We start from the raw sequence: 60948 nt of genomic DNA on the forward strand, positions 1-60948 counted from the left end.
TTGTAAGCGCTCGTTTCCTCAACCCGAAGCTACACCACGCTACCACAAGAGACCGGGCAGACCCCGATCTGCAACATCGGGTGAACAGCGCCAGGAGCCGCAACAACATACACCAATAAAACATTTGATGGGCGGTCTGGAGGAGTTTGACGCAGTTCGAAAGATGCAGCTTTCCCTCCCGAAGCTGCACTGTTTAGTTTTCCAGTTGGCGGTCGGGAATCGAAGTATAAGGTCGAAGGGGAGAGGAGGAACGTCGCGTCGGTGAAGGTGAGCGGCGATGTGAGAAACGGGAACTGCCAACTGAGGCAAAGTTCTGCGGAGACGGTGACCGGCGTGTGCTGTTCTGATACAGTCGGTGATAGAATGGTCCAGTTGGGTAGAAGTCGTCCCGTTCATAGTCACCGTAGCTTCGTCTTTCGTCTTGTTGACGGCGTCGGCAAAACCTTGAAGTATGACCATGGATGCCGCAATAAAAGCAAGTCGGTCGTGTAGTGCGCCAGGTGTTGTAAGGCTGGGAAGATGGTCGCGGTGCGAGCGAGTTGAGCGAACCATGCACATCGGGCGCTGGTAGCTGCATTGGGCTGTGCTGGGGTGCAGGTGTCCTAGCAGCAACCTGAGCATAAGTTGGCACGGCCACAGGATATGAACTCGGAACAGGTGTGACAGTCATCGAGGCCAGGCTTCTGTGGGGCGCAGGCGTCGTTGCAGCAACGTGAGCATAACTTGGCATGGGCACGGGATGCGAGCTCGGAACTGGTGTGCCTGTGATCAAGGCCAGTTCCTCCCTCACGACGTCACGTAAACTAGTAGCAGATGGCGTTGTTCGAATATCAGAGTGGCGAGGTGAAGCCTGCGCATGAAGTTCCTCGCGGATGATAGAGCGGATCAATGCACGCAGTTGTGTTGTGTCATGACTCAAGCTGAGATCAGACATATCAGGTTGCACCCGAGTGGTTTGAAGCTCCTCGAGGCGCTGACAGGTAGCTACAACATCGGTTACGGTCTGGGGATTCTGCACCACAAGCGCGTTAAAAGCGACAGTCGCAATGCCTTTTAGCAGGGGGCGCACACGGTCGTTTTCCGCCATATGGTTGTCGATGCGGCGGCAAAGGGCGAGAACATCTTCAATGTAAGAAGTGTAGGACTCGCCGAGGCGTTGAACGCGTGCACCAAGCCATTTCTTGGCGATATCCGTGCGCACTGACAGGTTCGCTAAAATCTGGTGGAGCTGGCGCGTAAAGGCGGGCCATGTCAAAAAATCTGTAGCGTGGTTCAGAAACCACGTTTTTGCGACGCCACTCAAGTAGAATGCAACTTGGATGAGTTTCGCAGGCTCATCCCAGTTGTTGATGGCGCTCACGCGGTCATACTCCTCGAGCCAGTCTTCCACGTCCTCACCCGGAAGCCCTGCGAACAGCGGAGGATCCTTTTGAGGGCTGGTGACCAGGTGAGAAGGGTTTCTTGGCTGTGGGAGCGGTGGCGCAGCTGCTGCGCTGGGCTGGTCGGCTTGCGACATTACCGAACCCAGGTCGTTTAAGCGGTGGCCTGAACGGAGCTCCAGGGATGTGTTCTAGAAGATGCTGGGGTTGTCCGAGAGCGCGAGAGGACGCAGGAATCGGGCAGCACGCTCCACCACTTGTAAGATGGCGTCCAGTACACTCAAGACTCTTCTTTATTGTCTCGAGTATGTGCCCCACAACCTATATATATATATATATATATATATATATATATATATATATATATATATATATATATATATATATATATATATATATATATATATATATATATATATATATATATATATATATATATATATATATATATATATAGCGGTCGCACCATCGGCGACCTTTCGACTGCTTCGACTACTGGTACTTCCTCTACGCCACCCTCATCAGTCCAAGCCACCACCTACGTCACACTCCCGCACCTCCGGGATCCCGGCACTTTCTCCGGTGATGGTACGATCGATCTCGACACTTGGCTGAAGCGGTACGAGCGCGTCAGTGCTACTCACCGCTGGGATCCCACGCTCATGGTCGCCAACGTGCTTTTCTACCTGGACGGCACTCCCCGAACATGGTTTGAAAGCCACGAAGCCGACATAACGAGCTGGGATCTTTTCAAAGAAAAGATACGTGACCTGTTTGGCGATTCATCTGGTCGTCAGCTCGCTGCGAAGAAGACTCTTGCCACACGGGCCCAGTCTTCTACCGAATCGTACGTCTCCTACATTCTTGACGTTTTGGCCCTTTGTTCCAAGGCCGACTAGTCCATGTCGGAAGACGAAAAGGTTAACCACGTCTTGAAAGGCATTGCCGACGATGCTTTCAACCTGCTGGTTTTTAACAACGTCTCGAGTATCGACACCATCCTTAAAGAATGCCGACGTCTCGAACAAGCTAAAGCCCGCCGTGTAGCCCAAAACATCGTGCGCCTTCCGAACACAGCGGCCACTTCTTCGTGTGACGACGCCTTCCACCAGGCCCCTCTATGTGACAACCTCACACGCACCATTCGTCGAGAGGTCGAGGCAGCACAACCGGTAGCCACGCCACTACCGACGCCTGCGCCTTCCCCGACCACGATTTCTTTGATACAAGCCGTCGTTCGGGAGACGCGGCGCGGCGTCTGTGTTGTTCATACGACCTTCGAGTGGCTCCTGCTTCCTACAATGATATTCAAGTGAATTTTTCAAGTGCGCGTTCAGCTTTGTTTGTGTCGCATCAGTGAAAGTGCCAGGACTATTTTGATGCCAAAACCTGCTGCGTGAGTAGACTATTTTGACGTTTAAGAACGTTTTTCTCCGGAGCCGGCCACCGCCTGGGCTAAGCCTAACGAGGTAAGCCCACGCCGGCGCGACGCCAGCCGCGTCGCCGTTCCCGGGTGCCCTTTTCGCTCTTCTCAGGGCTTATTTTCAGAAAAAAATGGAATATCAGGTGGTGGGGGAGGACATAACCCCCGAAGAGGTGACAGAAGACCGAGGTTGGCAGTCTGCAGGCGCCAGAAGAGCTGGCGCGCGCTCGGCAGGCGCTAATCCTAATGGTGGTACTCTCAACAAGACGAAGTCGACAACGGCCGAGGCCCCGTGAGGCCGCAACAGTGGCAATAACATCAAGGCTAGAATCATCCGCGCTTGCCGGATGCCCCAGCTCCCCAGGGAGGATACGAAGATCGTGATTCGGCCCCGCGGAGGCCTCAATATTGTCAAGACCGGCTGCACCGTGGTGGCTGATGCAATCCTGGCAGCCACAAGCATCTGCGCCGAAGATTTGCGGGGCGACACGCTATGCCCCAACGTGCAGCAGAATATTATGGTTGTCAGCACACCTAGAAGGGAAAATGCCAACCACTACGTCAAAGTTCGGCAGATCGTCGTCATGGGCCGAACATACGAGGTCAGTGCCTACGAGGCCGCCCTCATTCCACGTGCAAGGGCGTGATCCGAGGTATTCCACTCGTAGACGGCCCGAATGATATTGACAACAAGATCGTATATGAAAGAAATCCGCTCGCCCTGGCAGCCAAGCGCATAGGCAGCACCAGTACGGTAATCGTCACCTTCGACGGTCATAGAGTCCCAAACTTTGTATGCTACGGCCCCACTCTTGTGCAATGTTCGCTTTATCGCAAGAAAATAGACATTTGCTACGCTTGTGGTCGGCTCGGTCACCGTGCTGATGTGTGTCCCAGCCCAGGCGACGTCGTATTTCGGGGCTGTGGGGCTTCAAATCCTAACGCACAATACAAGTGTACCCCCAAGTGCAGGCTGTGTGGTGGGCAACACCTCACGGCTGACAAGGACTGTAGGCAAAGATTCCAGATCCCGTATGCCGTGCGACGAAGGCGCTGGGAAAAGTCTCGCGCCACCGATCAAGGCCAAGCCACGGCACCACCATCACCCCCCACGGATGGGCAGGACTTCCAGCAGTCACGTGGTTCCGGGGGCCGTTCCAGGCGACGTTCTCGGTCCCGTTCCAGGGGCCGTTCCCGGTCCAGGAGCCGCTCCCGGTCTCGAGGAGGAGCCCGGCGCTACAAGTCTGGGAGCCGCTCCAGGTCTCGATCCAGGTCTACCGGGCGTCAACAGCAGCCTAGCGGGATGTCAGCGAGAAGCAATAAGTCGGGCTCTATAACCTGGGCCGATACGGTCCGAGGAGGGCCAGCTGAGGTACTGTCGGGGTCACTCCCAGAGCATGCGGAGAGCGCGCGCGAGATTTCCCAGCTGAAACGCGAAAACGCAGCGATGAAGGAAACCATAAACAGGCTTTTGTCCGAAATTGCTGAGATTAAGAACGCGAGAAACCCACCACCGCAACCCGCCATCGCATGCGTCGCCGATACAATGCCCTTACCCATGGAGGTGCACAGCACTAAAGCCGGCAACAGCAGCAGTGAGGGTCAAAGTGCTCTCAAGAAAAGGGCCGTCGCCTACGAACAGGGAAGTGTAGCGATTCGAGTCAGGTCTGAGCTTCGAGACACGCTATCCGCGCTCAGTGAAAGCATCAATAAGCTCGGGAAGAATTTCGCCCAACTGCAGATCACCCTGGCCACGCAAAACGACCGAGTATTCAAGGTAGAGTCGTTTCTCGAAAGCGTAGTGAAACCAGCTCTGACCTCAACCGCCGTCGTACAACCCCAGCCCGGCGCTACGGGCCCCATCGTCCACGCTATTCTTAGCCAATCTGAGGGCAGCACCAGCCCACAAAAGCACCAAGATGGCCAAGCCAAGTGAGACGTTTCTTATTTGGCAATGGAACTGCAGGGGCTTCCCTAGTAAAAAGGCGTCCTTGCAGCAGTACATTCGATGCTCTAGCGAAAAACCCCTCGTCATTCTGCTTCAGGAAACATTAACTCCAAACGTCACACTGACTGGTTACAAGCCCATCTCGCGTTATTCCGATGGCCGGGGCGTCTGCACCTTGGTCAGTAACAAGCTCACACACATCTCTCACGACCTCAAAATGGCCACCAGCAGCGCCGAATATGTCATGACCGAGATTCTGCCGCGCAGCTCGGACCGAAGCAGCATCTTTTTTCTCAACGTGTACAGTAGCCCTAAGGACCGACGGCAGCGCTTCAGGGCCCTCATAAAGAAGGCCGTCAACTTGGCAGGTCCCAACCCCCTGATTGTGGCGGGCGATTTTAATGCTCCGCACCACACTTGAGGCTACCCGTACAATACCAGCAAGGGCGCGGAACTGTGGCAGAACGCGACGGACATGGACCTGACTCTAATCACCGACAAGGCGTTTCCAACTCGGTTGGGCACCTCATCCTGCAGAGACTCCACTCCCGACTTGACCTTCGTCAAGAATCTCCCCGATGTACAGTGGGCCAACTCAAACATTGACTTAGGTAGCGACCATTACGTCCTGGTGACGCAGTTCTTAATGGTCCGAAAGAGGGCACGGGAGTTTTATTGGACAAACTGGGACCAGTTTCGCAAAGTCCGCAACGACCGACCCCTACCTGCAACCAGGCCAAGCCTACAGGAGTGGATTAGCCAGCTCAGAGAGGACGTCATAAGTACCACCAAGAATATTAGTACTGACCTTCCGGTTGAAAAAATGGATAGCCGCCTTGCCCACCTGCTCGAGGCCAAGCAGTCACTTCTCGCCCGCTGGAAAAGCCAGCGCCTCAATCGCAGGTTGCGCAAGAAAATCTCCGACCTAAACAAGACCATCGAGGAGCACTGTCGCGTCCTCTCCAAGCAGCAGTGGGACGAGGTGTGCAACTCGGTAGATGGCCAGATGCGTTATGGCAAGACATGGAACCTGCTCAAGCACCTGCTCAGCGAGACTAACACCAAAACTAACCAGCGGAACGCACTAGCGCGAGCCATGCATGAAGCCAAGCAGTCCTCTTCAGAAGAGGAGGTTTTGAAGCAGCTGGTGCAAAAGTACCTCCCTGTCGACTCGAACCCCGCAACAACGTACCCCGATACTCAGGACCGGCCAACACTGAACTGGACGCCGAGATATGCCACAAAGAGGTTCGGCAGGCGCTTTACGGGCTCAATGGGAGGTCTGCCGCGGGCCCCGACGGCATAACTAATAAGACCCTGCGCAACCTGGACGACCGGTCAATCGACTACCTCACCGAGGTCATCAACAAGGCATGGAAGAGCGGCGAGGTCCCCGACCCGTGGAAGGTCGCGCGCACCGTGCTCATTCCTAAGCCGGGGAGGTCACCCAACTTGGACAACATGCGCCCCATTTCGCTCACATCCTGCGTGGGAAAGGTAGCCGAGCATGTGGTCCTCAATAGGTTGACTCGGTACCTGGAAGACAATGGGCTCTACCCGTACACCATGATTGGTTTTCGGGCCAAGCTTTCGACGCAAGACGCTATGAAGCTGCTCAAGCACCAAGTCATTGACTGCAACACTCGAGACATGCGGGCCATTCTCGGCCTCGACTTAGAGAAAGCCTTCGACAATGTTGCTCACTCTTTCGTGTTGCGGTCGATTGCTGAGCTCGGCCTTGGAGTCAGATTCTACAAATATGTCAAATCGTTCTTGACCCATAGGAGAGCCACCCTCAGTGTGGGAGACCTTGTCTCCGAGGAGATCGAGCTGGGATCGCGCGGCACGCCACAAGGGTCAGTGATATCGCCCACACTGTTCAATATTGTCATGGTCGGGTTGTCCAAGAGGCTCTCATGTATCAAAGGCATTAACCACACAATTTACGCGGACGATATTACCATTTGGTGCACAGGTGGCAGTGACGGGCAAGTCGAGCGCTCCCTGCAGGAGGCCATAGACACCACGGAAGATTACCTCCATCCCACAGGCCTGAGGTGTTCCCCAAGCAAGTCCGAGCTTCTCCTTTACCAACCCACTAGGTGAGGGCCCAAGCCTAAAAACTGGCAGCCGATCTCGAAGAGTGATATCACGCTCTACACCGGAGATGGCAGTGCAATACCCATAGTTGACTCCATTCGGGTCCTCGGCATGACCATCGAGTCCAATGGTTCCAACGGCAAGACTATACTCAAGCTCGCCGCCAAGACGGATAACGCAGTTCGGCTGGTTCGGCGGGTGGCCAACCGCTACCAAGGCCTCAAGGAAGACAACCTAATCCGCCTGGTCAATGCCTTTGTGCTCTGCCACTTTTCATATGTCGTGGCCATGCACAATTGGCAGCGTGCCGAGCGTGACAAGATCAACGTCTTGCTCAGATAGATTACCAAGCGGGCCCTCGGTATCCCGATCAGGACGCGCACCGAGCGCCTGCTCCAGCTCGGAGTACACAATACGTTGGAGGAGATTGCCGAAACGCAGGAGCGGGCCCAGCTCGCGCGCCTTTCGAGCTCCCAGACCGGCAGACATATACTCCGAGAGCTCGGTCACTCTCCGGCTGAAGTGGACGAGAAGATGAGACAGGTGCCCCGTGAGATTCGTGACCTCATCACCGTGGCACCGATACCGAGGAATGTCCATCCCGAGCACAATCGTGGTAGGCGACGGGCTAGAGCCGCCACTCTTCTCAAGCAGATTCACAGTGAGGAGCACGGCGTCAGCTTTGTCGACGCGGCCGCGTACCGTGGGAGCCGCGCCTTCTCCGCAGTCGTCGTCGACTCCAAACAACAAATCACCAACTGCGCATCGGTTCACACTGACGATCCGACGGTTGCCGAGCAAGTGGCCATCGCCCTGGCCATCCTGGAAGGTGAAAGGGAGGTCATTTATAGTGACTCTAGGTCAGCTATTCGCGCTTTCGAGCGCGGTGTAATCTCCAAGAAAGCCCTGCGCGTGCTCCAAAGTGGTGGCCGCGACGGCATCAAGCACCACGTACTGATTTGGTTTCCTGCACATGTTGGACAGGTCCAAGGCGCTCCCCCCAACCTCAACGAGTCTGCCCACGAGGCCGCGCGCGCACTCACCGACCGTGCGGGTTCCGGGCAACGATTCGGGGCCAACGGGGTTGCGGAAAACAGGGACGTGCCTGCCACGTACAACGAAATAACAAAATATTTTTACCTCGCGCGGAGACTATATCCACTCCCTCATCCAAATCTTAATAGGCCACAGGCCCTTACGCTCAGACTACTGCAGACCGACACGTACCCTAACCTGAGATCCCTTCACGCTATTTATCCTGACGTGTTTCCCAATGACGCTTGCCCCGCATGTGGGGATGTATCCACGCTGGCGCACATGCTCTGGGAGTGCAAGGCAATGTACACTAACCCCAACACTACATTGGTCAGGTGGGAGGCGGCCCTACGCAGCTCCCTCCGGGCCGACCAACTTTGGGCCGTCCAGCAGGCCCGCGGAGCGGCCGATAGGCTTGGCCTAACGGTCCCGACGTGGGAGTCGCCCGCTGCGCGCTGACGCGCGCCTTGCAGGACCTCAATAAAGTTTCGCAACCAACCAACCAAGCCGTCGTTCGTCAAGAGCTATCGAATGTCGGCCTACATCCTGTTCCTGCCGTATACTCTGCTGCGCCTTCTTTTCGTCCCCCTTCTGCTCCTCGCATACAACGCCATCCGTCCGAATGGCGTACCCTTGATGACAGGCCCATATGTTTCAACTGCCGACGCGTTGGTCATATCGCACGCCACTGCCGCAGCCGCTGGGCTCCACCGTCTCAATATGCACCTCTGTATCACACCACTTCTGCTTGCCAGTCGTCCCCATCACTTTCTCCATCAACGCTGACCACATTTTCTTCTCCTACAGCACCTCTGAGCAGACCTCTCTACGACCGGTCACCGTCCCCTGCTCGTCGTCAGTCCCGGTCAGCCCCACAACGCCGTGCTGCCTCCCCGACTTATTCGCAGCATCTCCGACCGGAAAACTAGGCCGTGCAGCTTCTGGAGGCGGAGCTGCGTTGACGACCTTCGTAAGAAATCCTCGATTAACGTTAACAACGAACCGGAACCTTTTGGACGTTACTGTCGACAATGTTCGTGTCAGTGCATTGATAGATACTGGCGCGCATGTGTCCATTATGAGTGCTAACCTTCGCCGCCGACATAGAAAAGTTGTCACGCCCGCCCTCAACCGAGCTGTACGAGTCGCCGATGGAGGAACTGCCGCAATTCTTGGCATGTGCTCTGCGCGAGTGTCTATTGGGGAGAGAAACACTGTCGTTCTTTTCGCCGTTATCGAACATTGCCCTCATGAACTCATTCTTGGTATGGATTTTCAGCCACGCACTCTGCCCTTATAGACTGTTCAGCTGGCTCTATCCATCTCGATTTACCCCTCTTTTCGACCCACCTAGCCCACCGCAAACCAGCCTCTGCTGCATTGATTTCACGCGCCTCCCTCCTAACTCTGTCACACATGCATGTCGACTTATCCTCCACGCCGCCAGTACCTGATGGTGATTACATGGTGGCCCCGACTCCTGCAGTGACGCTTACGCATGGGGTTGCTGTGCCGCATATGATTCTGACGATTAAGAGAAACCGCACCTTCCTTCATGGTCTACTTTTCACTCACCACCCAAGTTCTGCCACAGGGTATCTCCCTGGCCAAAATTACTGCTCTCCAAGATGACCATGTCGAGCCCTTCAGAGTTCACGATTGCTGCAGCTCAGTCAGTGGTTCCACTCCATCACGTTCTTGGGGCGCCGACATCAAGCGAATGGTGTCATCGGACCTCCCGTCTGAGCAAGCTGCAGCGCTTTGCCACGTTCTTGAGGGCTATCGTAGCATTTGCGACTTTGCCAGCACCTCTTTAGGCCAAACGACCATTGTCACCCATCGCATAAATACTGGCCATGCAACCCCCATTCACCGACGCCCCTACCGTGTGTCTGCGTCGGAGCGTGCTATATTACAACATGAAGTCGGCAAAATGCTTGCGAAAAACATTATCGAGCCTTCATGCAGCCCCTGGGCTTCTCCAGTCGTCTTTGTTAAAAAGAAAGATGGAACATGGCGCTTTTGTGTCGATTACTGTCACCTTAACAAAATTACCAAAAAAGACGTTTATCCTTTACCTCGCATCGGCGACGCCCTCGACTGCCTGTACGGTGCCACTTATTTTTCAACTATTGACCTTCGGTCAGGGTACTGGCAGATAGCCGTCGACGAGATGGACCGCGAGAAGACCGCATTCATCACTCCTGATGGTCTTTATCAGTTTAAGGTGATAGGTGATGCCCTTTGGACTCTGCAATGCACCAGCCACATTTGAAATAATGATGGACTCATTGCTCCAAGGGTTGAAATGGTCCACCTGCTTGTGTTACCTTGACGATGTTAATGTCTTTTCGCCCACATTCGACTCGCATCTTGATCGTTTGTCAGCTATTCTGGACGTTTTTCGTCGAGCCGGACTCCAGCTTAACGCCTCCAAGTGCTGCTTCGCTCGTCGTCAAATTTCCGTGCTCGGTCACCTTGTCGATGCCCAAGGCGTGCGTCCAGACCCAGAGAAAATTCGCGCAGTCACGATCTTTCCCGTTCCGAAGACCACAAAGGATTTCCGCAGTTTTGTCGGGTTATGCTCATATTTCAGACGCTTTGTTAAGGACTTTGCGACCATTGCACGTCCACTCACAGACCTCTTGAAGAAAGACGCCTCGTTTACCTGGGGCCATGACCAAGCGTCATCGTTTTCGCAACTTACGACACTGCTTACAACGCCACCAAGCTTGGCTCACTTTGATCCATTAGCCCCAACCGAGGTTCACACGGACGCCAGTGGACACGGCATAGGAGCTGTGCTATTGCAGCAACAACGTGGGCACGACCGTGTTATAGCCTACGCAAGTCGACTGCTATCTCCAGCCGAGCGCAACTATTCCATCACAGAGCGCGAGCGCCTCGCCCTTGTATGGGCAGTCGCCAAGTTTCGCCCATGCCTGTACGGGCGCTCATTCCGTGTTGTCACGGATCATCACGCGCTCTGCTGGCTAGCGTCCCTGAAGGACCCCACGGGACGTCTCGCTCGTTGGGCTCTACGCCTTCAAGAGTACACGTTCTCTGTAATGTACAAAACAGGACGATTACATCAGGATGCGGATTGTTTATCCCGCTACCCTGTTGACGAAGCAACCGATACCGACGCTATCACGGACGTTTTTTCCGTGTCGCAGCTGTTAAACATTGGCGAAGATCAACGTCGGGATGCTTCTTTACGAGCCATCATTGACAAACTGGAGTCAACGCCTCGCGACCCGTCCCTAAGAATGTTTTTGGTGAAACACGAAATCCTATATCGCCGCAACCTTGATTCCTTCGGATCAGACTTACTTCCTGTCATCCCAGCGCACCTGCGTTCCACTGTCCTGCATCAACTTCATGACGCTCCCATGACGGGCCATTTGGGCGTTTCTCGCACATACGATCGGGTACGACGTCGGTTTTTTTGGCCTGGACTTGCCCACTCTGTTCGACGCTATGTCGCCGCTTGTGAGCCCTGTCAGCGTCGCAAAACGCCGTCTGCCCTCCCAGCCGGCTACCTTCAGCCGATCGACGTTCCCAACGAGCTTTTCTTTCGAGTTGGTCTCGACCTGTTGGGCCCTTTTCCACTCTCCACAGCCGGAAATAAATGGATTGCTGTTGCCACGGACTACGCGACGCGGTACGCAATCACACGAGCACTCCCGACCAGCTGCGCTACCGACATTACGGACTTCCTGCTGTACGACATAATATTAGTGCACGGTGCTCCCCGTCAACTTCTCACCGACCGTGGCCGCACGTTCTTATCAGCTGTCGTTCATGAAATCCTTAGGTCTTGCCATACCAAGCACAATTTACTACTTCATACCATCCCCAGTCAAATGGGCTCACGGAGCCCCTTAACAGGACCCTAACCGATATGCTTGCCAAATACGTTGCGCCAGACCACCATGATTCGGACATTCATTTGCCGTATGTGACGTTCGCCTACAATTCATCTCGTCACAACACTGCCGGATATTCGCCCTTCTATCTACTATATGGTCGGGACCCAACTCTACGTTTAGACACGTTACTACCTGCGGCCACTGAATATGCTGGGGAAGCCATTGCCCGCGCCAACCACGCGCGCCAAGCCGCCCGTAACCGTCTACAGGCTTCACAGGCGCGCCAACAACAGCTCTACAATTCTCACCATAGGAACGTGCACTTTTCTCCGGGTTCTCTCGTGCTCCGCTGGTCGCCTACTCGGCGTGTGGGACTGTCTGAAAAACTGTTGTCGCCCTACACTGGACCATTCCGTATCGTTCGCCAAGTGACAGACGTCACGTACGAGATTGTTCCAACCGATCCAACAAAGTCATCGTCAGCTCCGAGCGACACCGTTCACGTGGCTCGGCTAAATCCCTATTACCCCCCTTCGACATCATCTGCGTAAATTTAGCACCGGGACGGTGCTTCTACCGCCGGGGGTTATGATACAAAACAGGCGCTAAACACGGCTGCATGAAAGAAGAGGACGAAGGAGGACGAAGTCAGTTTTTCGTTGGATGCTGGTCTGGCGCCATCTTGCTCGTCGAGTTCTGTGCGCTGTAAATAGATCATTAAACAAGTTACTCGTAACTATATATATATATATATATATATATATATATATATATATATATATATATATATATATATATATATATATATATATATAGAGAGAGAGAGAGAGAGAGAGAGAGTAGTTTGACGCATGAAAATACCTGGTGATTACTCCATAAATATAGCACTCTATTTACATGTTATTGACCTCAATTTTTTTTCGAGAGAAACGACTCTTTAGCGGATAGATCTTGTGTCAGTGTGTGTTATGGGATAGAGGGTGGTAGGAAATAAGAAAAAGGTAATACACTGTTTTATGTGATGACTGTTGCCTAGCTCGGACTGCGGCAGAATAGTTCCCATGATGTAGAGAGGTAAGAGTAAAGGACAGCAACAGAGGGGATCATTTGCACGTAAAGATGTAACGTCTCATGGTTCGCCTGTGATGTAATATCCGCAATGGAGATCGTCACTAAACCTTGCACTTCGGCACTATTTGTACAGAGGCTAGAACCTTCCTACTATTTGTCATGGAGGGTAGCTGCCGCCAGGCAGCATACGTGAGTGGTTTTCAGCGTGAAAAGCAATGCTCAGCCGAGGACAAGTTAGCGAAGGTTTCTAGGGAAGCAGAAAGAACCCCTCTTTGGTTCTAAAGAGAGCCTCTCTCTGCTTCCCTTTCAATGGCACAGCTCTGTCTGAGACAAAGGTTTGTCGTTGAAAGGGGAAAAAACGTCCCTAGTCTTCGCTTCATCCCACCGTATCGCGGCACTTTTCACGCCCCCTCCTCAACCAGTTTAGGCTGTCCGCACAAATAGAGGTGACACATGGAGGTCGGGCATCCTAAAGCCCCTAAAAGCACCCCCCCCCCCCCGCCTCTTCGCGTGTTTCACCCGCTATGTTACCATTTCATCTTCTTCCCCCTGTGTGCTCCGGCTGAGGTGTTCTCCTCGAGAGACAGTTATTGTTGGTGGCGGGATACAGAGTGATAGGAATGAGTTGAAACTAACTTGACAAACTACGCACAAATGGATAAAAAGAACAGGTGATTTCGTTATGATGACCGCTCTCTGGCTCAACATTATCACAACTGAGAGGTGATCATCATTGAATGAGGCAGAATTAAGTTGTAGTGAAAGATTATTTACGCATGTACACCTAAGGATGTCTCATTGTTCGATTGTGATGTGACATTCGCGAGAGAGTTTATTGTCGCCAGCCGCGCATTCCGGCACTCTCTGTCCTGGAGGGCAGCTGGCCAGTCAGGCAGGGGTGGTCGACATTCTGAAAACCAAAAGTAAACTTGAGCGGTTTGCACCACCATTGTTCGTCGCTTGAAAATCGCTTCGCCCCAAGGGGTGAGAACAAGTGAGCACGGGATTTTGACACTAAGATAGAGGTATGAACAAGGAAAAAAGCTCCTGCTCAATGCCTCATTTCTCCGAACAGTGACAGCCCGCTTTCCATCTCCTAATCCAGTGAGACGGACCAGCACAAGTTTGGGAGTTTTATCTCCGAATTGTCTTTCTATTCCTAATTTAGTGGAGGCGCCTGGTGTCCTTTTCGGCATTACTGGCAAGGGCAGTGTAACCGCTACCTTAACAATATGCTACCTACCTCATATGATACGCTACCTCAGTACTGTACTATAGAATAACATACAGCCGTCCCAGGATTGAGAGATGTGTGTCAAAAGTGATTAACTATTTAGAGTACTAGGTACTCTACTATGGGAGAGCATATAGCCATAAAAAAATAAAAAAAAAGGGTTAAGAGTGGACACTCCAGTAGACCCCAGCGGCCCAATCAACCCTAGCACACCTGGTGGTTGGTGAGAGCAAGTGGCGTGCGCGTCTTGTTTCGGTTTCACTGGCGCAAATTTTGAATTACTTTGCGTAACCGACGTTTGGTTATGACAAAAGTTCATGATTTCAGACCACTTTTCATCGCCCAAATGGATAGTTTTTGAAGGTCGTTTCGATTTAGCGATTCCCTGATTTGTTTTGTTCAGTGGTTCGTGCAAATTGGTCATGACGTAATTTTTATTTCGATTAAGTTATAATAAAAAGAGTTGCAGGTAATGATAATTCACTACGGTTTTATTCATCACGCTTGTGTTTTTCTTTTGGAACAAGTGATCAATGTATATATCAGTCAAAGAGACAGAGTATCCGCAATTTTTTATTCAAAGGCAAGGTAGAGTCTGAGAATATAAAAAAGCACAATATTACAAAGGTAAACAACAAATGCATCTCGCCTTACAAACAAATTGTAACAAATATTGTAACAAATACAGAGAGAACACAGACAACTCACACATCGCTAGAGTTGGCAGAAGCCGAGAAGCTGGTGAAGTGTGACACACCGGGCCAGTGGGTAAGTAAGGATCTATGGCAAAAACACAGCGCACAATGCTGATGAAGAAGGAAGAAGTGACATATACACAGCAATGAAGTCCCGAATCACGCCTGGGGTTAACCGAAATAATGCATAGAAAAAAAGAGCGCACAGAAACCACACGACACAATATAGCAGAAAGGCAAAGGTGCAGTGTGCTGGCTGTGCTTAAGAACGGCTAGCCCAAAATGAAAAAAAGCAGACTTGATGCCTGCTTGTCCTCAGAAAGGTAGGGCTTTGCAGCTTGCTCACTACGTGAAAGACAAACTTTATGCTACAACGCTGGCAGGTCTTGTGGCTCCTCTTATGCGTCACCTTCATCAAAAACTTAAGATCCCAAGTGATTTGCGTCTGGGTGTTGCTGTGACGCTTGCAAGCTAAAATAGATTGTAGTCATCACTTATCCAGAATTGTGGACCTTAACTGGTGCTATGAGAGCGGTATTACAGGGCTAATAAATAGCAGAAGGAAACCACATTGGCTCATTTTTCACAAAGGCTCCACATCGTACGTTATCACTCACAAGCTATATAAAAATAAAATGGTAGCATCCGCAGCCCCATCAAATGCTACAAGTTTGGGTATTCTTTTGAAAATTTTGATGGGCGAGATGAGGAGGTTGATGAGAAGCTAAAATACGAAAAGCGTGATAACGTGAACCGTGCCCACTTCATACTGCAGCCCTATCGGAAAAAAACGAATGGTGGGCATGGTGGGAACCACCACCCACCATTATAGTGGATTAATGTAGTGGGTGAATGGTGGGAAACGCCCACCATGGCGCATGGTGGGTATGGTGGGTGCTGCAGTGCCGGCAACACTTGAGCACGAAATGACGTCAGAATCACCGTGACGAGCTGCCACAAAAAATAAAAAAGGATTCTATAAAAACGGTATAAAAAACACCCGTCCCGTAAAAAAAAAAAAAAAAAAACAAGGCGCCACGGAGGATCGAACGTGCAACCTGCGGATTCCCATTTGAAGACGCTAACCACTGCGCCACACCAACATGACGTTAATTGCGTGTTAAATACTTAGTTGCTATACAAACTTAAGGTTCAACTTGGTTATGTTTGTCGTGTACACAACATAGACATGATCTACACCTGCTACTAAATATTGCACATTTATTAAACACAAGCAACTGCGGCCTGTAACGATTGCCACTATGTTAATGACACTAGTGCTATTTTTTGCAATTCACAACTTCAAGAAAAAAAAACCAAGTGGACTGGGGAGCAGCGACAGTTTACCGGCGGGGTCTGCCAAGTTTAATATCCGTTTCGCGCTCGTTCTAAAGGTGACATCTGCTCACGCTTTATAACGCTTCTAGGCTCATGCCATAGATACGCCCGCCTAATTTATTTGATTGAGTATTGGGATGCTTTTCGCGCAATGTAGAGGGCGGTCGCGCCAGCGCAATGCTGTAGCTCTTTCGCTAAAGCAACAACTACATAACGGCTTGGCCAAAACGAATGCAGTGTGCCGGAAACATTACGCTATCATATTGGTTCACCAAGCACACGAATTGCCACGTCTGAGTTCTCGTACAAAAGCTAGAGAAGTGCCGGTGAGTGTGACAGGCGGCTGTCGGTGAGAAGACAATTACGTTCTCTGGGAGTGCTTTAATCGCGTCGCATCGATGTTTGTTGCTTCTTGAGCGGACACCATACACAATGAAAAATGCTTCATTTAGGTTAATTGATGCCATTAGCTGCGCTGTATTGTCATACTTAATCGTCGTAATCATGTATTCTGAAACCCGGAAGCACGGATAACACAATTGTATGGCCTCGGTCAGTAGGCCTAACCTTTGGTGGAAATCATGGTGGTAGAACATGTAGTGTACAGATCCCCGCTTTGTACACTATATAAATTGCACGCCATTATAAGCCCACCCATCATCTCCTTACTGCTTCCCAGCATTATCGCGATAGTGGGCAGAGCTTCTCAGCTTGGTACACCATGTGGCCCACCATAACAAGCAGCACCCATCATCTGCTTAGTGCTTCCCAGCATTATCGCAATGGTGGGAAGAGTTTCTCAACTTGGTACACCATGTAGCCCACCATAATGAGCACCACCCACCATATGCTTAGGGCTTCCCAGCATTATTGCAATGGTGGGCAGAGTGTCCCATTATTGCCCACTATCTAGCCTCTGCTTTCCACCATCATTTCCACTTTACCCATCATCTGTACACCATACCACCCAGTATGTCCCAGCATAACCACCATACTTTCCACTACGTCCCACCATAGCCATCATAATTTCCACCATGCCCACTATTATTTCCACCATGCCCACTATTATTTCCACTACTCCCACCATGTTTTCCAGTATCCACCATGGCAATTTTTCCGATAGGGTGTGTTCCTTACCCGCTCGAAGACATTTCAACAAGCGGTCTTGTTATCGATATATTACTCGAGCTGGAGAGATAAAGCATATACAGTGACCAAGCGACCCACAGTAAAGTGTACAGTTCGCCCGCATTTGCTACAGAAATACAGACAGGATACCCAACATTCTTTTTAAGGTTATGCAAATCACTTCGAGCGAATACAGTGTCCCTACTCCTCATAACGGGTAACCAAAACAATGTATGCAACGAAGGAGTGGTTAGTCCAGTTGAACTGAATATACGCATATGAGACCATAATGAAGTCTGCTGTGAGGAAGTAATAACATAAAAAAGCTATTGCAGGATTCGGCTCAACTCGAATACTTTAGTGTAAACCCGCCGCTAATTGCTAACCTTTGAACTTGACAAGCTGTATGCCTGAGATTGAAGACTGGAGCCTAACCCTATCTAAGTTTCGGTTCACAAAACGCACATGCCAACATAAACGAACCCGGCAAAACATTTTGAGAAACTTCGCGCGACACCCAGCAGAGCAGAAATGAAAATCGCCAACACTTGACAGATGGTGATGCAAAACATCGCACACTTTCAGGTGATGTGCAGTGGCCTCAATCATGGCAAGAAAGGGAGATTCAAGTTGTTGTACGTATGCAAAAGCTGCTTCTGATGGCACAGTGAAATTCCCAAAACGTTTGCTGGGGACGTGGTATGCTTTGAGCATTGTGAAATACTGGTGGGTACCCTTAAGCGTCTCACTGTCGTCTTTCAGTAACTGTGGGCAATTGCAACCGTCACATGCATTCCGAAGGAAGTGTTTGATGAGGAAACCAGCTACATAATATGCAGCGGAGTCATCGATAATATGGGAGTGAATGTTGGTCGCAAGTTCAGAGAGATCGTCTAGAGCGGGAAAGTCGTCAGGCTGTGGCTGTGCACACTCCTCATTATCCACAAGAGACGCACTGGTGAGGGAGAAGGGCGAGAGCTGCTCCTGGAGGAGGTCACATTCATCATCCTCAACATTTCCGTATTCTGACAGCTTGAAGAGTTTTCTTATGCAGATGTGCTTCAGGCCACAAATAAATTGTGCTACACTGGGGTTGGTGTTGCAACCCTGTTTTTGCCTAATGTGGCCAAATATGTTCTCCAGAGGATCCTGTTGAAGCCTGCGTGTTAACAGGTATTCAAAATTGTAATTTTTGAAGAGGTCGTCCCATAGTTGACAAATAGCCTGAATTGTAATTTGCCAACCTACGAAGGTTTGTGGTTGACGTCTGCCAACAAGCTGCCATGATGCAATCCAGGGAAGCTGGCCTCGGAGGAAGTCACTCAGCTCTGAATCATTTTTCATGATTGCATGCCGCAGCTTTTGCGAAGTTCTTTTTTTACTCAAGCTGTTCAAGGCATCGAAAATCCTGTCCATACGATCACAAAATTGAGCTGTAGTGATGGCCGAGGCAGGCAGCAACTTCGCATACACCATTGCCGTGATAGCAATCGAAACTGATGCACTGAGGACCTGAGTTGCTCTGCTGACCTTCATATTAGAAAAAGGTTTCTGATGAACGTGCCGTTCAGTCAACTTTAAAGCCAATCGCAACCGCAACTCATGTGAGGATTGGTAAAGGCTTACAATGTGCGACCAGTTAACGATGTCATCCCCAATGTATAACTTGTGTGCTTGGACATTATTGCGCGTTGTTTTAATTAAATGCGGAACATCAAAAATGTAATACACCCGCTCACCATTAACTTCAAAAAAAGGCTTTGCTACAGTCAATCTTAGTTGGTTAGCGAGACCAGAGTCCTTCAATTTTTTTTTGGTCACGAAACTCCGCCCGAAGGTTGATATAGGGACAAAATCTGTCGCTAGAGGCGCCACCCGTCGTATGGGGGCCACAAGCCGCCGCCACTGCTGGGCTTGTATGCGCACTGCGGCCGACGTTTCGACGCGATTGTGTGCGTGCTGTTCTTCCTGTTACCTTTTTTTAAACGTCTCTGAACGCATCAATGCCAACAGATAAATAAGTTGAAACGGGATCCAGTGTCGACGACGAATGAGAGCTGTTTACTTTGGAATGCACGCGTAGTTTACTTGGAAGTGCGGGCCCACCTTATAAACAGCAGCGCATTAAAAGTGTTCTCACACCGCGCGATAACGCATTGTGTCAATAATTGTCTCATAGCCCAATTATATGCATACTTACGATGCCTCGAAGCGGTAGTTGCGAGCTATAGCTCGCAAATGTTGAAAGACGATGCTTATGCTCCATGCTCTTGATGCGAGCAGCTACTGCTTGATCTGCTCGACAACATGTTTGTATTTGCGCCCGGCCAAAGGGCGATTATGTTTATGCGGTAGGTGAGCTTTATATTCTGGTAGGGCCGCTAATAGGGGGAGGAAGGTGAACGAAATGAAACACGACTGGGTAATACAGGAGCAATCACATTGGTTTATATCCGGCTCGCCTCTCGCGCGCTACTACCCAAGTATTCAAATGAACTGAATGCTTGAGCCAGAAGTTTTATTCCAGACCTTTCAATTGAGTTTATACTCAAATGCGCAGTTGTTTTGGACACACGTTTGTGAGCGCCGATCGCTTTTTTGACGCAGGGGCTTTCGATGCCGAGGGCTTTCGCGACCGCTCTAAACGTGCCCAACATTTGATTGATCACTTCTTTCCACGCAGTTTACACGGGACACCCGCCGCTTGACGTTTCCTTGTGTTTACTGTTTAGGGCATTATTATTTACCGGCCGACAACCCATGATTTCTCCGGGAACGGAAGTACAGCAGCCTAATCTGGAGGTTCCTTTTGATGCCAGTGCTAGTCGCTTGGCCGCCTCTGCCACTACCGAGGTACCTCATCACACATTTGTTTTTATTTTTTGGGTGAGAGGGTGGGAAGGGCGTTTATGATTTCAGGCATGCAATAAATTTTAAACTTGGTGCTAATGATACGCCGCCTAGTAGTCGGGTGTGTACTTATGAATGGGAGACTCACATATGGTGCATGTAATGGGGAGAAAGTTGGAAAACATTTATTTACACAAAATACACTGAGAACAACACTTTGGAGAAGAAAAGCACTAGAAACTATTGCAGCTATTCTGAGCAATGTTACACAATCTGTGACTCTACTGTACAATGTGTATTTCGTTTCATTAACAGCTGCACTCTGCCTTAGCTCACTGCCTAAAATAAACTTTATTTGAATATACACTATTTACACTATATGCAGATAAATATGAATAGTACGAAAGTATTACAGTGTAATGTATACAAGATATACACCACTATATACAAATGGGAAGGCGTGCTCACATACACAGCCATTATGCTTAACACTGTGGCTTCCGCCCACCACTTGCAGGGCATGAACTGCGCACAGTTGCCCGCGAGGCTTTGTTTTTTTCTCGAGTGAAGAAATGTAATCTACATCTAAAAAAAAGTGTACAACCACAGCTGTTGTCTCTAAAAAGTGCAACAGACACTTCTCCTGCCGAGTCGGTGTTGACATTTTGGCATTCCACTGCTGCGCATTACGGTGACAATTCGCACCGCCTCTTCGATGGTTGCCTCTGAGTCGCAGGCCGTGAACGCGGTTTCGGCTTTGTCAGGTACGCCGGGAGCCCGTCAAAAATTCTTGGAACGGCGTTCGTGCGAAGCCTCGGTCTCTCTCGCTGAAGCGACACGAACACCCCGTTCACGATGTGCTCGTCGGTTCTCACAACGTCGCTGGCATCAAAACGCTTTTCCCACTCCCGAACGTTCTTACTTTCGAAGCTGAAACCACCAGCTTCCAACCGTGGTATAGCTCGCTTCTATTTCTCTCGGAGTTCGGCGCTACTTGGGAAACAGAAGAGCAACGCCTTTTCTTTGTTGCTTCGGTATCCGGAGCTGCAACCCGTCACACAGCACGTCTTAGGCATTGTTTATTCGGATTTTCATGCCGTCCACCTTGAGCACTGTGCACTGGCACATGAAGTTCGCGTTTCGCTGATGCAGAAACCGCGAGCTGCCACCACACAACGCCTTCGGGATGCCGCCGCGGCCAGTGCATTCCGCCGGGCGCAGCGGGGCGATGGCCCCCCTAGGACGGCTTGCGCCGCGTAGCGGCCGCTCTTGGCACCATATCAAGCTCTCCCATAGAGTGACGGAGAAGTTTCGTGACCAGAACGGTATTAAGGGACTGTGGCGAGACTTACATTTGAACTGCCCTGGTCACAAATGACTGCTTTCACTGCAATATTAATGCTCCTAAGCTCTAAAATTAGTGACACCAGCAAGTTATGCATAACAGATGATGGTGTTGATGTGTGCCCTATAGTAAAAGCAACCGGTTGAACCCACTTTCTCGAAACACCAACAAGAAAAACAAGTGCTCGATCAGCAATGGTTGAAGTGCGATGAGTGCCATCATCTGTAAAACCCTGGACAACGTCTCTTGCAGCATCATAGTACAAATTCTTTTTGAGTGCTATTTCGTCGAAACTAAAGCGCACACTCGGTCCCGTTCATTCCAAGCTTGAGTATTTGTTGCAATGGAAGAAAGGATTCTTGGAATTATGCCTGGAGTCATCTTTACATTAGCTAGCCACCTCCTTAATGAACGCCGGGAGAGCAAAAAAAAATATGGAGCCAGAAATCGGTATGCTCGCGGACCTCGGAAGTTTAAGTGAAGACCGAATTTCTTGAACCACACGGGAAGCCGCTTGCCCTTGCGTTTGGGCCTCAAACAAACATGTACAGAAAGAAGTTTAAAAACCTCCTCGGTGACGTGCGGTCGGATAACTCCAAGGGCCTTTGAAGTCTATGACGGTGCTTGGTGAGGCTGTCTCCGCAGTCTTTTGATAGTTTTCCGCTGTGCTGCTACTTTGGCTTGCAGATGTTTAATGGTTTGCTTGTACTTCATTGATGGAGACATTGTCGCTGGCACACAGGAACGAACTGCAATAAACAAAAAATGGATGTAAAAGCGAAGAACAACTAATCCCATACGAGCACTTTCCTCGCTCTTTCAGACCCAAGGTGCACAACTTTCTGTGGTGCAAAGTTTTCGATTCTACTACCTAAAAACAAACCATTCACAAGGTTGACAATGCACAAAAAAAAAAAAAATGAAAATCACCGAGAGCCCACCCTTACATTTTGTAAGCGCACACGTAGTGTCCTTTTGAGGATAGTTTTCTCAGAATGTCCTAAACATAAAATAGCACATTAAAAACAGCTGCAATAAAAGCCTAGTCACCATTTTCTCTAAGGCACTCAGGCGTGGAGCTGTTGGCGGAGACTTCTTCTGGAGGGTCTTGTGGAGCTTGTTCAGTGCCTCGGACAGTGCTGTCGGAACAATCTTGCGAGAGGCCTGCGGAAGTCTCTATATCAATCCACTCTGGTGTTGAAGTGAACATACAACTTACCGGTCACACAAGTTCCTTTTGTGACAGCTGAACGATTGGTTAAGGTTTTCTCTGGCAAGACGAAGTCAGCAGAAATTCTTTCACCAGCTACAAGGGAGCTGCCACCTGCAGAGGTTTGGTCAACAGTCAATTTGGGTATAAAAAAGAAATCGCGACACTAAACGCACCCTGCTCATCGGGGCACCTCAATGTGTGGGAGCCACTTTTTGAAGCCTCTACCGCAGGTCCTGAAGAAATGAAATTACGACAATGTGTCAGTAAGAGGCTTAAAATAACACAAACTGAAGCTCATCCGCACCTTGCACTGCAGCTTCTGCAGTCATGTCACAGTCACTATTTGAAGCGCTGCTCAGAGAACCTGCATATATGTGCAGTTGGTACAAGTTACAAAGCTTGTAGCCTGGGGAAACTTAAATAGCTCTTTCAAACGCATAAATTGGTCGAACGTGGAAGAAAAGAGAAGGCACCAACTAGAAAACAATTTGTGATTTTTGGAATCATCAACAGTGGCAGCTTTCACTGATGAAAGGTATATGTACATGTGCACTCAGGCTTGAAGATAACGTGAAATAGCCCTTTAAAGTCTTTCAAAACAAGTTGCGCAGGTCAAGAGCATCAAAAAACGACAGAAATGTAAAGCTGCTGTTAGGAAGGTAATAGCCCACAATTCACAAAATTTAAGACTTTCCAAGTGTTACTTCTATAGTGAGGTTTCTCCATCGGCTACAAAGATCTTCGCGGTTAACTGTCGCCACTGATTCAATACAAGGGGTGGCTATTGCACATATTTGAGTTTCAGTCAATCACTTACATGGTGCAGCTGGTTGCACACTGGGAACAGCCATTCTTGTAAGCCTTGTGTGCCCAGGGTCCATGAAACTTTGAGCAGTAAAATGGTCGCTACAAACCCTGTACGTTGCGTACAATAGGCTGGCCGGCTTACTCAGGAGATCATCGCGTCGAGCATACTGCATCCATGCCTTCATCCTGCATTGGCAATAAACTATCAGCTGAAAGGGGAAGTGCTTGAATAGTGATTTTTTATCGTTACCCTCACTGAGCAAGTACGAACAGAAAGCCTAAAGACATGCAAACCATACAAAAGCTTTAACACACCTGCCGTCCCGTGGTATGCGGAAGAAACTCGTCCCAGGCTTCTTGTGGGTTCTGCCATTGTTGAAGCACCACGATACACAGCAGTAGCTGCCGTAGCTTGGACCGCCGGACGGCATGGCATCAGCGTGGTCTGAAAATGTTAGTAAGTGGATGCTTCGCTGTCAAATTACAAAAAAGATATGTGCACGTCATAAGTGTACCAGCAAACCCCTTTGAATGATTAGCTAATCGATGCACAATACAAAACCAGTGATACATCTCTGACCCATAAAACTGACTTACAAAGATAGACGTCAAGACCACGTACAAAGATCTTCAGAAGTTTCCAGGCCGCTATCCCTTGTAATGCAAAGGTATCGCGGCCTGGGAACTTTAGAACACCTTCGTGCGTACGCAGTATCAGCAGTACATTGGGAAGAAAAATCGTAGTTGAAATTTGTGCGGTAAAATTATATTGGAAACGTCAAAAAAATTTGTGGGCAACTTGCAGTAGTGGCACAAGGCTAGCGAAGAAACGAAGATGATGGCCACTTGGCTAGTCCAGATTTGCCTCCGGCACACCAAGAATTATTCGTGTTCCGAGCCTTCGGGAAACGCGTCGTGAAGCATGCGAGGCCCAGCGAACGCTTCTCAATATTTTGCACCGAGCCTAAGACCTAGCTGCCCAGCTATGCTCAGCGCACAGACGCTCGCGTCCGCGGCAGACGCAGCACGCGTCGCCTCGGCTTCACGCCATGCCGCCTTTGCTATACCGCATACGTTGCACAATGTTCCCGTCTAGCCGCCGCATAGAGCCGAAAACTTTATTTTTAGCGAACCTCCCCGTGCTTACAAGCTTCAGAAAAAGGTTACAACTGCGTGAATGAGACGCCACGTAAGAAACAAACTCGCACACACGAAGCGCAACGTGTGTGTGTGCATCTTTCTATGTTTGTTGCATGGTGTCTTATTCGCGCAGGTGTAACCGTTTTCTGAAAAAATGACCCAACAAGCCCAACAACATGTCATTCAACAAGCTTCGCTTGAAAACGTGCCTCACCTATTATCTCGCGCACGAAAACGCCGACGCAGCCGACGTTGACGAAAGCGACGAAAGCTTCCCGCTGTCAGTTATGCATGGGCACGGAGGAAGAAACTGCATGGGCTTGTACACGGAGGAAGGAAAAAAAAAAAAAACCTTTTTTTTTCCTCCGTGGGCTTGTCGCTGGGTGGATGGTGTTTATGACAGTACGGCTGAAGAAAAATAATCGCGTAAGGTGTGTTGAATAAATTGTTTTTATGTATAAAAAACATACCAGATTTGGGCGTGTAATTATTATTTTGTAAAAACAACTTTGTTCCATTGATTATAACTGTTTTTTTGCGCTTGCGTTCTCTGACGTTTGGTGAGAGCACTAGTTCGTTGCGGAGACGTGGCGCACTTCCTGAGGCCAGGTTTGGTGGAGTATTCTCTCTTGTCTTTTTCTTTCTCTATGATATAGCTGTGTTTAGAAGAAGTGGGTAACGATTCAGAGTACTCTAGGTACTCTACTATGGGAGAGCTTAAAGCCGTCCCGTCGGCATCACTCAGGATGAACGTCTCCTAAGAAAATAGCCATGTCAGTATCCATGGTGACCTCGAACGTAACCCAGCTATCATTGAAAAGCAGACGTCACCACACAGAAACGAATTTGTGTCACTGGTTCTAGAAAAAAACATGTTAGTTTTCTGGCATATTTTATGACAGATATTGGCTTAAGTTTTGTCCCAAAGGCAATTGCTTGGTAAAAGACGTCAGACTTTTATTTTGACGTAAGTCCACAGTTTACATTACCAGAGCACAAGTACTTGCATATGAAGCGAAAAACAGCTGGCATGACCGCCTTGCAGATGTTAGGAACTGGCGATCCGTGGATTCTTTGGTGAGCTTTTGATCAGAGGTGCTCTCACGGTCCATACATGATATCACATGGAAGAGCAGAATCACACACGTGTTTATGGCGAACTTCCTTGGCCTTAGCCCTGTCGGTGATAGATACCGAGTGGTGGTGGTGGGAGGGGGGGGGGGGGGCAAGTCTCGTTTGGTGTTGATACGCGGGATGATGAAATTGAGGCAGGCTCTATATTTCGGCAAATCCTCTTTCTGACCTTAATGCGACAATCAATACGTGATAAAATATATGGCGACTGAAGTACAAATGGTTTATTGTTCATTAAGTTCCTATTTCGTTTCGGCATTACTGGCAAGATGGCGATAATGAAACCATGCACCACCTTAAGAGCTCGTTTCACAGAAATTCGGGCGTCGGCATCGTTGGTTGTGAGTGAAAAGTCATCTTATGCGCGACCGAAAATCAAGACTGATTCAAATGAAATGAATTATTTAAAAAGCCGTGGGTTAGAGTAGGGATACAGCCCGCGTCGTTTGGGACTGAGTTAGGATTGAACCCGGGTCGTTTTCGTAAAAAGCGGATGTTCTCCCACACGGCCACGCGCCTGATTGTGAATGTAGTGAAAATATCTTCCTCTGCTTGGAAATGCAGTGAAAATAACACTCGTGCTTTACAAATACACGCGTCCTGTATACATCCTTCACATCATCATGATCAGCCTGACTACGTCCACTGCAGGGCAAAGGCCTCTCCCCGTTTCCGCCAGTTAACTCAGTTCTGTGCTTGCTGCTGTCAATTTATACCCACAAACTTCTTAATCTCATCTGCCCACCTAACCTTCTGTCTCCCCCTAACCCGCTCGCCTTCTTTGGAAATCCAGTTAGTTACCCTTAAAGACCAGCAGTTATCCTGTCTACGTGCTACATGCCCGGCTCATGTCCATTTCCTCTTCTTGATTTCAACTATGATATCTTTAAACCCCGTTTGTTCCCTAATCCACTCTGCCCTCTTCTTGTCTCTTAAGGTTACACCTACCAATTTTTGTTTCCGTTGCTCGCTTCGTCGTTCTCAATTTAAGCTGAACTCTCTGTATAAGTATCCAGGTTTCTGCTCCGTAGCTAAGCCCCGCCGCGGTGGTCTAGTAGCTAAGGTACTCGGCTGCTGACCCGCAGGTCGCGGGTTCGAATCCCGGCTGCGGCGGCTGCATTTCCGATGGAGGCGGAAATGTTGTAGACCCGTGTGCTCAGATTTGGGCGCACGTTAAAGAACCCCAGGTGGTCGAAATTTCCGGAGCCCTCCACTACGGCGTCTCTCATAATCATATGGTGGTTTTGGGACGTTAAACCCCACATATCATCAGCTCCGTAGCTAAGTACCGACAAGATACAGCTGTTATATACCTTCCTCTTAAGGGATAGTGGCAATCTACCTGTCATAATTTGAGAGTGCTTGCCGAAGGTAATCCACCCCATTCTTATTCTTATAGTTACTTCAATCCCGTGGTTCGGCTCCACGGTTATTACGTGCCCTAAGTAGACATAGTCTTTTACAACTTGAAGTGGACTATTACCTATCTCGAAGCGCTGCTTTCTTCCGAGGTTGTTGTACATTACTTCCGTTTTCTGCAGATTAATTTTAAGGCCCACCTTTCTGCTCTCCTTGTCTCACTCCGTAATCATGAGTAGCAATTCGTACCCTGAGTTACTTAGCAATGCAATGTCATCGGCGAAGCGCAGGTTACTAAGGTACTCTTGATTAACTCTTATCCCTAACCGTTCCCATTCTAGGCTTCTGAAAACCTCCTGTAAGCACGCAGTAATAGCATTGGGGAGATTGTGTCCCCCTGCCTTACACCCTTCTTGATTGGTATTGTGTTGCTTTCTTTATGAAGCACTACGGTAGCAGTTGATCACCTGTAGATTTCTTCCAGGATGTTTGTATAAACTTCATCGGTGCCCAGATTCCGCAGTGTCTGCATGACGGCTGATATTTCTACTGAATCAAACGCCTTCTTGTAATCTATGAAGGCTATGTATAGTGGTTGGTTATATTCTGAAAATTTCTCTATTACCTGATTGATAGTATGAATGTGGTCGATTGTTGAATAGCCTGTTCGAAATCCTGCTTGTTCCTTTGGTTGATTGAATTCTAATGTTTTCTTTATTCTGTTAGCAGTTACCTTTGTAAACAGCTTGTATACTATGGAGAGCAAGCTGATCGGCCTGTAATTTTTCAAGTCCTTGTCATCTCTTTTCTTATGTGTTAGGATGATGTTAGCATTCTTCCAAGACTCTGGTACTCTTCCCGTAAAGAGACACCTCGTAAACAGGGTGGCTAGTTTTTCTAACACAATCTGTCCTCCATCTTTCAGCAGATCTGATGTTACCTGACCCTCACTAGCAGCTTTGCCTCTTTGCATGCTCTCCAAGGCTTTTCTGACTTCTTCTATCATTACTGGTGGGGTGTCATCTGGGTTACTGCTAGTTCTTATAGTATTAAGGTCGTGGTTTTCCCGGCTACTGTACATATCTCTGTAAAACTCCTCCGCTATTTTAACTATCCTATCCATATTGGTAGTTATATTGCCTTCTTTGTCCCTTAGTGCATACATCCGATTTTTGCCTATCCCACTTCGAAAGCTCTGCCAGTTCTATTTTGTCTGTTGTACTTGAGACTTCATGATTTGACGCTTCTTAATGAGATTCCTCGTTTCCTGGGAAAGCTTGCAAGTGTCCTATCTAACTACCCTGCGTCCAACTTCCATTGCACATTCCGTAATGATACTCGTCAGATTATCATTCATTGTATCTACGCTAAGGTTGGTTTCCTCACTAAGAGCCGAGTACCTGTTCTGAAGCGAGACTCTGAATTCCTGTACTTTCCCTCTCAGTTCTAGCTCATTGATCGGCTTCTTGCTTATCAGTTTCTGTCGTTCCTTCCTCAAGTCTAGACGAATTCGAGACCGTACCATTCTATGGTCACTGCATCGTACCTTGCGAACCACTTCCACATCCTGCACGATGTCTGTGTGTGCACTCATTATAAAGTCTATTTCGTTCTTATTTTCGTCATTAGGGCCATGTCCACTTGCGGTTTCCTCCATAAATCAATTGCAGCGCATGGCACCTCACCACAATTGACGTTAACCCGACGTGACGGCTGTATGAAAGGAGTACATATGTAATGTTTATAGAATTTGGTAGGCAGCGCTGCAACCACTATTCATGTTTTACAATGATTAGCGTCTATTTGAAAAGTAGTTCCGAGACTTGGCGTAGCTCTGCGGTAGAATGCTTGACTGCCACGCAGAATGCTTGGGTTCGATTCCTGCTGGGACCCTGAAATTTATTATTTGCATCCGTAGGGTGGCCAACGCTGCCTATTTCAGGTTTTCCTTAACACTGAAATTTATTCTATGCCCTCGTTGGGTTGACGCTATCGATGTCGGGTATTGCTTAACGCTCACGCGTTAAAATTGCGCACCTGTGTTCTCGTCGTTCCTGGGTAAATACTAAGTGTCAATCACATGTGGCACATACCCGCTTACTAGCGGCACATACCCGCCCGCGAGTGTGTGCCACTGTCTGGCGGGAAGCGTTTGACGACGTACGCGACGGGATTGTGACATTAATCATGTCCTGACCAGCGCATCATATTCGTCAAATCATCTTACCCTTCCATGCTAATTTTGGTTCACGCCAAGTTAAGGGGGTGACCACGAGAGCATCCAAACAGAAGCGGCTAGATAGATAGATAGATAGATAGATAGATAGATACGCTCAAAGTCACCGAATTTCGCTGAGAAATGCTTCGCATTTAATATGTAACAGGCACCCATGTTGAACGGCAGTGCAAACATGGCTTACCGTGATGCAGAAAAATGGCAGCAACACGACGCAATAAGGAGGAAAATTTCCTCCCGAAAAAGAAGAGTAGTCGCGTTCCTTTGTCTAATGCAATAGGCTCAGGCATGGCACTCTCATACGATTCCTGCAACACGCCACTTGTAGAGCCAAGCACAGCGCTGTTGTAAGGCCGGGCATGAGTATATATGCCACCAAGCATCATCGGGAGTGCCAAGCGCAGGCTTTCGCGAATCAATATCTCGGTCTTTTATGTTTAGGCTAACTGAACGGACCCGGAGCTCCTTAGGGGGAACGTGTAAGGCTTGAGTTACGCCACAAAGTGTCATGGTATTGGGACCAGGAATGGATGGCGGCGACGAGAAGTCACGTTCTCCTGAGGGTCGGGTGAATAAAACGTTTGGAGGCCCAAAACGCGTCTTTGGTAGCTGAGGCCTTGCCCCATATACAAATCAGTGAATAGGCTGCACACCCCCACCAAATGCCTGCGCACTTGAGAATTTGCCTGCGCGCAAAAGAATAAGAAAGTCTCGAGCCGGCGGGTGCGCGTTGGAATACGAGCCACGGGCGGGGGTCGGAGATCGGGCAGTTGGAGATTGGTGTCAGCAGCGAGGAAATTCGGAATGGCGCAACGCCATTCGCGCTAGGACAAACTATTCTCTCCCTGCTCAGATATGAGTGCCTACGTTACGATAGATCATGACCGACACTACATGTCTGTGTTGTCGGCGCACAACTCAAGTTGCACGCGATGACTACTTCGCATGCGTGGGAGCTATACTGAATTTTCATTTTTACTTGGTACTGTCCTAGTGTGTTTGGGTGCTTCGTTGGTAATTCTTCAGTATATTTGTATCTAACTTCACATGCATGGTGTGTTCCCATGTTTGTGTGCTGTCCAAGCCACAGCGAGCGCATTTGAATATCCCTCCAAAAGTCCGTAGGAGGAGCTTCGGTACAATGGGCGGAGTTTGGTCTTTCCTTTCTTAGTCCTCTTTCTCTCTATTTTTTTCCCGCGAGTCCGCTACCTCGCGAAAAAAGAAAAAGAAAAACAATTGCCTGCCGCCAAACAGTCAAACGAGTTAAACAATTGACTCTGCCGCTGTCCTTTTTCTGTGCCGTTTGACAGCTGGATTGGCTAGCCGGCTGACTTGCACCGGCGGAAAGGCATTGGGCTGAGTAGCGCTAGGGCAGTAGCGCCAGTAGCGCCGCTGGAGACGGCGTCAACGGCGGCTTCGACTGCTGGGTTGTCGCTTTGCTGGGAAGTCATAGTTATGGCCTCGTTCGTTCAAGATCACTTTCTCTTGGACGACCCCGCGTACAAGAAGCTCCGCGAATACTATGACTCCGACGGCAAAAAACTCAGGATTCTGGATCTCTTCAAGAAGGATCCTGACCGGTTCAGGAAATTCAGGTTAGGTGTCCGGTTTGCGGTTGTATTAGCAATAGCAGCGGTGAGTGCTGGTTACGATAGTGCAGTAGCATTTACTGCTTGCATAAACTGTCTTTGTAATAGCTGTGACAATGACTGGTTGATGCCCGTGTTCATCATGCCCTTCGCTGACCTTGTAGCTTCCTATGCGTTCGGCGCGCTCGTACAACTTCCTTGACACTTGCTCACCAGTAAGACCGTAGTGCTTCCTTCGCTATTTTCTGGCTGAACCTCTCTCTTCTGTCATTCATTGATACGTTGCCCTGGTACACATCCTAATTTCTTGTTAGTGTTTTGAAGCACAGACAAGCTAAGCTTATTGATGAGAAAGGTTTAGTCCATTGTGAAAGAATACAGTACAGAAAGAATACAATACAAGCAACTTTCCTTTTTTTTTTTCAGCATTAAATTAGAGACGTCCGACTCTGGCGCGCTCTTGTTTGACTACTCCAAGAACATCGTCAATGAAGAAATTATGGCGAAACTATTTGACCTCGTCAGGTCACGTAAGGTCACATTGGCCCGTGATGCAATGTTTCGTGGGGAGAAGATCAACTTCACTGAAGGGAGGGCAGTGCTTCACGTTGCATTGCGAAACCGCAGCAATACTCCCATCATTGTTGATGGAAAGGATGTGAGTATAACCGCGCAGTCATCTGGCATTTTGACTTGATGCTGTGTTCATATTGGTCAATGTGAGATGCAACTTGTTATAATAGCTTTTGACGGCAATGTTAAACATTTTAAACCGACTGTAGCTAACCGTAACATTGTACTTCTGGACGCTGTCACAAGCTGAATATTTTATATAGAAACAGTGCTGTGTCTGCGTGCTTCATTCAATATCTGTCGCGGTGGACCAGTGGCTATGGTCTTGGCTACTGCCGAACATCGCGGGGTCGATCCCGGCGGTCGCATTTTGGTGGAAGCAAAATGGTAGAGGTGTACTGTACATGAGTGCACATCAAAGAGCACCATGCAGATGGTCTGAGATTTCCGGAGCCCTCCACTACTTCGTTTCTCATAAATGTATTGTGGTTTTGGGACATAAAACCCCAGATATTATTTGCTTCATTCCACTGACCAGTCTTTGTATGCTGTTTTCACTGAATATTCTTGGCTGTGACAGTTGTGACAGAGACAATAATGCAAAAGAGCTTCTGCACTAATATTTTGAAGCACTTTGATGAGGAATAATACCTGCAGGTCATATTAATGTTGTGTTTTCCCATTTTTGTCTAATACATAGGAACTAGTAGCGTAGCCCAGAAAGTTTTCTTGGAGAGGGAGGGGGTATTCCAGTAGGCTTCATCAATATTTGTGCATGTTTCTATGTGTGTGTATTTATGTGCATACAAATCTGAATTTTTTGGGGGGTGAGGGTGGGGGGGGGGACTCTATTTTGTCTATGCCTGTGTGGGACATTTAAGTGCTAGCATGTTTATCAAGACTTATATTATGATAGAAAAGTGTATAGGTAGTGCACACGAGGGTGCATCTTCAGGTGATTTACTTTTCTGGAGGTAAATATTTTTGCCACAGGAAGGAATATAATACTTATTGATTTAAGGTCACAGCACCTGTGCCATGTGTCAATCTTGTTTACGCCTCGAACCAGTCGGTGTTTATTCCTCCCTGTGGTAAGTAATTTTTTTCTGTCGTGAATTTGTTTGTAAATAATGTATCAGCCACCTATAGAAAGTTTAGATTGTTCAGTTAAAATTTTTAGCAGTATGTGGCCCCCAAGAGATACGATTAGTTTGTGATGTAATGTGGTTAGATAATGTGAATACTGCAATTTTAAGCAGTACATTTGGGTATTAAAACACTCTGGATTTTTAATTCTACTTCTCTTTGATCATGTATAGTTTTAATGTTGTCTGTACTTACTGCTATTGTACTTTTAGAATGTTGGGTGTTCTGCAAAGGAACTAGCCAAAAAGAAAAAAAAGTCAAGGAGCATATGTTGCGGAAGCTGTGTGTTGCAATCAATGTCCTTAGGAAGCCTCAAGCAGACTGTATGTGTTGTATATGTTCATAATTTTCATGGATATTTAAGGTTTTAATTGTTAACTTTGTGGCCTCAGCATCAATATGAAAACCATAGAGCATGTTTTACACCATTATGCTATGTTAATGCTTGTATAGATTATCCTGTGCTTTAAATAAACCCAGGAAAACTTTTGTTAAACCATTATTGCCTTTGAATTGCACACAAAATTAACATTGTTTATCAAAGGATTTTGCAGTGGCAACATATTGCAAAATATTAAAAATGATTTTTGGATTGCATTTGGCAAATGTGATATTGATATTTTTACCATAATTTTGATGAAATACAGATAATTGTTGCCAAATAATAACACAAATTTCTGTAAAGAGAGTCACAAAGCCACAAGGCTCTGCATTCTTTTATAACTAGTTTAATATGACCTGAGGCACATAATGTGTATTGATGCATAGTATTCCACATTTCTGTGAACAAGAGGTCTCTTGAAGCAAAACCAAAGCCAGTATATTTTTGGTATATTGAGTGAGTGGTTTTGTTTTGATGTCTGTGCCTTTCAGCTTATGTGGAAGTGGTAATTTTGTTACAGGTGATGCCTGGTGTTAATGCCGTGTTAAAGCATATGCGGGAATTCTCGGACTGTGTCAGAAAGGGTGCATGGAAGGGTTACACAGGGAAATCCATCACTGATGTTGTGAATATCGGAATTGGAGGCTCCGACCTTGTAAGTGCTTCTAGAACTTTCATAACTGATACTCGATTTTGCGGAGTGAATAATTATTCTTATAACATTTGCAGTTTTTTTTTTCTTCTGCATGGTCTTGCATGATAACTTGGGGTGTGTCATTTTATTCATTCAAAAATTTGTTTACATTGAGCCCTTATCACATCATATATCCCGAGTTTTGTTTGTAAATTGTTACAGGGTCCTCACATGGTGACTGAGGCACTGAGACCCTACCAGTCTGGTCCAAATGTTCATTTTGTCTCCAACATTGATGGCACACACCTTGCAACGACCCTGAAAAACCTTAGTGCCGAGACGACTCTGTTCATCATTGCATCAAAGGCAAGAGTTGTTGGAGTTGCATTCTTTGTAAAACTATAATGAAACAGCTGCAGAAATAATAATGTCTTGTGTTTATTTTGTAGACCTTTACCACCCAAGAAACTATCACAAATGCTCATTCAGCAAAGGACTGGCTGATGAATCATACCAAGAATGTAAGAAACCATAACATCTTGTAATTGCACTTGTTTAAATGCTCCAAGTGCTGTTTCATGTTGCAGATAGTTGTTGATTTGTGCAATTGTTGTCATTTCAGCCAGCTGATATTGCAAAGCACTTCGTGGCGCTTTCAACAAATGAACCTAAAGTGAAGGAATTTGGTATTGATGAGAAAAATATGTTTGAGTTTTGGGATGTAAGTACTACTGTGCATATGTTGCTTTGCCTGTGTTAAATTCAACACATTTTTTGCTGTTACAGTGGGTTGGCGGCAGATATTCGCTCTGGTCAGCTATTGGACTTTCCATTGCCCTTTTTGTTGGTAAGAATTAGGAGTTTAGTCACTTTCATAAATGTAAAGAAGCTGAAAAAAATAAGTTCTCCAGGTTTAGAGCAGGCGCAAAATTGGGAATGTGCAAATTAAAGCAAATTAGAGAATACTAAGCAGTATTGTTCAGAAGGAGCACTTCCACATTACACAATTTTCAATGAATGTCACAGTGCTCAAGTGAAGGTGACTGTGGTGCTTATCACACTTCGGCCTCTATTTGTGCTTTAATTCAGGTATGGACAACTTTGAGAAGCTGCTCAGTGGCGCTTACTTTATGGATCAACATTTCCTGAACGCTCCCGTGGAGAAAAATGTAAGTGTTATTATCTGCTTTTAGCTGGAAAGAGGATAAAATTAATTACTAGGAGCTCTTCTAGTAGGTTTCATACTGTTGCTTGGTATGCATAGAATATAACGAGTTGTAGCTTGCAAGCTCATTTTGAGTGAAAAGAAGCATGACCAGTGAACAAATTAAAGTGCAAATTTAACTTGCAGTATAGTGTGCCTGCCTGCTGTCCTTTTGTGTTTATGTGGCCATTTCACTTCTCAGTGCCTGCCATCTCTGCAAAGTGCCAATCACATATATACTTTTATTTGGTACTTCTACTTGTCATAAATAAGACCCAAGGTACAAGGAAGAAAAAATTGACAAGTTATATACAATATGTACAATAGAATAACTGTATTGTAATGAAATTCATTAAATTTACAGTAGAAAGAACCAGAAGTTGTGAATTCTATCAGCCAGCTGCAGTTCACTCCACTCATGCACACTTTTAAAAAAAATAGAATTTTAAATACTTTTGCAATGAAACCTGTAGATTAAGTATGTCTTTCGGCCACACTTCATAACCGTAGCTGAATCATGCCATGGCTCGTGTCTGAAACGGTTATGCTGCATGCGTGGTGGAAAAGCAGTAAAATAATATAAGGAATATATTCCTCGATGTCTTGAAGTTTTATTCTAGTAAAAGTATAAAAAAAGGCTCGTCTTGCATGTCTTTGAATTGCCATAAATTTGAGTGCACTTTCAGTGTTTTTTTCAGGCAGTAGAACTTTTTATAATGTTAGCTGAGACTTGACCTTATAATAAAGAATCGTGCTTTCAGATACCAATAATCCTTGCTGTGCTTGGATTCTGGTACTACAACCTTTTTGGTGCAGAGAGCCATGCCCTTTTGCCTTATGATCAGGTATGCAAAGAATAAATGACCTATATTTTTTTTATTGCATCTCCGAATTCCTTTGAGTTGCGACTTACATTAAATCAATACTGAATGTACTGTAGTACAAGAAAACTATCTACTAGCAAAAGCTCCGAGCAACCTTTCTTTATATTTACATCATAATTGCTGGAAATAATATCCCTGGTGGAGTTACCTGGCTGAGCTAGCACGGTCTCCAGTACCATTCAACTTTTGCCACTTTTAGATCGTAATAAAGTTATCACTCACTCAATACTCTACTCACTCAACATTTTACTCACTTGCTCATTCTACTTTCCTAGAATTCGTCGTGTGTTCTCATTAATGTTGTGCTTAAAAAAATTATTGGTCGCCTGCCAGCTCGTAAAAAAAAAGTTGTGTGCTTCGAGACTCCAGCAAGCAAAAAAAAAAATGTTCCACACTCGCCATCATGGCTACTAGCAGTGCTGACTAACGCTCCCAGGTTTAAATGCACGTGTATACCCCAGTACGTGGACAGGGGGGATGACTGCCATTGTAGCTCAGTTGTTAGAGCATCGTACACATTCGAAGGTTGCAGCCAACAGTCCCAGTCAGTGGAATCTTATTTTTTTTTGTCACCTTTAATTTGGTTACATTTCCATAATTTCTATCAATAACATCTACTATACTTTTTTGTCTGCTCTCATTAAAGGGGCCCTGCGAGAAAAATTTAACGTGTTGTTCATATTGTTTCTTCTCGAACTTCCGAGTGTGCTGATAATGTTGTGCAAAGTGTGATGCCAAAAACAAAGCTGTTTTAATTTTAATTCTACGGAGAAACCACACTGTCTTAGGACTAGAGTGACACACAGTGGCCGTTTTTGTGATCAGAAGTGATGACATCTGCCATGTGTTTTGATTAGTTCGACGTGACAAGTCATGTGTAGTACTCATAGGGTCCCAGATAGTCCACACTATTGTTTGCTAAAAATTGTAAAAGCACTTTTTATACTTCCTCAAATACAAAGGTATGTTTTCAAATATGAAAATGTGATAACGATTGCAAAATGATGCTAGGAGTGCTGCACAACAGCTGCCACGAGGTGAGAAGTCTGGTTCATCTTTCTAAGACGTGCGCCGTGATTGGAAAAGGCCTTTGATGTCACTGTGAGAGTGAAATGTGAAAGGAAATTTTTTTATTCTAATTATCTGCTGGGGTTTTGAACTTTGAAAACTAACTTTCGTTACTGCTTACCAGTTTTGATAATTCTTTAGTTTATCTCGGTATGCAGCCCTACATGAATTCCAGTGCTGCAGCGAAAAAGTGTTGCTGGGCCCCTTTAATGTTGTACTTAAGCAATAAAAAAAATGAGCAAAAATTCTTCCCTTCTTTCATTCATTGCCCTCTTAGGGGGCCGTGGGCTCAACATACAAAACTTGTGATATCTGCGCAAAATATAACAATAAAACTTGACCTTGATTTTATTCTTTTTTTAAAATAAACCTATGATGGTGAAATTAATGACTACTGTTTTCAGAGTATAACTTATGAATCTCGCTGATTCATTTTCACTTTAGTGTTTCTTTAAAGACCATCAGCTTGTCAAATTCAGTTCAGAGCCTTCCACACTAATGGTGTCTCTCATAAACCACTGTGCAAGTTTAGGTTTTTGGACATTGAAGTCTACTTAAGTGTAGCTGAAGCCATCTGAATAGTACTATCTGATGTTATAAAAACTGATTATGGGGGTATAACATAGCACTTATCGATGCAGCAACATTAAATAGACCCATAAAAATGAGAGAGTCGTGAATCTGTTGCTTTCAGGAGCATTAATAGCTACAATAAAAGTGTGGTGGCCTATCAGAAGCAGGGTACACTGTCAATCCCAGTGTGCATAACGTTAGCATAGTGGAACAGTTATTGCAGCATTGTGAGAAGCGGGTGAGCTCCAGTTTTTTTTTTTTTTTTTTTTTGAAGAGAGATTTTGTGTTAAGCTTATAATATATAGGATATGTGAAGTTTAGGCCTGTACGAATTGCGAGTTTTAGGCTTCGAAGCAAATTTGTAGTGAGTAGTGATTCGGTTTGAACAAGTTAGAATCGAATTTTAATAGTATATACAGCGTGTCTCAGCTATCGATAGCCAGAGTTTAAAAATATGCTGACATGTTGCATGTTGCCGATTGTTGCCTGGAGTGAGTCGGACCGTTATTTGTGTTCTGATTAACTGTTTGAGGGAATGAAAATGGGTCATAAATTTCAGTGAGACAGTTGTAGATCGGCTTGCAAAATGTCCAATCAGACAGTTTCAAACTTCATATTTGTTTATTGTTAGTGTCTTTCTGCTAAGTGCAAATGCTCACGAAATGAGAAAAGTACCACCATGTGACAAGTCGGCTCGCGCATCGTTGCACATAATGATTCTAGTGCTCCTTAATGTTCTTTGTACAAATGACGACAACGTCTGCCCGATTGTGCTGTCTCGACAGGATCGAGACTATGGTGATGGCTTTGCCATGAATTCGTCGTGCTATCGGCCACAAGAATGGTAACCGCTGCGACATCTTATCGCTGTCATGAACCGGTGAGGGAAGTGTATTGTTCGTATGCAGAGCACTAGAGAGCACCAGAATCGCGGCATGCCAGTAGGTTCGTCACATATTTTTTTGTATTTGGGGGGCATTTGTAGTTAGCCGAAAAATGCTAATAATTAACAGACATAAAGTTCGAAACTGCCAAATCAGATGTTTTTCAAACCGATCTACAACTTTTTCAATGACCACCTTCATTCCTTCAAAAGTTGGCTAATTAAAGGAGCTAAATTAAACAACTAATTAGAACGCAATAGTCTTGCTCACTCCAGACAATGGTCAGCAAAGTGCATTTAGTCGCATCGTCATTGTGTGTGTCGGCATATTTTGAAAATCTGGCTGAACTTAGCTGGGGCACCCTATATAACATCTAATAAAAAAAAAATGAACATATTTTGTCATGACCCAGCTATCATGTGCAAATGTAATTCTTTTCCATTTAAAAGAAGTGCAAGCAACTTTTAATAGTATCAGGATTTAACTTTCAATAGAATACAAGTGATAACTTGTAAAAGTCGTTACATTTAAGGTTTACTTTACTTGAAGCATATAAGTTGGCATAACAATCCTAAGAAAAGACAGATCGATGCGAGGGTAATATATTCATTTAACCTTGGGTACTTGGATGCAATGTAGATTTTATTTTTTATTAGTGCCTTCACGGTGTAGCATCCCCACAGTACAGTGAAAACACCTGTATACGGGGTCACAGGCAGAATAATATACACCTATTCGTTCATTTAGAATACTTCAAAATTTTCATTAAATTAAATTAGAATAAAAGCAAACTAGAATACATTAATATTAATTTGGGTATACAAAGTGCTCGAATATTTGCAGTTGCCTAGCGAGATGCATATATAAAAGTACCAGTGACATTAACTTTGTTAATATAGTTATCTGTGTAGGTGTCTAATTCTGCCTTAATGAACTCCTCTGTTGGCTCTTGAGCACATTTGTTTCAGATTATAGATGCATAAATTCTAATAGGGAATATAAAAATGCATGTAGGCTTATTTATTTTACACTACCCACTGCAACCTGAAGATTGCCTCTGTTTTTGCAGTGCGAAAGTTCTTTGCCTTCAAAGTAGAAAAAAACTTGTGGCTTTTGATGAGGGATGTATTATCTATGGCAAAACAAGAGTGCCAGTTGTCAAACTTTTTTCGTGGAGTTGAATTTGTCAAGCATTTTGAGTTACGACCCTGAAGTGTCAGTCATCGCCTTTGCCTAAGAGCATCAGGTGGCCAAATCATAAGAATTCGCGTGCATGAAGACATAAAGTTTAATATCCCTACACATACCTGCCAAGTCTCCCCGGATTGGCCAGAAGGCTCCCGGATTTCGACCGTTTTTTTTGTTGTACGGTTGTCATGAAAATCTCCCGGAAGTCAAAATTTCTGTGCGTGATCTGGCCGCATTGACAAAAAAGCAGCACAATCCGCTCCAGGCTTTTCGGACCTACCCCATTTTATTATAAATAAGTATGAGAGGTGTTCATGTAAACGTACAGTATAATGTCAGTGATGCAAAACCGTGGCAGATAGGAACCCTTGAAATTCGCCAGCCAAATTTTACTATATTCATTGGCCTCAATATGAATGCTCCGAACTCGTTTTCTGATCGCGGCGGGTGATACGAAATTTAGTACGGAAACCGTCGTACGAAGGCCAAGAGCAGCGTACTCGGAGCTTCAGAAGTACGCGTGCGACTGGCATACGTACTGTCTTCTAAAGTGCGTGTGATTGTCGTTGCCACAACCACTGTGGATGAAACCGCGGTCGCTCTTGACACGATTATGTATGGCGACGACGTAACCGACAGAACCCCGAAAGTGTGCGCTCAACCAGTCAAAGCAATGCTGCTTTCCGCAAACTCTGCAAACAAAACTGCGACAGACGCTATCATAGATAGCATAAAATGACTTAATTTTGAAGGCGCGTGCGCAGCCAAGCACATGGGGATTGTGAAATGAACTACCGTTTGCCGCAACCGCCGTGCACAAAACCGCGGTCGCGGCGACGCGATAGCGATCTACGAACTCCGAGGGCACGCACCGGTAGGTTAAAGGCAATAAATACGCACAAAAATAAAAAAAGTTCGTTTCGCCGCAAGGGCGAAGCAATAAATGCGACAGCAACAACTTGGAATGTAATGCTGAGAACAGCAAGCAGATCGAAACGTCCAGCGCGCTGCTCACACTCAAATGACGCACGAAAACGATACTTGCAGATCGAGAGCAAACTGACAACGTTTATCGCTTGACACATAACGCGCTGTTTAAACAAAAACGATGCATGATACGTTATCACAGGTACAAATGAGTACAAACTAACAAGTGTCCGAGTTGTTATACCTCGCTGTGTATGAAAAGCGCGCTGTTTTTGCAAAAGGGGCTGATGCAGAGACCAAGGTGACTTATGTGGGCCGGCTTTCATTTCAGTGAAAGCCGAAGGCACACGATTCCCCCATCAAAGGATAAGCGCGCGTGCACAGGCATCCATCCACGGGGCAAAGTACACGCATGCGTCGGCGTATCGCGACGAGCTCGGCGCCGAGCGCGGGTGGCTTGTTTTTCTTTGCGTGTTCATATTTATAGATATGTTATACACATACTGTGAAGGACGGCAGCGGTGGCGATGGCAAAAAAAAAAACCATCCTGGACTGTCTATATAATTACTATCGCAATGAAAAGGGGCCAGACGCGTTTTGGCTTTCCTGTCAAAAGAAACTAGTAATGAGCAAAGCTTTGACCCGCGCTTTTGTGGCAGCCATCTGCGCCGTCCCATCCGTTCACGTGTGTCCCAGGAAGACACACGCGAGTTGTTTTGACTGAAATAGATTATGCTAGTTGTGTTGATCCTTTGAGACTCTCACCTTAGTGAAAAATACTCTCGTGTGTTTGGCCACTCCTAGCCACTATAAGACCGCAACGCTGATGGCGCTTGCGATTGAGACCCCCTTCCCACCCCCTTTTGTTTTTGTGATGTTTTTTGTTTTTATATACTTGTTTTTTGTGCCACTCATTGAAATGAAGAGCACTGGCTACAAAATTCTGTGATGGTGCGTCCTCTGTGTGACATCCTAGTAGGCAAGATTTATACTAGATTTATGCATAATATATTAAGGACTGGCCATATTAGTTCTGGCTCCAAGTTCTAACTAAACTACTAGGGTACGGGTGAATGAATTTACTGTTTTATTTTCTTGAATCTCTTAATTTTGTAGGCAATGTATTGTTATACATGTTTGTATGTCGTATACATTTGCAAATACCATCATCGCGACACTTGACTTAAAGATGTTGTTACTACTGTGTGCGTTTAATCTTCGGATATCTTGTCATTGTATTACCTTGCTTGTACAATGTTTGTATTTTCCACTCCTGTAATAACCCACGTGGAGGGTTGTAGGTATTCTGTAAGTAAAATAAAATAGTCGGATATAGAACCTGGAGCTGGTTTCTGAGGACTCCAGTAGAACTCTGTGTAGACTTTTCTTGTAGTCATTTTGTTCACCAATATTGTACAACTGTTATAAAATATTGTGCTACGATTATATAAATCAATAATTCTCTTGCCACATTAGTGCTTTCTTGGACGTATTTTATGTAAGCTTAGTAAAGTTAATGTTTTTGAAATTTCGGCTGTTATTTTGCATACTTCTAATGTAATCTCTTTTTTCAGTACATGAGCAAATTTGCAGCCTACTTCCAGCAAGGTGACATGGAATCTAACGGCAAATACATTACTCGGACTGGACAGAGAGTAGCATATACGACAGGACCCATTGTCTGGGGTGAACCAGGCACCAATGGCCAGCATGCTTTCTACCAACTCATTCATCAGGGTACGTAAGCGTTTGGTGAAAAATGGCATGTCACTGCACAAACATTCTCGTACAAACTTCACATACCTACAGAACAGCTAGTGAATGTAGTACGGCACTGCACACACATGGTTCAGAATGATTCCACAAAGATGCGGGTACCATATATTAAAAAGGCAGCACTTTTGGTCTCTCAGGAGCAGATCTCTGAAATTTTTTGCCCTGCCGATATCCTTCTTGTCATAGTTTTAAAATGTTTGTAATTGTCACCATGCACAATCACACAGCTGTGCGAGAAAGCCGGTATTTTGTCCATGCTATTTTTTTTCTAGTTTCTCATGGAGAGAAGTCACATTACTTCACTCTCTTCTTTGCTTGCCACACTTTGGCATGCCTACTATTAAATGTTGGACTAGTTTAAAAATTTCTAAGATTTTTTTTTTCTGTTCAAACATCGGTATGTAAGCTTACAAAGTGTCAGTCAGTCTCTACACAGATGGAAGTAGTACTTGCATCGTTATTACAAGTACAAATGATTTTTCAGTTTTGCACTCCCTCTATTGCTATTCACGTCATGATATTCTGCGATACAGAATAAAACTGCAGTGCCAGATTACTGGAGCTTTAGCGCTGGGACATAGGTTTTAGTGCTCAGCTGCTCACCCGAAGGTTGCGGGTTCGATCCCAGCCACAGCACTTTCATTTTGATGGAGGCGAAATGCTGGAGGTGCACGTTAAAAAACACCAGATGGTGGAAATCCCAGTGCAATAAACATTAGGTGTTTACACTCTGCCTGCTGCGATGGAAAATGTGTCCAGGTATGTTTGGAAGTAATACTTGTGCCAGTCTCTGTTGCGTGCAAGGCGCTGTGACATTGGGGCATGGAGGGACTGAAAGCACCAAACACTATCTGGTTATGCTGTAGGGTGAAGAGATATCACCCAAGTTCTTGCACCATGGTTAATATTCCAGAGTCTACTACTGCGTCACTCATAATTATATTGTGGTTTTGGGATGTAAAAGCCCACAAATTATTATTGAAGCCTCAGTCTTTGCAAAAATGAATTCCTTTCTTTTTTCTTTAGGCACTCGCATGATTCCCTGCGACTTCATTGCACCGATAAAAACTCACAACCCAATCAGTCATGGAATTCATCATGAGGCAAGTTTATCTGTCTGCTTTACCCTTGTGGGAAAAGAGTTGTGAACGTTGAATTATATGGCACAGCGGTGTTCAGTCATCGGATAGCCACAGATACTGAAATTTCTGTGCATTGTGCTGCTTATGCAGCCAAGTACAGGCCATGCTTGGAAAAGTTTGTTTTATATGTACTGGCTGCAAAGTAACTTTTTCAAGTGACGCTTGTACAGTTAAGCTCTGCTACAACGAAACTGACGGGGTGCAAAAAAAATTTCGTTGTAGTGAAATAAAAAAAATATAGCTGATCTGAGCTAGCAAAACAAATAAACGTTTATTCTCAAAATTCATAAAGTGTCCGCTGCTTCCTATTTTTACCCAACAGTGTCACAACGTGATTCTCACCCATGCATAGCGAGGCCATGGTGAAAAGCACGCTGAAACAACGCCTAAAACTGCCTTCATGAACGAACCAAACAGTTGCATTAACACGTTAACATCAGCAGCTGTCCGCCGTCAACGTGTATCCTACAACGCCGTGATGGAGGCAGGGTATCGTGGAGCGGCAACTTCTATACCGTTTTCATCATCTATCACTCGTGGCTAGCTGATTTTGTTAATGCGAACAAACAGCCACCCTGATTAGTTACCACACTGGCCAAGCGGGAACATAATGATAAGCATTGGAAAAGGCATCGTTCCACGGTTGCACCTAGCAGCTGCGTGAAGGAAATCATGAACTGAGCGACTGAGCTTCAGCTTAGGATCATCTGCAGCTCAAAAGCAAGCCAGTGGCTTGCTTTTACTGCAAGCCAGTGGCAAAAGCAGGGCAGTCTCATTGCCATCGCGGTCAAGCAGTGGCGGCACCCATGCTTGCTGAACAGCGGTAGTTTCTGGTAGTGCCAACGCGTGTTTTAGACTTCGTTGACGCATTGTCAGGCTCTGAAAATGCATTGAAATGTTAAAGATTGGGTTCAGCGCATAGCTATAAGAAAAGTATCTGAGCCTGGAATTGCATCGTGAAATTTCATTGAAGCGAAACGACTGAAGAACAAGTGTTCATTGTGGCAACAATATTTATGCATTGACTCCTATGGACTGCTGACGGGGAATTATGAATTTTTCGTTGTAGCGGCAATTTCGTTGAAGTGGCGTTTGTTGTAGCGGAGTTCGACTGTATTCACTGACGTGTGAAGCTGGTGATTGGGGTGTTCCAAAAAGCCATCCTTACCCACAAAAACCTGATCACCCACAGCTGGTGCACACAAATAAAAAGGGGAAGAGGTCGAATTAGGGTGCCCCTGCCCGAAAAGAGGGGCCTTCACTTCTAGGCCACACCCCCATGCTTTCACATTGAGAACTGAAAGCATACCAAGGCATTCTACTGATGATGCGAAAAACAAATGGGAAGCAGTACATTTGCTATGGGAACTTCATTGAAATGTTTCGTGTTCGTGAACTAAAATCGATCTCTTGTACTTAATTAACGTGGATCAGAAATTGCACATTTCAGGAAAACTTGAATGTCGAGAAAATGGAATTCTGAACCAGGGTTACCATCACCGCATGATAGTCCTTTTGTTGTTGGTCTGTTTAGAAGGCTGATGAATGATGAAAAAAATGTGAAAGGCTGATTAGCCCGGAAACAGTATTTCAGGGACTGCTGTTACCTCTAATGAAACTACACGCTTACGTTGAAAGTGAACATTGTGCTCTGCTACCCATTGTAAAACTAAATGCTTATGTTTGAAGGGAGCATTGTGCAATGTGAAGAAAATAAAAAATAAAAATGCCCATCCTAAACTTCACTTGCCCCCCATTTCTTGATATAAGGTCTTCCAAATTTTTATAAACCTGTGACCCATATCATTTTGCTTACAGGTATAAATACCAGCCTCTTCATCGTTCTGTGAAGAAATGTGGGGCGCCATTATCCTCACTTTTCTTTTTCTCTCTCTTTAAAGATTTTGTTGTCAAACTTCCTTGCTCAGCCAGAGGCTCTCATGAAAGGCAAAACTGAAAAAGAAGCCAGGGCTGAGTTGGAAAAATCTGGAATGAATAAAGATTTGCTTGAGAAAATTCTTCCACACAAGGTAAGTTTGCCTAACAGCCATGAAAGAGTTTTTGTTCAACAAATTATTGGAAGTGCTAAAATATATCTAGACAAAAATACTGTGTTTTGGAAATTAAAAGAAAACTTACTTTCAGTAATTGTGACATTTTGTCAAATTGCACTATCCAGTAGCAACATTCACTGATGAGGGGTGATAATACAGTTGAACCCAGTTCAACTGTATACCATCTGAAACTACACTGCTTGTAACAGTATACCTGCTAATAAAAATTAGAAGCTGCTGCATTTACTTTTGATTTTTTTTATGAAAGAACTCGCTTTCTACAATTCTCCCATGCAGCAATATTTATTATAATAATGAAAGTCTGGCTGCCCGATTGCTAAGCCAAAAATAATAGAATACTAACTTCTTAAAGAAAAAAAAACAAAGTTAAGCAGCTGCACCTTTGCCCGAAGTGTCCACTGCATGCTCAAACAATAGCACCTCTATTGTAGCCGTCCCAGTATTGCTAGCTTAGCCTGCCTCTCCTGTAGCCCTTCAACCCCTCTGGATGTGAATAGGCTACTCTGCACCACGTGCCACCCACTAAAACACGAAAGCACTGCCCAGCTGCATTAACAGCACTCCCCAGGTGCTTCTCATATTTTTTCGCCTATCTCTTGTTTTTCGCAGCACTACGAATGGATTAGGTCTCTTGTGCTGGTTTCAAGCAATGTGTGTGTGCAGCATACTTTGTGGTCTCACAGAAAAAGGCAGCAGTAAATGGTGGTGCGTTATGTCAGAGAAAATGTGCAGACAACTGCACTTGGCCACATGCATTTCCAAGAAATTACCTCAAGAGGCTTATCGTAATAAGGTTGTCAGGGATGGAGTCATGCTAATGTGGTTGCTCTGATCATACCTCCGTGCATTTCCTGTGCCTATTTGTAAAGGCATCACTGTACTCGCGCCATGACAATAGCCCCATCAAATTTTTTTATATGCTTCACTGCATAACAACTTCGTATTTGGACGAAGCTGGCATATAGAATCCACTACAGCCACAGACGGATTGACCCACAAAAGTGCCGGTGTGAGCTTGCAAAATGAACAACGTGCCAGTAGTAGTGGCTTCAGTAATGCAGTTTCAGACCTGCAATTTGAACAAAGTGAAAAATTGGACGCTGACAGCCTCTGAAATTTCCCTACGTTCTTGTACATTGACTTTATAGGGCTTGGCACACTGCGGCAAATATGTTAAAATATTCAGGTCGAACTTGCTTAGTCGGAGACTGAGCAAGTATGGCATCGTTAGCAGCCCAAAGAGCAAGTGAAAATTAACTGACAAACAGCGCTAAAGACATGGGACAAAAAGGGACGCAGGACCATGATGCTGTCCCAAATGCCTACCCTAAGAGAGGGTTCAGTGTCACACAGCTCGACTTCCTCGGCCATCGCATCAATGCATGTGGCATTCATCCACTACCAACTCATGTAGCTGCCATTTGTTAACTTCTTAAGCCATCCATTACCAGACAGCTGTGTGAATTTCTTCCAACTTTTACCCTCACTTATATCCTTGCCGCGTCGACATACTGCAGCTTCTCAACAACCTTCTTACGGGCCTCAACAATACGTATGGATGAGTGTGCATTTAGAAACATGGAAGAATCCGTTGCCAGTGCTATGCTCTTCGCGCACTTCAAATGCAATTCCCAACATGGTAGACACATCTGGCACTGCTGTAAGCGCAGTCTTGCTATTCGTTGCTGGGGCTTGGCAGCCCATTGCCTCCTTTTCCAAGAAGCTTGCCCCTCCTGAGCAGTACTACAGCACCCTCAGTTGAAAGCTGCTCATGATCTATTTGGCTCTGAAGCACTTTCAACATTTCCTCAAGGGACATGCTTGTCACATTCTTATCGATCATGGAACACCGACATCTGCTTTAGTGTCCATCAGCATTTGCTATGTTCGTCATTGTGTAGATTAGCTGTGACGGTATCCCTTCCACCATTATGACTGATAGTGGTCGCCATTGATCTCCAATCAACACTCAAGATCGTTCGCCAAATTTTCTTGGCTCCTTGGTGTCAACCACATCTTGTTTATTTCTTATCACCCCATTGCCAATAGAATAATTGTACGTTTTCATCGCCAACTGAAGGAGTCACTCATGGCTTCCAGATTTCCTTCATCGTGGATAGATATGCTCAGCACATGTCTCTTCTTATTGACTCGTCTATAAGCACGGCCGAGCTGGCACTTGACAACATTCTTCGAATTGCTCGCGAATTTTTCAGTGACTTAACCACGGTTCGTTCAGACATTTACAACTACGAATACAAACAAAACTGTTGAAATTCTTTAACAGGAAGTTTTTGGATAGAACAGTGTACTGCAAAAGCAACATTCATCGCACACCACTAGGAAGCTGAACATGACTTTTGCACAAAGTTTCTGTCATAGGTCAACCGCTGTAGTGGCCGGCACCGTCTTCTCGAACTTCTCAAAGAAGTTGTAGTGGTGGTTGCCACATTGGCTGCATGTCGAATTGCGGGCCCACTACTGGAATTTGTAGCTTGTTCGGCGAAGTTCTCACTGCTGTGGGAACACGTGCACCATCAAAAGCTTTCACTGGTTAGACGTAGGTGCTGTCGAATGCGGCAGAAAACCTTTCCTTCCTCGGTAACGACATGGTATGACCTGAGAATGTTGCACGGCTCGAGGACTTGTGCATCAGTCGACCATGACCCTCGTTTTAATCAAACGGTGTCGCCTGCTCCCAGCGACACGAGTTTCCTCCTCCACGCATTGCTCAAGCCATTGTTTCAGACCTGAAATGTTGGAATGGCACGGACATCCGACACCGTTGTTCGTTGTTGCCTTCCTTGTAGCACCTTGGGAGGTAAAGGGGCACCCTTCATTGCTGTCATCCCGTAAGTGAGTAATCTAAGTTAAATGTCTGGTTTCGCATCAGTGGTTTTCTTTTGTATTCTTCAACTTGCACTCCCTTTTTCGTGAGACCATTTGACTGTGGCTCCTTGGGCGTGAAGTGACATGTTCGAAATCGTACAGCTGAGAGAATGCAGCGAAGTCACAACTTGTGAACTGCGGTCCATTATCTGTACAAAGTTCAACTGGTATACCATACCTGGCGAAAATTGCACTCATTGCTTCTATGACCATTCTCGAAGTTGTGTCCTTGAGCAAGTTCACCCCAGGGAAAGTTAGAGAGCTCATCATGAGCACACAAGTATATGTTCTACCACTATATTCGAAAAGGTGCGCCCCTACATGGTACTAAGGCTGGAGTGGTGCCAGACGCATCTTCCGGGTGTCGCCTGTTCGTAGGGGTGTTTTCTGCATGGTGCGCATTTATGGCAGATTGATTCGATATCTTGATTCATTCCAGGCAAAAAAAAAACAAATGTCTTGACCTTGATTTTTATTTATCGATGCTTAGGTGGATCTCGGTGAATGCAATCAAGCATTTCGTGCCTCACAGTAGCCAGTATTATCATCTTACAGCCTCTAAAAAGTATGCCTTTAACTTGAGTTAACTTGAGATAGGTAGTTATGTTTGAAATAGCTTTTGTTGGCCCTTGATATGCTCTCTGGGCTCTAGGTTCTTCAGAACGTCTTTCAGCTGTTCGTCCCTCTCTGTTCCTGTTGCGAACTGCTTCAATGTTCGATCGCTCACTAAGGAAGACGTCACATTTACCGCGTGGACTTCTACGTTGTCGCTGTCAGTGTTACCCGCTTTGCTGCTTGTGGCTCTTGAGAGCATGTCAGAAAGAACGAGCTGCTTCGCTGGAATCAATTGCAAGTCAAGGTCGTAACGCAGCACATGGAGGGAAAAATTCTGTAGCCTTGGCGGCATATTGCCTATTAGTTTCCGAGCAATGATAATCTTTCACAGCCATATATCAATGCTAACATTTAGTTTTCAATTTGTGAATACTGTTGCTCTATTTTTCTGAACACTCGTGACTCATACGCGACCAGTTTTCGCATGTTGTTGTGATATTGCAACAAAGCCGATCCAAACCCGTTGTGTGACACTTCGCACGACGCATTGGTTTTTCTCTAAGGATCATATAGCAAAGGTTATTTGTTTAAACTGTCGCATAAGTGCTTCTATTCCTGATTATAGTTCTGTCCATTCGAAAATGCGGTTCTTCTTGATCACGCCCTTGGATGATTGATATGTGGGGTTTAACGTCCCAAAACATCCATATGATTATGAGAGACACCGTAGTGGAGGGCTCCAGAAATTTCAACCACCTGGGGTTCTTTAACATGCACCCAAATCCGAGCACACGGGCCTACAGCACTTCCGCCTCCATCAGAAATGCAGCTGCCGCAGCAGGGATTTGATCCCGCGACCTGCGGGTCAGCAGCCGAGTACCGAGACCACCGGTCGGCAGCCGATACCACCGCGGCGGGGTTTTGATCACGTTTTTCAGTAATGCTGTTCTTTCATTGAATGACAGCAGGAATTGGCCAAAGTAGTTGATGGTGACCAGCAGCCTTTGTACCACCAGCTTGCCAACCAGTGTTGGAATTTGTAGCATGCGATTTATCTAAGATGGGCTTGGTATGATGCCATTTTTTCAGTCATGTCTGAAAAATTTCTATCTGTTCAACCGCAATAGTGCACTTTTCTGGGTTGAATCTTAGCCTAGAATGTTCAGCTGCTCGTAGCACTTACCTAAGACGCTCATTGTGGTCTTCTATGGATGTACCCCAGATAAGGATGTCATCAACGTACATTCTGACTCCAGGAAGTTCTTCAAAAATTTCATTCAAGGTCCTCTGGAAGATCTCTGAAGTAGATGCTATGCCAAAGGGCAAGCGCAGAAACTGGTAGTAGCCGAAGGGTGTTGTAATGGTGCAAATTTGGGAGGTTTTGTCATCTGGAGGGATCCAGTGAAATCCAGAGTTTGCATCCAGGCGCGAGAAAGTTGTCGCACCGGCCAGCTCTGCTTCGGTTTTCTCTGCGAGGCGTTATGTAATGTTCTCGTTTTAAGCGCTCATTTATGTTTCGTGGATCGATGCACACTCAGATTTTCCCGTCATTATTTCGAACAATATCGATTGCACTCACCCAGTCTGTAGGCTCGGTCACCTTCGTGATAATGCCGGCTTGTTGCATGCTGTGCAATTTCATCTGGAGGGGTTGTTGCAAGGCCACTGGAACATGCTGTGTAGCCTGGACAACGGCTATGGTACTCTGACATAATACCATCTTGTGTATTCGTGGCATGCAACCGGTTCCAGTGAACAGATGGCGAAATTTGTCAGAGCCCTTCATGGCTGTTCTCGGACCCGCTGCGAACACATGGCACAAGTCCCTTGAGTTGCCATACATGAGAGTCTCGAATCGCTTGACGCCCCTTTTAGATGGTAAAAAATTTAGCACTGAGGTTGAATCATTCAGTGCGACTTTGGTACATATGACCCCGACATGCTGAATTGCCCCTGCTCCATACGAACATACTTAGCACCTCACTTACTTGGATTCAGCAGTCACTGAGGGTGCATCTCGAGGTAGCAGCTCAAAGGCAGCAAATTTGCTTGTGCTCCAGTGTCAACTTGTAGGTCTTCTGGCAGGCTCTTGACTTCAGCTCGCATTGTCCAGCTGCGTTGACTTTTGCCTAAATTTGACACCTGCAGAATGTCAAAGTTGCCTTCGAAGCCTAGGATCTCATGAACTTCTGTGGATGCTTTGCAACATATGGCAAAATGGTTGCGCCTGTGGCACGTCCTGCACTTCAACCCCAACACTGGACATGTTTGTGGTGCATGCTTGCGCCCACATTTAAACACTTGGAAAAGGCAGGTTCTGGTGAAAACGTTTTGCCATCAGGATCCACACGTACTGGATCTGCCTGTTTCTGTTCGCATGTGCTGCTGCTGCTTCTGCAGCACTGCATGCCAGTTCTGCCTTTTGTAGAGACAAATTGTTATCCCTTAAGTGTTTCTCAAAGGTTGCTGTCTGTGGTCCCATAAACGATCTGGTCTCTGATTGACTCCTTAAGTCGGCCAAAGTTGCACGCTACTCCTTGTGTTTTCAGATCCCTTCAAAATGGTCGAAGGGTTCTCCCGGCTTCTGGATCCTTGAGCGAAATGCATAGCGTTCATGCACTATGCCACTTTGTCTGATAAAACGTGCATCGAACTTCTGCACGACTGTTTTGTAGTCGATGCTATCTTCCTCTTGCTGGTACTTGAATGTGTTAAAAATCTCAATGGCTTCCTCACCTGCGATACTTAAGCATACCTGTCAGGTCTCCCGGATTTGCCAGGAAACTCCCGGATTTTGGACCATTTCTCGTGTTTCTAGGGTTGGTTGGAAAATCTCCCGGAAATCAAAATTTCTTTGCATGATCTGGCCACATTAACAAAAATCTAATGCTATGCAATTTAAGCTTTCAAGCACGAAGCACCTCTTAGTTTAACCTTGTCCTGCATCAGGCGTAACCGGCAGTATCTCCCGAACAGTGTAATCGATGGTGCTGTCTTATCACCATTTCTCGTATTATTTCCTAGATGGCGTTTATTCAATAAAAGTGTGTGCAAAAGGACGGATGGATGCACAGACGCTTCGCCCCATTCATCATAACTCACTCCATGAATATGCTGTGATTTTTTTGCAAAACTATTTGCCTATTGCATTATAGCTTAAATGAATATGGAGGCATTCATGTATATGGACAGTGACTGATATGTGGGTTTTAACATAGGAGAACCACCATATGATTATGAAAGATGACGTAGTGGTGGACTCCGTAAATTTTGACCACCTGGGGTTCTTTAACGTGCACCCAATTCTGAGCATACAGGCCGACAGCATTTTCGCCTACATCGAAAATGTAAATGTACAGTAGAATCTCGGTGATATGAATTCGCGAAATGCTTCAGCCAAATTTCGCTGTGTCCCGTGAGCCAAAACTCGGATGTCCCGAAAACTTTGGCCGGTCTCGCCAGGTGAAACGAACTTCGTTGCCAAATCGTCAAGCAATGGCTGAGAGCAACATTCTGGAAGCTTCAGATGGACACGCACAGGCTAGGAAATTGCACTCACTTTCGACGCGATCATACATGGGGACGACAAACAGACGAAACTCCATAAATGCAGCATGCACGTCCAATGTTTACGCAGTCAAAGTGACGCTTCTTCCCGCAAATGGTGACAAAAACGGCTACAGATGCAATCATTGATAGCAAAAAGTGACATAGTTTCGAAGACGTGTGTGGCCAGCGCAGACGGATTATTAACGGAACTACCGTTTGCCGCTACTACCACGAGCAAAACTGTGGTTGCTGTGATGCTATTATTCATAGGGACTATGAGCTCCAAAAATATGCAGCTAACACAGTGATTGATTAAAGGCATTTAAAGATGGGGGTGGGGCAAAGCATTTGGGTCTTCATGTCAATTTGCGCATATGACTTCGGTGGAGCAAACCTAAATGTTTGACACACTTGTGCGGTAGCCAGCTGCGCCATCCCTGTTCACGTGTGTCCCTGAAGGGGAGTTCTTTTGACTTAAGAAATGTTTTGTGCATATATCAAGGTATGAAAACCAATGGCTTGTTTTTCTAATATCAAATATTTGGGGTGTAATGACCCTTTCAATCTCGCTTGATGTTGGTACGTATCACCGCGATTACCACAATGCGAATTTTACGCTTACAAGACGGTTGCCCCCCCCCCCCCCCCCCATACTGCGATGTTTCTTTTGCATGAAAAGGGGAGGGGGTAGGCATCTTGAAATCCTAAATGCAGAAATTAAAGATCTTATTAGATGTAACAAAACCTCAAACGCGATGCCTGGGAGTGCCAGTTGGTCCCAAGCTTTACCCAGCTCTATCGGATGTTAGGTTAAACTTCATCTTCGATGGCAGGCAATGCGCAACCTGCATCCACGAAACAGTGCCTTATTGCTGACTGCCTTGCGATTCTATGATCCATACATTTCCAGCTATGTTGATGGCCATTGATCTGTGTTGCTCAACATTGCAAAACCAGACACATCCGTTTAATGATACAACTGTTTCTAATCGTACTTTAACCAAATTTTGAATGCCAAAGCAAGTTTTAAAAAGACATAGTCTCTCAATATATATTTTGCTTTTTATGCTGTTTTTTTAGTTTCGAACTTTGTGTTAAGCAAATATTTAATCGTTAGAGCCATCATTGTGTTGTGGTGATTTTTGCTTGTTCTGTTTTGTTATGAACAAAAAATTTAATGCGACTTAAAGGAGGCATGACCAAGCCAATTTTCTATTTACCATGAATGATCATTTGCTATATTAATGTAAAGTCAATGGAGGATGACGAGCCCCGAAAAAATTCTGCATCTAAGCTTTCATGTGCTGCTTGCAAAGTAATCAATGTTCAGAAAATTAATTTTCCTCCTACCCCTTGCATGTGCATGCGCACACACACTCTCGCTCATTAGAAGTGAGGAGAGGAAGGACTGACCTCCGTTCCTTCCCCTTCAGTGCAGATACCTATGCATAATGGCATTCGCGTCGATTTCAGTAGCATTATAGTGACTATTCTTGTAGGCTGGCTGAGAGGTTGCTAAAAGTATCGGTTGGCACCGCTGTTTTGGCCAATTATAACAATCTTTAGCCCAACCTAAACTGTTAAAAAAAAGAAAAAAAAAACAAAATTGTCTTCAGATTTGCTCATAGCAATTTTATGCCTATTGTTGTAGGGCCTGAACTTTTATTTTTAATGTCTTTTATATTTTTGTTTTGTTCTGCAGTGTGTATTCCGTTTCCTAATGTATATTCTTTATACCTTCACTGTTCATTAGTGCTCGGTATGTTTTAACGAACCAAAACTAATTCTTTATTGGAGTTTTATTCACTTGTAATTGTCATCCTGGTTGCGTTAGTCAAATGTATAAATTGGCTCCTTTGTTAGTACAAAGCTTTTCTTTTTTTTCAATAGAAGGGCCCATCAAAAATTTCAAATGATTAGTAAAATAATAAAAAAACCTTCAATAGTGACCAGTAGATGAAAGGTTAAATTGATATAAACCAGTGAATGCTTAATTAATTTATGTAAAAATAATGCTCCACCTCCGACAATTGTACCGTAGTTATGCAGCATATTAAAGGGGCCCTGAAATACTTTTTCAAGTAATCATGGAATGAATTCCCTGGAAGAGCTTATTGCTTCATGATTTCAACGCCACAAAAATGTTAAGAATCTGTCTAGTGCGAGTGGAGTTAAAGATTTGTCGCATGCTGCAATGCCATTCTCCCGTCTCTTGTCCTGTCGAAAGTGCTGGAAGCTAAGCAGGGAAGGAGGGTATGTCAGGGGCAAAGAATGTATGCATTCGCACCTTGTAACCTTGAGCACTTTTTTCTTTTCTTCGAAAGCGCGCGGGTTTTTCAGTGTGAACTTGTGCACATGCGTTGACAAGTCGTGGCCTCCCGCCGTGATTTCTGTAACGATCGAGCGTGCCATGTTCAAATCCGCCAATGGCCGCTTGATGGGCTTTCTAAGAGTGAATTTTGAGCGTCTTCCGTCATTTGTCGACAGAAGAGAAAGCAATTTTTAGCCGACTTTGATAATTTATTGTGAATTCTAGGCCGTGTGCTGCACTATAGTATTTCGCTCGCATGTTGTCGGGAGCCTTTACTACCGATCGACAGCGTTTTCTGACCATGCTCAAAAAGTATTGCAGGGCCCCTTTAAAGCATTTACATGTGTTACCAAGACATTCAAGATGTATTGAAACAGTTGAAGTTGTCGTGGTCACTATTCACAGAGTAAGCTTTTAAGCTTTGTACTTTATCTTGCTTGTTTTATAAATTTTTTTGTTTTAAACCTAAAGCTGACATTGTGTGCTTATCGACATACGTCGATAAGCTTTCGTCACACACTGGCATTATTCACTGCCCTGCTTGTTTGTATCAGCTGTTTTAGCTGTGGGAGCTTTGCGAAATTGGGAGTTCTATGTCATGCTTGCTTTAGTAGCACTGTATACTATGTTGTAAAAAATTGCTGCTGTTTCACTTCTAGGATGTGACATAATTTCTTTTTTTTAATCTATTTTTAAAGGTTTTTGAAGGCAACAGACCAACTAACTCGATTCTTGTCGACAAGATATCACCATTCAATCTAGGAATGCTGATCGGTGAGTACATCAGCTTGTGAAAATGTACTTATGTTTGGTTTACTTGAAAACTTTATACTACATTTATTTCTTTATTTTTCAGCAATGTATGAGCATAAGATCTTCACTTTAGGCGTCATATGGGACATCAATTCCTTCGATCAGTGGGGGTAAGCCTCTTTTTTTGTGCATGTGTGTGTATCACTACATCATTCTGTACAAACACACACATGCACTCCGTAAAAAGGTGAATCAATTCAATCAATTCTGTTTTCCAGTGTTGAACTTGGCAAGCAATTGGCCAAAGTCATAGAGCCGGAGCTGAAAGGCAAAAATGAAGTGTCTACTCATGATTCATCGACAAATGGCTTGATCAACTTCATCAAGTCCTACAACAAGTAGCTTTTTTGTCCATGATTTGGTGGTGTTAAAATTACTTAATGATTCAAAGCAGCATTTTCAATTGAGCAACTAAACTTACAATAAAGGCAGTAATTTGGAAGCTGTGAGAGGCATGTCAATGGCTCTTGCATTATAAAATAAATGAATGTATGTCTTCAAACTACTGACATTGTTTTGCATTCAGAATTACATGTTAAGTTTTCATGAGTTTCTAGTTTTGCAACATCTGTAGCGAAGTTCTGCTGGCGTTCAGATTTCATAAATGCTAATAGTAAGATATTCAGGGAGAAGGCTGTTTGAGTGAAACTGCTCCAGTAGGGAGCATGTATGTAATCTCAATAAATGTTATTGCTCAGTGTGTGCTGACTGCGTTTCTAACATATGCTCACTATACCAATATATTTCGCAATAGATCTGAAGCAGGCAAATGGGAAATACAACTTAGCTTGTGGTGTAGACTTTTGGTACCTTCTCTAGTTTTCCTTAGTGCGTAAGCTATTAGTTCATGTGTGTGCATTGTACAACTGTGATGTATTTAAGGAAAATAAATGTTTGACATATTGGTCAGTCTGTCTTGGATAGATTGATGATGTGGATCAAGGAGTGAGTCAATCATTACACTGCGACATATTGTTATTTGAATTCACTGTGTGTAAGGTACTACTCGCATGCACTTTCGACATATTAATAATTGTTGGGTTTTTACATCCTAAAACGATATGTTTGAGGGATGCCATAGTGAGGGCTCCGAGAATTTTGGCCATCTGATGTTCAGAAGACGTTCCTAAATCTAAGTACATAGGCCCCAAGCATTCTGCCCCCATGAAAATGCAGCCCTTACGACTGGTACTCGATCCTGCAACCTTCAGGTTGGCAGTTTAGCTCTAGTCTAAATTCGTTATACCCAAAAATTTGTTACACAAATTTTTAACATTGTATCTATTGCAAGACTACTCTTCATTTACGTCGAAACAAGGTTAGAATATAATCACTAGACCACCGTGGTGGGTTTCTCTCATGTAGATGGCCATCTAGTTGCTTGCTCTGCAGAATATCCTTAAAGTATGAAGCTGAATTCTTGTATCCCAGAAGACTGAAGATAAAACAGATAACATCTTAAGGCTCATCCTCCAATATATTTCTTTATTAACTCCTCATTCTGTGAGAATAAAGTGCCTTTTGGAAACCTTGCTTGAACTTTGTGAGCCAACACCTTTATTTTTTTCAATGCCCGTGCTAACGCGTGCTTCTCAACGGGACTTGTCGGTCCACCTTGGTTCAGGGAGTGGTCGTGATGCGACGCTACATGATTAGTAGCGCTGCTTGGGGCGCACGTGCTTCCGAGCACTTTGCCCCAGAGTTGGGGTCATGTTTTCCATTGCAATATCATATGTCTGTCAGATTTGTTTCTTTGTGCTCCTTTGTGTCTAGAAGCAATGTGCTATCGCATCACAGCACAGCGCATGCAGTAGCATTCCAATGATGCTTCTCGATTGGTTGCCTCCATAGCGCTACCAACACGCCCTATCTCGAAACAGCTTATCTTTTACAGAGCCAGCGTGACTGCCAACATTGTGAGCATCTGGAATGCAAGGCGTCACCCCACTGATCTGTACACAACTAAAAAAAAAGTTACTTGATATGATTTCTGTTGTGAGGCACTGATTGAGGGGTCCCATTCCTCAAGACCATAAAGTGCATTCAAAGGCTAGGTGATGGGCAAGAGCAGGAAATGCCAGAGAAGAGGGTAGTGAACGGCTGGATCGGCCTGGCATTCATAAAATAGGGGTGTTGTGTGAGCCTACAGTGACAAAACTAGACCTGGTCATCATTTGATGGTGGTTGTACTAAGTTTATTTTGTTTCCTATGTGTAAAACAAATGTATGCAGAAAAAAGAATTACAGTACTGTTTAAAAAATATACACACTTTCTGCATTTTTATAATTCCCAGTAGGACACTAAATAAGAAAGTTACATTGAAGTTGATTTAAAACCATACATCCCTTGAGGAAAACTGTAAAATCCAGTGTCTTCTGAATTACTCAGTTGGCTAGTATATAATTCTTAGTCTGATTGCACAGCTTGCTCTTATCTTCACTACCAAACTGTTCCTGAAAATTGGAGACAAGGGAACACACAAAGCAAGGTTGATGAGCTGTTTCCATGGTTGTGCATTTATTATAAATTTGAATATAAGCTATTGTAAGAATAGACTAAGCACATGAACCTCAAACATTTTTGCCCCCCTTCGAAAATGCAGACGCCGCAGTTGGGTTTCGATCCCGCGAACTTGAGGTTGGGCGTTGAGTGCCATAATCACTAGACCACTGTGGCCGGGCTTGCACTAACTTTCATTAGGAAGGAAAAAAAAGGTATGAAAAATATTGATAAAGATGTAGCAAATGCCAGCTACTACGATTATTTCTTAAGGGCTACATTTAACCACGTCTGCCAATATTACATTGGCAAATCACTGCAGGGAAAAAATTTCCTTACTTGTCTACAGCCACTGCTCTTATACGGATATCATGTTACACATTTTTATCTAGCAACTGCATTTTGTGGTGATGCCCATTTTGTCTGTGTAACACTGATCTATGCAGAGGCTACTTAATGTGTCAGAGTGCCACCATTACGAGCTATTACTGATTTTTTTATGGTAAAACAATAATAAATGCTTAGTGTAGCAGTCAATTTTCACACATGAAGTCTGTTGCATGGGTGTTTATGGTTTTCAGCGCTAATGTTATCATTGTGTCAAAGTACACAATGAGAGTGCTTTGTGTGGATTGGTCTATTTTGTAGTGTGTACAGAATTTGTGACGAGTACTGGCATAGGAAATATATTACTTCTTCACAAACAACTTCTGTTGATTTCCAATGATTGCAACACCACTTGAAATCACGAAACTTGCCTTCAGATGAGGAAGTGATATCCCTGCATAGTGTCGCGGGCAAAAACAAGATCTGCAGCCAGGAGCTCACCCGAACCGGAGCAACCAAAACGTTCTCTTCTTCTTCGTAGCCCAAAACGGGTATGAGCCACAGCGGCTCGTTCATCAATGGTGGCATTACCCCCTCTCCCAAGAAGCATCGTCCCGATGCTGTACATGAAGGCAAAAAAAAAAAGAAAATGAGATGAAAATTACCATGTAAGCAAAATAACATAGGTGTAAATAACATAGGTGTAAAATTACCATGTAAGGCGGAATAACATAGGTGGTTGTGGAGTCAAGAGTTAAATGAGAAATAAAAAAAATAGGAAAGAATGTAAGGGAGAGACGAATAAAGTCAGCCACTCACTGGTGATTCACAGCGCGAAAAGTATGGTTTCAGTCGTGAAACATGAACGACTTCAGTTCGCGGGGTGACACGGGAACGTCTCGAAGTGCCTTCTGGGAGAACCTCGTATGTGACGTCGCTGAGACGTCGTACGACCTTGTAAGGGCCGAAGTAGCGGCGAAGAAGCTTTTCTGAACGGCCACGTTGTCGGATAGGGGTCCACACCCAGACTTCATCACCGGGCTTGAAAATAACTTCACGGTGACGAAGATTGTAGCGGCGTGCGTCTGCGTTTTGGTGATGTTGAATACGGTGACGAGCAATTTGACGGGCCTCTTCTGCACACTGCGCGAATTTGGCGGCATCGGTGCGGTATATTTCTAAGTTGTCGGGCAGGAGCATGGCGTCGAGCATCGTCGTGACCTCGCGACCGTGGACTAAGCGAAATGGTGTGAAACCGGTACTTTCTTGAACAGCAGTATTATACGCAAAAGTTACGTAGGGAAGTATGGCGTCCCAGTTCTTGTGATTGATGTCCACATACATCGACAGCATGTCTGCAATTGTCTTATTGAGTCGTTCAGTCAGCCCGTTTGCTTGCGGGTGGTAAGCCGTTGTTTTGCGATGTTCTGTGCCACTTAATCGCAAGACTTCCTGCAGCATCTCTGCGGTGAAAGCTGTCCCACGATCAGTTATGACGACAGCTGGAGCACCGTGACGTAAGACGATGCTGTTCACGAAAAATTGGGCGACATTTGTTGCGGTTGCTTTTGGAAGCGCCTTCGTTTCACAGTAGCGTGTTAAGTAGTCGGTAGCGACCACAATCCACCAGTTTCCAGACGAAGACGTGGGAAATGACCCCAGCAAGTCCATGCCAATCTGATGAAAGGGCGCCTTTGGTGGGTCTATTGGTTGCAGTAGTCCCGCTGGTCGTAAAGGTGGAACCTTACGTCGCTGACAGTCGCGACATGTGCGAACGTAATGCTTCACAGTCTTTGCGAGACGTGGCCAGTAGTAGGAGCGTTGAATCCGTTGCAGCGTGCGCGTATAGCCGAGGTGTCCGGACGATGGCTCATCATAACACGCACGTAAAATGTCACCACGAAGCGTAGTTGGCGCAACAAGCAGATACATAGCTTGTGTAGGATGAAAGTTCTTCTTGTAAAGCACTCCATCGCGGAAACAAAAGGAGGATAGCGAGCGTGCAAAGCTTCGAGGAGGCTGGGAATTGCGTCCTTCCAGGTAGTCAATCAGCGGAATGAGCTCCGAGTCGTGACGCTGTTGCTCAGCTAAGCGGGTTGCTGATACGGCAGAAAGAAAAGTGTCGTCGTCTTCAAGGTCAGTATTGGCATTTTCGACCGGTGCACGTGAGAGACAGTCGGCGTCGGTGTGTTTTCGCCCAGATTTGTGGACGATGGTGACATCGAAATCTTGTAGCCGAAGGCTCCATCGTGCTAGACGACCTGAGGGATCTTTGAGATTTGCGAGCCAACAAAGGGAATGGTGGTCGCTAACTACCCTGAATGGGCGGCCATACAAGTATGGGCGGAACTTTGTTATGGCCCAGACAACAGCGAGGCATTCATTCTCGGTTGCAGAATAGTTTTTCTCCGCTGGGGATAACGTTCTGCTCGCATAAGCGATCACGCGCTCTACGCCATTATGCCACTGAACTAATACCGCTCCTAGTCCAATGTTGCTGGCGTCAGTGTGTAATTCCGTGTCAGCGCTTTCGTCAAAATGACCCAGTACAGGCGGAGCCTGGAGGAGGTTTCGGAGGGTGTCAAACGAATGACACTGATCGGGACCCCAAACAAACGAGACACCGTCTTTTGTAAGCTTGTTGAGGGGTT

At 45.7% G+C, this 60948-nt stretch overlaps 2 protein-coding genes across 4 annotated transcripts; one reads left to right on the top strand and one right to left on the bottom strand.

Annotated features, from left to right (window-relative positions):
* Window positions 1-20233: 20233 nt before the first annotated feature.
* LOC142775710 (uncharacterized) lies at window positions 20234-24907 on the bottom strand. The gene is made up of 8 exons (XM_075877472.1): window positions 24793-24907; window positions 23754-23883; window positions 23449-23624; window positions 22936-22995; window positions 22805-22864; window positions 22638-22742; window positions 22469-22582; window positions 20234-22167 (listed from the first exon to the last, which is right to left on the bottom strand). The coding sequence occupies exons 2-8, from the start codon at window positions 23867-23869 to the stop codon at window positions 22031-22033; spliced, it is 768 nt and encodes a 255-aa protein (XP_075733587.1). The 5' UTR covers window positions 23870-23883; window positions 24793-24907; the 3' UTR covers window positions 20234-22030.
* A 254-nt stretch (window positions 24908-25161) lies between these two features.
* On the top strand, window positions 25162-56379 carry Pgi (glucose-6-phosphate isomerase). Of its 3 annotated transcripts, none has more exons than XM_075877471.1 (15): window positions 25162-25187; window positions 31323-31554; window positions 33518-33652; window positions 33854-33997; window positions 34081-34152; window positions 34254-34352; window positions 34418-34478; window positions 34721-34800; window positions 35597-35680; window positions 41935-42097; window positions 43163-43239; window positions 45180-45308; window positions 55356-55431; window positions 55514-55580; window positions 55689-56379. In XM_075877471.1, the coding sequence occupies exons 2-15, from the start codon at window positions 31396-31398 to the stop codon at window positions 55810-55812; spliced, it is 1470 nt and encodes a 489-aa protein (XP_075733586.1). In that variant the 5' UTR covers window positions 25162-25187; window positions 31323-31395; the 3' UTR covers window positions 55813-56379. The 3 variants fall into 3 exon arrangements, with proteins under 3 accessions (XP_075733586.1, XP_075733585.1, XP_037283476.2); XM_075877470.1 differs by lacking the exon at window positions 25162-25187 and adding an exon at window positions 25531-25655; XM_037427579.2 differs by lacking the exon at window positions 25162-25187 and adding an exon at window positions 30571-30902.
* The last annotated feature ends 4569 nt before the right edge of the window (window positions 56380-60948 follow it).

The sequence above is a fragment of the Rhipicephalus microplus genome, chromosome X (genome assembly GCF_043290135.1).
Source record: "Rhipicephalus microplus isolate Deutch F79 chromosome X, USDA_Rmic, whole genome shotgun sequence".
Lineage (NCBI taxonomy): Eukaryota > Metazoa > Arthropoda > Arachnida > Ixodida > Ixodidae > Rhipicephalus > Rhipicephalus microplus.

What these genes read in the sequence shown, in the direction of transcription:
- Pgi (XM_037427579.2), top strand. Translation starts at nt 30,763, where the DNA reads ATGGCCTCGTTCGTTCAAGATCACTTTCTCTTGGACGACCCCGCGTAC. An exon ending in ATATGTTTGAGTTTTGGGAT is followed by an intron (nt 34,353 to 34,417) that starts GTAAGTACTACT and finishes TTGCTGTTACAG; the next exon opens with TGGGTTGGCGGCAGATATTC. An exon ending in ACGCTCCCGTGGAGAAAAAT is followed by an intron (nt 34,801 to 35,596) that starts GTAAGTGTTATT and finishes TCGTGCTTTCAG; the next exon opens with ATACCAATAATCCTTGCTGT.
- LOC142775710 (XM_075877472.1), bottom strand. Translation starts at nt 23,869, where the DNA reads ATGCCGTCCGGCGGTCCAAGCTACGGCAGCTACTGCTGTGTATCGTGG. An exon ending in TGCAGAAGCTGCAGTGCAAG is followed by an intron (nt 22,865 to 22,935) that starts GTGCGGATGAGC and finishes TCATTTCTTCAG; the next exon opens with GACCTGCGGTAGAGGCTTCA. An exon ending in AAAAGGAACTTGTGTGACCG is followed by an intron (nt 22,583 to 22,637) that starts GTAAGTTGTATG and finishes AGACTTCCGCAG; the next exon opens with GCCTCTCGCAAGATTGTTCC.